Source organism: Pan troglodytes, chromosome 23, assembly GCF_028858775.2.
Source record: "Pan troglodytes isolate AG18354 chromosome 23, NHGRI_mPanTro3-v2.0_pri, whole genome shotgun sequence".
Classification (NCBI taxonomy): domain Eukaryota; kingdom Metazoa; phylum Chordata; class Mammalia; order Primates; family Hominidae; genus Pan; species Pan troglodytes.
Genome location: NC_086016.1, coordinates 14,643,574 through 14,715,662, shown reverse-complemented (window position 1 = coordinate 14,715,662; position 72,089 = coordinate 14,643,574).

Here is a 72,089-nt window from a genome sequence, read left to right as displayed (position 1 = left end):
ATACAAAATAGACAGAATCATTCTCAGAAACTACTTTGTGATGTGTGCATTCAGCTCACAGAGTTAAACCTTCTGTTCATAGAGCAGTTTGGAAACACTCTGTTTGTAAAGTCTCCCAGTGGATATTTGGACCTCTTTGAGGACTTCGTTGGAAACGGGATTTCTTCATATAATGCTAGACAGAAGAATTCTCAGTAACTTCTTTGTGTTGTGTGTATTCAGCTCACAGAGTTGAACCTTTCTTTGGACACAGCAGATTTGAAACTCTCTTTTTGTGGAAATTGCAATTGGAGATTTCAAGCGATTTGAGGCCAATGCTAGAAAAGGAAATATCTTGGTATAAAAATTAGACAGAATGATTCTCAGAAACTACTATGTGATGTGTGCATTCAGCTCACAGAGTTTTACCTTTCTGTTCATACAGCAGTTTGGAAACACTCTGTTTGTAAAGTCTGCAAGTGGATATTTGGACCTCTTTGAGGACTTCGTTGGAAACGGGATTTCTTCAAATAATGCTAGACAGAGGAATTTTCAGTAACTTCTTTGTGTTGTGTGTATTCAGCTCACAGAGTTGAACGTTTCTTTGGACAGAGCAGATTTGAAACTCACTTTTTGGGGAAATTGCAATTGGAGATTTCAAGCGATTTTAGGCCAATGTTAGAAAAGGAAATATCTTGGTATAAAAACTAGACAGAATCATTCTCAGAAACTACTATGTGATGTGTGCATTAAGCTCACACAGTTTAACCTTTCTGTTCATAGAGCAGTTTGGAAACACTCTGTTTGTAAAGTCTTCAAGTGGATATTTGGACGTCTTTGAGGCCTTCGTTGGAAACGGGATTTCTCCATATAATGCTAAACAGAAGAATTCTGAGTAACTTCTTTGTGTTGTGCGTATTCAACTCACAAATTTGAACATTTCCTTACACACTGCAGGTTTGAAACTGTCTTTTTCTGGAATTTGGAATTTGAGATTTCAAGCGATTTGAGGCCAATGTCAGAAAAGGAAATATCCTCGTATACAAAATAGACAGAATCATTCTCAGAAACTACTTTGTGATGTGTGCATTCAGCTCACAGAGTTTAACCTTCTGTTCATAGAGCAGTTTGGAAAGACTCTGTTTGTAAAGTCTGCAAGGGGATATTTGGACCTCTTTGAGGACTTCGTTGGAAACGGGATTTCTTCAAATAATGCTAGACAGAAGAATTTTCAGTAACTTCTTTGTGTTGTGTGTATTCAGCTCACAGATTTGAACCTTTCTTTGGACAGAGCAGATTTGAAACTCTCTTTTTGTGGAAATTGCAATTGGAGATTTCAAGCGATTTTAGGCCAATGTTAGAAAAGGAAATATCTTGGTATAAAAACTAGACAAAATAATTCTCAGAAACTACTATGTGATGTGTGCATTCAGCTCACAGAGTTTAACCTTTCTGTTCGTACAGCAGTTTGGAAACACTCTGTTTGTAAAGTCTGCAAGTGGATATTTGGACCTCTTTGAGGACTTCGTTGGAAACGGGATTTCTTTATATAATGCTAGACAGAAGAATTTTGAGTAACTTCTTTGTGTTGTGTGTATTCAGCTCACAGAGTTGAACCTTTCTTTGGACAGAGCAGATTTGAAACTCTCTTTTTGTGGAAATTGCAATTGGAGATTTCAAGCGATTTTAGGCCAATGTTAGAAAACGAAATATCTTGGTATAAAAACTAGACAGAATCATTCTCAGAAGCAACTTTGTGATGTGTGCGTTCAGCTCACAGAGTTTAACTTTTCTGTTCATAGAGCAGTTTGGAAACACTCTGTTTCTAAAGTCTAAAAGTGGATACTTGCACCACTTTGAGGCCGTCGTTGGAAACGGGATTTCTTCATATAATGCTAGACAGAAGAATTCTCAGTAACTTCTTTGTGTTGTGTGTATTCAACTCCCAGATTTGAACCTTTCCTTACACACTGCAGGTTTGAAACTGTCTTCTTCTGGAATTTGGAATTTGAGATTTCAAGCGATTTGAGGCCAATGTTAGAAAAGGAAATATCTTGGTATAAAAACTAGACAGAATCATTCTCAGAAACTACTTTGTGATGTGTGCATTCAGCTCACAGAGTTTAACCTTTCTGTTCATAGAGCAGTTTGGAAACACTCTGTTTGTAAAGTCTGCAAGTGGATATTTGGACCTCTTTGAGGACTTCTTTGGAAACGGGATTTCTTTATATAATGCTAGACAGAAGAATTTTGAGTAACTTCTTTGTGTTGTGTGTATTCAGCTCACAGAGTTGAACCTTTCTTTGGACAGAGCAGATTAGAAACTCTCTTTTTGTGGAAATTGCAATTGGAGATTTCAAGCGATTTGAGGCCAATGTTAGAAAAGGGAATATCTTGGTATAAAAACTAGACAGAATCATTCTCAGAAACCACTATGTGATGTGTGCATTCAGCTCACAGAGTTTTACCTTTCTGTTCATACAGCAGTTTGGAAACACTCTGTTTGTAAAGTCTGCAAGGGGATATTTGGACCTCTTTGAGGACTTCGTTGGAAACGGGATTTCTTCATATAATGCTAGACAGAGGAATTTTCAGTAACTTCTTTGTGTTGTGTGTATTCAGCTCACAGAGTTGAACGTTTCTTTGGACAGAGCAGATTTGAAACTCTCTTTTTGGGGAAATTGCAATTGGAGATTTCAAGCGATTTTAGGCCAATGTTAGAAAAGGAAATATCTTGGTATAAAAACTAGACAGAATCATTCTCAGAAACTACTATGTGATGTGTGCATTCAGCTCACAGAGTTTAACCTTTCTGTTCATAGAGCAGTTTGGAAACACTCTGTTTGTAAAGTCTTCAAGTGGATATTTGGACGTCTTTGAGGCCTTCGTTGGAAACGGGATTTCTCCATATAATGCTAAACAGAAGAATTCTGAGTAACTTCTTTGTGTTGTGCGTATTCAACTCACAAATTTGAACATTTCCTTACACACTGCAGGTTTGAAACTGTCTTTTTCTGGAATTTGGAATTTGAGATTTCAAGCGATTTGAGGCCAATGTCAGAAAAGGAAATATCCTCGTATACAAAATAGACAGAATCATTCTCAGAAACTACTTTGTGATGTGTGCATTCAGCTCACAGAGTTTAACCTTCTGTTCATAGAGCAGTTTGGAAACTCTCTGTTTGTAAAGTCTGCAAGGGGATATTTGGACCTCTTTGAGGACTTCGTTGGAAACGGGATTTCTTCAAATAATGCTAGACAGAAGAATTTTCAGTAACTTCTTTGTGTTGTGTGTATTCAGCTCACAGATTTGAACCTTTCTTTGGACAGAGCAGATTTGAAACTCTCTTTTTGTGGAAATTGCAATTGGAGATTTCAAGCGATTTTAGGCCAATGTTAGAAAAGGAAATATCTTGGTATAAAAACTAGACAAAATCATTCTCAGAAACTACTATGTGATGTGTGCATTCAGCTCACAGAGTTTAACCTTTCTGTTCATACAGCAGTTTGGAAACACTCTGTTTGTAAAGTCTGCAAGTGGATATTTGGACCTCTTTGAGGACTTCGTTGGAAACGGGATTTCTTTATATAATGCTAGACAGAAGAATTTTGAGTAACTTCTTTGTGTTGTGTGTATTCAGCTCACAGAGTTGAACCTTTCTTTGGACAGAGCAGATTTGAAACTCTCTTTTTGTGGAAATTGCAATTGGAGATTTCAAGCGATTTAATTCCAATGTTAGAAAAGGAAATATCTTGGTATAAAAACTAGACAGAATGATTCTCAGAAACTACTATATGATGTGTGCATTCAGCTCACAGAGTTTAACCTTTCTGTTCATACAGCAGATTAGAAACACGCTGTTTGTAAAGTCTGCAAGTGGATATTTTGACCTCTTTGAGGACTTCGTTGAAAACGGGATTTCTTCATATAATGCAAGACAGAAGAATTTTCAGTAACTTCTTTGTGTTGTGTGTATTCAGCTCACAGAGTTGAAACTTTCTTTGACAGTGCAGATTTGCAACTCTCTTTTTGTGGAAATTGCAATTGGAGATTTCAAGCGATTTTAGGCCAATGTTAGAAAACGAAATATCTTGGTATAAAAACTAGACAGAATCATTCTCAGAAGCAACTTTGTGATGTGTGCGTTCAGCTCACAGAGTTTAACTTTTCTGTTCATAGAGCAGTTTGGAAACACTCTGTTTCTAAAGTCTAAAAGTGGATATTTGCACCACTTTGAGGCCGTCGTTGGAAACGGGATTTCTTCATATAATGCTAGACAGAAGAATTCTCAGTAACTTCTTTGTGTTGTGTGTATTCAACTCACAGATTTGAACCTTTCCTTACACACTGCAGGTTTGAAACTGTCTTTTTCTGGAATTTGGAATTTGAGATTTCAAGCGATTTGAGGCCAATGTTAGAAAAGGAAATACCTTCGTATAGAAACTAGACAGAATCATTCTCAGAAACTACTTTGTGATGTGTGCATTCAGCTCACAGATTTTAACCTTTCTGTTCATAGAGCAGTTTGGAAACACTCTGTTTGTAAAGTCTGCAAGTGGATATTTGGACCTCTTTGAGGACTTCGTTGGAAACGGGATTACTTTATATAGTGCTAGATAGAAGAATTTTGAGTAACTTCTTTGTGTTGTGTGTATTCAGCTCACAGAGTTGAACCTTTCTTTGGGCAGAGCAGATTTGAAACTCTCTTTTTCTGGAATTTGAAATTGGAGATTTCAAGCGATTTTAGGCCAATGTTAGAAAAGGAAATATCTTGGTATAAAAACTAGACAGAATCATTCTCAGAAACTACTATGTGATGTGTGCATTCAGCTCACAGAGTTTAGCCTTTCTTTTCATAGAGCAGTTTGGAAACACTCTGTTTGTAAAGTCTGCAAGTGGATATTTGGACCTCTTTGAGGACTTCGTTGGAAAAGGGATTTCTCCATATAATGCTAAACAGAAGATTTCTCAGTAACTTCTTTGTGTTGTGCGTATTCAACTCACAGATTTGAACCTTTCCTTACACACTGCAGGTTTGAAACTGTCTTTTTCTGGAATTTGGAATTTGAGATTTCAAGCGATTTGCGGCCAATGTCAGAAAAGGAAATATCCTCGTATACAAAATAGACAGAATCATTCTCAGAAACTACTTTGTGATGTGTGCATTCAGCTCACAGAGTTAAACCTTCTGTTCATAGAGCAGTTTGGAAACACTCTGTTTGTAAAGTCTCCCAGTGGATATTTGGACCTCTTTGAGGACTTCGTTGGAAACGGGATTTCTTCATATAATGCTAGACAGAAGAATTCTCAGTAACTTCTTTGTGTTGTGTGTATTCAGCTCACAGAGTTGAACCTTTCTTTGGACACAGCAGATTTGAAACTCTCTTTTTGTGGAAATTGCAATTGGAGATTTCAAGCGATTTGAGGCCAATGTTAGAAAAGGAAATATCTTGGTATAAAAATTAGACAGAATGATTCTCAGAAACTACTATGTGATGTGTGCATTCAGCTCACAGAGTTTTACCTTTCTGTTCATACAGCAGTTTGGAAACACTCTGTTTGTAAAGTCTGCAAGTGGATATTTGGACCTCTTTGAGGACTTCGTTGGAAACGGGATTTCTTCAAATAATGCTAGACAGAGGAATTTTCAGTAACTTCTTTGTGTTGTGTGTATTCAGCTCACAGAGTTGAACGTTTCTTTGGACAGAGCAGATTTGAAACTCACTTTTTGGGGAAATTGCAATTGGAGATTTCAAGCGATTTTAGGCCAATGTTAGAAAAGGAAATATCTTGGTATAAAAACTAGACAGAATCATTCTCAGAAACTACTATGTGATGTGTGCATTAAGCTCACACAGTTTAACCTTTCTGTTCATAGAGCAGTTTGGAAACACTCTGTTTGTAAAGTCTTCAAGTGGATATTTGGACGTCTTTGAGGCCTTCGTTGGAAACGGGATTTCTCCATATAATGCTAAACAGAAGAATTCTGAGTAACTTCTTTGTGTTGTGCGTATTCAACTCACAAATTTGAACATTTCCTTACACACTGCAGGTTTGAAACTGTCTTTTTCTGGAATTTGGAATTTGAGATTTCAAGCGATTTGAGGCCAATGTCAGAAAAGGAAATATCCTCGTATACAAAATAGACAGAATCATTCTCAGAAACTACTTTGTGATGTGTGCATTCAGCTCACAGAGTTTAACCTTCTGTTCATAGAGCAGTTTGGAAAGACTCTGTTTGTAAAGTCTGCAAGGGGATATTTGGACCTCTTTGAGGACTTCGTTGGAAACGGGATTTCTTCAAATAATGCTAGACAGAAGAATTTTCAGTAACTTCTTTGTGTTGTGTGTATTCAGCTCACAGATTTGAACCTTTCTTTGGACAGAGCAGATTTGAAACTCTCTTTTTGTGGAAATTGCAATTGGAGATTTCAAGCGATTTTAGGCCAATGTTAGAAAAGGAAATATCTTGGTATAAAAACTAGACAAAATAATTCTCAGAAACTACTATGTGATGTGTGCATTCAGCTCACAGAGTTTAACCTTTCTGTTCGTACAGCAGTTTGGAAACACTCTGTTTGTAAAGTCTGCAAGTGGATATTTGGACCTCTTTGAGGACTTCGTTGGAAACGGGATTTCTTTATATAATGCTAGACAGAAGAATTTTGAGTAACTTCTTTGTGTTGTGTGTATTCAGCTCACAGAGTTGAACCTTTCTTTGGACAGAGCAGATTTGAAACTCTCTTTTTGTGGAAATTGCAATTGGAGATTTCAAGCGATTTTAGGCCAATGTTAGAAAACGAAATATCTTGGTATAAAAACTAGACAGAATCATTCTCAGAAGCAACTTTGTGATGTGTGCGTTCAGCTCACAGAGTTTAACTTTTCTGTTCATAGAGCAGTTTGGAAACACTCTGTTTCTAAAGTCTAAAAGTGGATACTTGCACCACTTTGAGGCCGTCGTTGGAAACGGGATTTCTTCATATAATGCTAGACAGAAGAATTCTCAGTAACTTCTTTGTGTTGTGTGTATTCAACTCCCAGATTTGAACCTTTCCTTACACACTGCAGGTTTGAAACTGTCTTCTTCTGGAATTTGGAATTTGAGATTTCAAGCGATTTGAGGCCAATGTTAGAAAAGGAAATATCTTGGTATAAAAACTAGACAGAATCATTCTCAGAAACTACTTTGTGATGTGTGCATTCAGCTCACAGAGTTTAACCTTTCTGTTCATAGAGCAGTTTGGAAACACTCTGTTTGTAAAGTCTGCAAGTGGATATTTGGACCTCTTTGAGGACTTCTTTGGAAACGGGATTTCTTTATATAATGCTAGACAGAAGAATTTTGAGTAACTTCTTTGTGTTGTGTGTATTCAGCTCACAGAGTTGAACCTTTCTTTGGACAGAGCAGATTAGAAACTCTCTTTTTGTGGAAATTGCAATTGGAGATTTCAAGCGATTTGAGGCCAATGTTAGAAAAGGGAATATCTTGGTATAAAAACTAGACAGAATCATTCTCAGAAACCACTATGTGATGTGTGCATTCAGCTCACAGAGTTTTACCTTTCTGTTCATACAGCAGTTTGGAAACACTCTGTTTGTAAAGTCTGCAAGGGGATATTTGGACCTCTTTGAGGACTTCGTTGGAAACGGGATTTCTTCATATAATGCTAGACAGAGGAATTTTCAGTAACTTCTTTGTGTTGTGTGTATTCAGCTCACAGAGTTGAACGTTTCTTTGGACAGAGCAGATTTGAAACTCTCTTTTTGGGGAAATTGCAATTGGAGATTTCAAGCGATTTTAGGCCAATGTTAGAAAAGGAAATATCTTGGTATAAAAACTAGACAGAATCATTCTCAGAAACTACTATGTGATGTGTGCATTCAGCTCACAGAGTTTAACCTTTCTGTTCATAGAGCAGTTTGGAAACACTCTGTTTGTAAAGTCTTCAAGTGGATATTTGGACGTCTTTGAGGCCTTCGTTGGAAACGGGATTTCTCCATATAATGCTAAACAGAAGAATTCTGAGTAACTTCTTTGTGTTGTGCGTATTCAACTCACAAATTTGAACATTTCCTTACACACTGCAGGTTTGAAACTGTCTTTTTCTGGAATTTGGAATTTGAGATTTCAAGCGATTTGAGGCCAATGTCAGAAAAGGAAATATCCTCGTATACAAAATAGACAGAATCATTCTCAGAAACTACTTTGTGATGTGTGCATTCAGCTCACAGAGTTTAACCTTCTGTTCATAGAGCAGTTTGGAAACTCTCTGTTTGTAAAGTCTGCAAGGGGATATTTGGACCTCTTTGAGGACTTCGTTGGAAACGGGATTTCTTCAAATAATGCTAGACAGAAGAATTTTCAGTAACTTCTTTGTGTTGTGTGTATTCAGCTCACAGATTTGAACCTTTCTTTGGACAGAGCAGATTTGAAACTCTCTTTTTGTGGAAATTGCAATTGGAGATTTCAAGCGATTTTAGGCCAATGTTAGAAAAGGAAATATCTTGGTATAAAAACTAGACAAAATCATTCTCAGAAACTACTATGTGATGTGTGCATTCAGCTCACAGAGTTTAACCTTTCTGTTCATACAGCAGTTTGGAAACACTCTGTTTGTAAAGTCTGCAAGTGGATATTTGGACCTCTTTGAGGACTTCGTTGGAAACGGGATTTCTTTATATAATGCTAGACAGAAGAATTTTGAGTAACTTCTTTGTGTTGTGTGTATTCAGCTCACAGAGTTGAACCTTTCTTTGGACAGAGCAGATTTGAAACTCTCTTTTTGTGGAAATTGCAATTGGAGATTTCAAGCGATTTAATTCCAATGTTAGAAAAGGAAATATCTTGGTATAAAAACTAGACAGAATGATTCTCAGAAACTACTATATGATGTGTGCATTCAGCTCACAGAGTTTAACCTTTCTGTTCATACAGCAGATTAGAAACACGCTGTTTGTAAAGTCTGCAAGTGGATATTTTGACCTCTTTGAGGACTTCGTTGAAAACGGGATTTCTTCATATAATGCAAGACAGAAGAATTTTCAGTAACTTCTTTGTGTTGTGTGTATTCAGCTCACAGAGTTGAAACTTTCTTTGACAGTGCAGATTTGCAACTCTCTTTTTGTGGAAATTGCAATTGGAGATTTCAAGCGATTTTAGGCCAATGTTAGAAAACGAAATATCTTGGTATAAAAACTAGACAGAATCATTCTCAGAAGCAACTTTGTGATGTGTGCGTTCAGCTCACAGAGTTTAACTTTTCTGTTCATAGAGCAGTTTGGAAACACTCTGTTTCTAAAGTCTAAAAGTGGATATTTGCACCACTTTGAGGCCGTCGTTGGAAACGGGATTTCTTCATATAATGCTAGACAGAAGAATTCTCAGTAACTTCTTTGTGTTGTGTGTATTCAACTCACAGATTTGAACCTTTCCTTACACACTGCAGGTTTGAAACTGTCTTTTTCTGGAATTTGGAATTTGAGATTTCAAGCGATTTGAGGCCAATGTTAGAAAAGGAAATACCTTCGTATAGAAACTAGACAGAATCATTCTCAGAAACTACTTTGTGATGTGTGCATTCAGCTCACAGATTTTAACCTTTCTGTTCATAGAGCAGTTTGGAAACACTCTGTTTGTAAAGTCTGCAAGTGGATATTTGGACCTCTTTGAGGACTTCGTTGGAAACGGGATTACTTTATATAGTGCTAGATAGAAGAATTTTGAGTAACTTCTTTGTGTTGTGTGTATTCAGCTCACAGAGTTGAACCTTTCTTTGGGCAGAGCAGATTTGAAACTCTCTTTTTCTGGAATTTGAAATTGGAGATTTCAAGCGATTTTAGGCCAATGTTAGAAAAGGAAATATCTTGGTATAAAAACTAGACAGAATCATTCTCAGAAACTACTATGTGATGTGTGCATTCAGCTCACAGAGTTTAGCCTTTCTTTTCATAGAGCAGTTTGGAAACACTCTGTTTGTAAAGTCTGCAAGTGGATATTTGGACCTCTTTGAGGACTTCGTTGGAAAAGGGATTTCTCCATATAATGCTAAACAGAAGATTTCTCAGTAACTTCTTTGTGTTGTGCGTATTCAACTCACAGATTTGAACCTTTCCTTACACACTGCAGGTTTGAAACTGTCTTTTTCTGGAATTTGGAATTTGAGATTTCAAGCGATTTGCGGCCAATGTCAGAAAAGGAAATATCCTCGTATACAAAATAGACAGAATCATTCTCAGAAACTACTTTGTGATGTGTGCATTCAGCTCACAGAGTTAAACCTTCTGTTCATAGAGCAGTTTGGAAACACTCTGTTTGTAAAGTCTCCCAGTGGATATTTGGACCTCTTTGAGGACTTCGTTGGAAACGGGATTTCTTCATATAATGCTAGACAGAAGAATTCTCAGTAACTTCTTTGTGTTGTGTGTATTCAGCTCACAGAGTTGAACCTTTCTTTGGACACAGCAGATTTGAAACTCTCTTTTTGTGGAAATTGCAATTGGAGATTTCAAGCGATTTGAGGCCAATGTTAGAAAAGGAAATATCTTGGTATAAAAATTAGACAGAATGATTCTCAGAAACTACTATGTGATGTGTGCATTCAGCTCACAGAGTTTTACCTTTCTGTTCATACAGCAGTTTGGAAACACTCTGTTTGTAAAGTCTGCAAGTGGATATTTGGACCTCTTTGAGGACTTCGTTGGAAACGGGATTTCTTCAAATAATGCTAGACAGAGGAATTTTCAGTAACTTCTTTGTGTTGTGTGTATTCAGCTCACAGAGTTGAACGTTTCTTTGGACAGAGCAGATTTGAAACTCACTTTTTGGGGAAATTGCAATTGGAGATTTCAAGCGATTTTAGGCCAATGTTAGAAAAGGAAATATCTTGGTATAAAAACTAGACAGAATCATTCTCAGAAACTACTATGTGATGTGTGCATTAAGCTCACACAGTTTAACCTTTCTGTTCATAGAGCAGTTTGGAAACACTCTGTTTGTAAAGTCTTCAAGTGGATATTTGGACGTCTTTGAGGCCTTCGTTGGAAACGGGATTTCTCCATATAATGCTAAACAGAAGAATTCTGAGTAACTTCTTTGTGTTGTGCGTATTCAACTCACAAATTTGAACATTTCCTTACACACTGCAGGTTTGAAACTGTCTTTTTCTGGAATTTGGAATTTGAGATTTCAAGCGATTTGAGGCCAATGTCAGAAAAGGAAATATCCTCGTATACAAAATAGACAGAATCATTCTCAGAAACTACTTTGTGATGTGTGCATTCAGCTCACAGAGTTTAACCTTCTGTTCATAGAGCAGTTTGGAAAGACTCTGTTTGTAAAGTCTGCAAGGGGATATTTGGACCTCTTTGAGGACTTCGTTGGAAACGGGATTTCTTCAAATAATGCTAGACAGAAGAATTTTCAGTAACTTCTTTGTGTTGTGTGTATTCAGCTCACAGATTTGAACCTTTCTTTGGACAGAGCAGATTTGAAACTCTCTTTTTGTGGAAATTGCAATTGGAGATTTCAAGCGATTTTAGGCCAATGTTAGAAAAGGAAATATCTTGGTATAAAAACTAGACAAAATAATTCTCAGAAACTACTATGTGATGTGTGCATTCAGCTCACAGAGTTTAACCTTTCTGTTCGTACAGCAGTTTGGAAACACTCTGTTTGTAAAGTCTGCAAGTGGATATTTGGACCTCTTTGAGGACTTCGTTGGAAACGGGATTTCTTTATATAATGCTAGACAGAAGAATTTTGAGTAACTTCTTTGTGTTGTGTGTATTCAGCTCACAGAGTTGAACCTTTCTTTGGACAGAGCAGATTTGAAACTCTCTTTTTGTGGAAATTGCAATTGGAGATTTCAAGCGATTTAATTCCAATGTTAGAAAAGGAAATATCTTGGTATAAAAACTAGACAGAATGATTCTCAGAAACTACTATGTGATGTGTGCATTCAGCTCACAGAGTTTAACCTTTCTGTTCATACAGCAGATTGGAAACACGCTGTTTGTAAAGTCTGCAAGTGGATATTTTGACCTCTTTGAGGACTTCGTTGAAAACGGGATTTCTTCATATAATGCAAGACAGAAGAATTTTCAGTAACTTCTTTGTGTTGTGTGTATTCAGCTCACAGAGTTGAAACTTTCTTTGGACAGTGCAGATTTGCAACTCTCTTTTTGTGGAAATTGCAATTGGAGATTTCAAGCGATTTTAGGCCAATGTTAGAAAACGAAATATCTTGGTATAAAAACTAGAAAGAATCATTCTCAGAAGCAACTTTGTGATGTGTGCGTTCAGCTCACAGAGTTTAACTTTTCTGTTCATAGAGCAGTTTGGAAACACTCTGTTTCTAAAGTCTAAAAGTGGATATTTGCACCACTTTGAGGCCGTCGTTGGAAACGGGATTTCTTCATATAATGCTAGACAGAAGAATTCTCAGTAACTTCTTTGTGTTGTGTGTATTCAACTCACAGATTTGAACCTTTCCTTACACACTGCAGGTTTGAAACTGTCTTTTTCTGGAATTTGGAATTTGAGATTTCAAGCGATTTGAGGCCAATGTTAGAAAAGGAAATATCTTCGTATAGAAACTAGACAGAATCATTCTCAGAAACTACTTTGTGATGTGTGCATTCAGCTCACAGATTTTAACCTTTCTGTTCATAGAGCAGTTTGGAAACACTCTGTTTGTAAAGTCTGCAAGTGGATATTTGGACCTCTTTGAGGACTTCGTTGGAAACGGGATTACTTTATATAGTGCTAGATAGAAGAATTTTGAGTAACTTCTTTGTGTTGTGTGTATTCAGCTCACAGAGTTGAACCTTTCTTTGGGCAGAGCAGATTTGAAACTCTCTTTTTCTGGAATTTGAAATTGGAGATTTCAAGCCATTTTAGGCCAATGTTAGAAAAGGAAATATCTTGGTATAAAAACTAGACAGAATCATTCTCAGAAACTACTATGTGATGTGTGCATTCAGCTCACAGAGTTTAGCCTTTCTTTTCATAGAGCAGTTTGGAAACACTCTGTTTGTAAAGTCTGCAAGTGGATATTTGGACCTCTTTGAGGACTTCGTTGGAAAAGGGATTTCTCCATATAATGCTAAACAGAAGATTTCTCAGTAACTTCTTTGTGTTGTGCGTATTCAACTCACAGATTTGAACCTTTCCTTACACACTGCAGGTTTGAAACTGTCTTTTTCTGGAATTTGGAATTTGAGATTTCAAGCGATTTGCGGCCAATGTCAGAAAAGGAAATATCCTCGTATACAAAATAGACAGAATCATTCTCAGAAACTACTTTGTGATGTGTGCATTCAGCTCACAGAGTTAAACCTTCTGTTCATAGAGCAGTTTGGAAACATTCTGTTTGTAAAGTCTCCCAGTGGATATTTGGACCTCTTTGAGGACTTCGTTGGAAACGGGATTTCTTCATATAATGCTAGACAGAAGAATTCTCAGTAACTTCTTTGTGTTGTGTGTATTCAGCTCACAGAGTTGAACCTTTCTTTGGACACAGCAGATTTGAAACTCTCTTTTTGTGGAAATTGCAATTGGAGATTTCAAGCCATTTGAGGCCAATGTTAGAAAAGGAAATATCTTGGTATAAAAATTAGACAGAATGATTCTCAGAAACTACTATGTGATGTGTGCATTCAGCTCACAGAGTTTAAAATTTCTGTTCTTGGAGCAGTTTGGAAACACTCTCTTTGTTAAGTCTGCAAGTAGATATGTGGACCTCTTTGAGAACTTCTTTGGAAACGGGATTTGCTCATATAATGCTAGACAGAAGAATTTTCAGTAACTTCTTTGTGTTGTGTGTATTCAGCTCACAGATTTGAGCCATTCTTTGGACAGAGCAGATTTCAAACTCTCTTTTTGGGGAATTGCAATTGGAGATTTCAAGCGATTTTAGGCCAATGTTAGAAAAGGAAATATCTTGGTATAAAAACTAGACAGAATCATTCTCAGAAACTACTATGTGATGTGTGCATTCAGCTCACAGAGTTTAACCTTTCTGTTCATACAGCAGTTTGGAAACACTCTGTTTGTAAAGTCTGCAAGTGGATATTTGGACCTCTTTGAGGACTTCGTTGGAAACGGGATTTCTTCATATAATGCTAGACAGAAGAATTTTCAGTAACTTCTTTGTGTTGTGTGTATTCAGCTCACAGAGTTGAACCTTTCTTTGGTCAGAGCAGATTTGAAACTCTCTTTTTGTGGAAATTGCAATTGGAGATTTCAAGCGATTTTAGGCCAATGTTAATATAGGAAATATCTTCGTATAAAAACTAGACAGAATCATTCTCAGAAACTACTTTGTGATGTGTGCGTTCAGCTCACAGAGTTTAACTTTTCTGTTCATAGAGTAGTTTGGAAACACTCTGTTTGTAAAGTCTACAAGTTGATATTTTCACCTCTTTGAGGCCTTCGTTGGAAACGGGATTTCTTCATATAATGCTAGACAGAAGAATTCTCAGTAACTTCTTTGTGTTGTGTGTATTCATCTCACAGATTTGTACCTTTCCTTACACACTGCAGGTTTGAAAATGTCTTTTTCTGGAGTTTGGAATTTGAGATTTCAAGCGATTTGAGGCCAATATTAGAAAAGGAAATATCTTCGTATAGAAACTAGACAGAATCATTCTCAGAAACTACTTTGTGATGTGTGCATTCAGCTCACAGAGTTTAACCTTTCTGTTCATAGAGCAGTTTTGAAACACTCTGTTTGTAAGTCTGCAAGTGGATATTTGGACCTCTTTGAGGACTTCGTTGGAAACGGGATTCCTTCATAAATTGCTAGACAGAAGAATTTTCAGTAACTTCTTTGTGTTGTGTGTATTCAGCTCACAGAGTTGAACCTTTCTTTGGAGAGAGCAGATTTGAAACTCTCTTTTTGTGAAAATTGAAATTGGTGATTTCAAGCGATTTTAGGCCAATGTTAGAAAAGGAAATATCTTGGTATAAAACCTACACAGAATCATTCTCAGAAACTACTATGTGATGAGTGCATTCAGCTCACAGAGTTTCAAATTTCTGTTTATAGAGCAGTTCGGAAACACTCTGTTTGTAAAGTCTGCAAGTGGATATTTGGACCACTTTGAGGACTTCGTTGGAAACGGGATTTCTTCATATAATGCTAGACAGAAGAATTTTCAGTAACTTCTTTGTGTTGTGTGTATTCAGCTCACAGAGTTGAACCTTTCTTTGGACAGAGCAGATTTGAAACTCTCTTTTTGTGGGAATTGCAATTGGAGATTTCAAGCGATTTCAGGCCAATGTTAGAAAAGGAAATATCCTGGTATAAAAACTAGACAGAATCATTCTCAGAAACTACTATGTGATGTGTGCATTCAGCTCACGGAGTTTAACCTTTCTGTTCATAGAGCAGTTTGGAAACACTCTGATTGTAAAGTCTGCAAGTGGATATTTGGACCTCTTTGAGGACTTCGTTGGAAACGGGATTTTTTCTTATTATGCTAGACAGAGGAATTTTCAGTAACTTCTTTGTGTTGTGTGTATTCAGCTCACAGAGTTGAACCTTTCTTTGGACAGAGCAGATTTGAAACTCTCTTTTTGTGGAAATTGCGATTGGAGATTTCAAGCGATTTTAGGCCAATGTTAGAAAAGGAAATATCTTGGTATAAAAACTAGACAGAATGATTCTCAGAAACTATTTTGTGATGTGTGCATTCAGCTCACAGAGTTTATAATTTCTGTTCTTGGAGCAGTTTGGAAACACTCTCTTTGTTAAGTCTGCAAGTAGATATGTGGACCTCTTTGAGAACTTCTTTGGAAACGGGATTTGCTCATATAATGCTAGACAGAAGAATTTTCAGTAACTTCTTTGTGTTGTGTGTATTCAGCTAACAGATTTGAACCATTCTTTGGACAGAGCAGATTTCAAACTCTCTTTTTGGGGAATTGCAATTGGAGATTTCAAGCGATTTTAGGCCAATGTTAGAAAAGGAAATATCTTGGTATAAAAACTAGACAGAATCATTCTCAGAAACTACTATGTGATGTGTGCATTCAGCTCACAGAGTTTAACCTTTCTGTTCATACAGCAGTTTGGAAACACTCTGTTTGTAAAGTCTGCAAGTGGATATTTGGACCTCTTTGAGGACTTCGTTGGAAACGGGATTTCTTCATATAATGCTAGACAGAAGAATTTTCAGTAACTTCTTTGTGTTGTGTGTATTCAGCTCACAGAGTTGAACCTTTCTTTGGTCAGAGCAGATTTGAAACTCTCTTTTTGTGGAAATTGCAATTGGAGATTTCAAGCGATTTTAGGCCAATGTTAATATAGGAAATATCTTGGTATAAAAACTAGACAGAATCATTCTCAGAAACAACTTTGTGATGTATGCGTTCAGCTCACAGAGTTTAACTTTTCTGTTCTTAGAGCAGTTTGGAAACACTCTGTTTGTAAAGTCTACAAGTGGATATTTGCACCTCATTGAGGCCTTCGTTGGAAACGGGATTTCTTCATATAATGCTAGACAGAAGAATTCTCAGTAACTTCTTTGTGTTGTGTGTATTCAACTCACAGATTTGAACCTTTCCTTACACACTGCGGGTTTGAAACTGTCTTTTTCTGGAATTTGGAATTTGAGATTTCAAGCGATTTGAGGCCAATTTTAGAAAAGGAAATATCTTCGTATAGAAACTAGACAGAATCATTCTCAGAAACTACTTTGTGATGTGTGCATTCAGCTCACAGAGTTTAACCTTTCTGTTCATAGAGCAGTTTGGAAACACTCTGATTGTAAAGTCTGCAAGTGGATATTTGGATCTCTTTGAGGACTTCTTTGGAAACGGGATTTCTTCATATAATGCTAGACAGAAGAATTTTCAGTAACTTCTTTGTGTTGTGTGTATTCAGCTCACGGAGTTGAATATTTCTTTGGACAGAGCAGATTTGAAACTCTCTTTTTGTGGAAATTGCAATTTGAGATTTCAAGCGATTTAAGGCCAATGTTAGAAAAGGAAATATCTTGGTATAAAAACTAGACAGAATCATTCTCAGAAACTACTTTGTGATATGTGCGTTCAGCTCACAGAGTTTAACTTTTCTGTTCATAGAGCAGTTTGGAAACACTCTGTTTGTAAAGTCTACAAGTGGATATTTGCACCTCTTTGAGGCCTTCGTTGGAAACGGGATTTCTTCATATAATGCTAGACAGAAGAATTCTCAGTAACTTCTTTGTGTTGTGTGTATTCAACTCACAGATTTGTACCTTTCCTTAAACACTGCAGGTTTGAAAATGTCTTTTTCTGGAATTTGGAATTGAAGATTTCAAGCGATTTGAGGTAAATATTAGAAAAGGAAATATCTTCGTATAGAAACTAGACAGAATCATTCTCAGAAACTACTTTGTGATGTGTGCGTTCAGCTCACAGAGTTTAACCTTTCTGTTCATAGAGCAGTTTGGAAACACTCTGTTTGTAAAGTCTGCAAGTGGATATTTGGACCTCTTTGAGGACTTCGTTGGAAAGGGGATTTCTTCATATAATGCTAGACAGAAGAATTTTCAGTAACTTCTTTGTGTTGTGTGTATTCAGCTCACAGAGATGAACCTTTCTTTGGACAGAGCAGATTTGAAACTCTCTTTTTATGGAAATTGAAATTGGTGATTTCAAGTGATTTTAGGCCAATGTTAGAAAAGGAAATATCTTGGTATAAAAACTACACAGAATCATTCTCAGAAACTACTGTGATGTGTGCATTCAGCTCACAGAGTTGAAAATTTCTGTTTTTAGAGCAGTTTGGAAACACTCTGTTTGTAACGTCTGCAAGTGGATATTTGGACCTCTTTCAGGACTTCGTTGGAAACGGGATTTCTTCATATAATGCTAGACAGAAGAATTTTCAGTAACTTCTTTGTGTTGTGTGTATTCACCTCACAGAGTTGCACCTTTCTTTGGACAGAGCAGATTTGAAACTCTCTTTTTGTGGGAATTGCAATTGGAGATTTCAAGCGATTTTAGGCCAATGTTAGAAAAGGAAATATCTTGGTATAAAAACTAGACAGAATCATTCTCAGAAACTACTATGTGATGTGTGCATTCAGCTCACGGAGTTTAACTTTTCTGTTCATAGAGCAATTTGGAAACACTCTGATAGTAAGGTCTACAAGTGGATATTTGCACCTCTTTGAGGCCTTGGTTGGAAACGGGATTTCTTCATATAATGCTAGACAGAAGAATTCTCAGTAACTTCTTTGTGTTGTGTGTATTCAACTCACAGATTTGAACCTTTCCTTACACACTGCAGGTTTGAAACTGTCTTTTTCTGGAATTTGGAATTTGAGATTTCAAGCGATTTGAGGCCAATGTTAGAAAAGGAAATATCTTCGTATAGAAACTAGACAGAATCATTCTCAGAAACTACATTGTGATGTGTGCATTCAGCTCACAGAGTTTAACCTTTCTGTTCAGAGAGCAGTTTGGAAACACTCTGTTTGTAAAGTCTGCAAGTGGATATTTGGATCTCTTTGAGGACTTCTTTTGAAACGGGATTTCTACATATAATTCTAGACAGAAGAATTTTGAGTAACTTCTTTGTGTTGTGTGTATTCAGCTCACAGAGTTGAACCTTTCTTTGGACAGAGCAATTTGAAACTCTCTTTTTGTCGAAATTGCAATTGGAGATTTCAAGCGATTTTAGGCGAATCTTAGAAAAGGAAATATCTTCGTATAAAAACTAGACAGATTCGTTCTCAGAAACTACTATGTGTTGTGTGCATTCAGCTCACAGAGTTTAACCTTTCTGTTCATGGAGCAGTTTGGAAACACTCTGTTTGTAAAGTCTGCCAGTGGATATTTGGACCTCTTTGAGGACTTCGTTGGAAACGGGATTTCTTCATATAATGCTAGACAGAAGAATTTTCAGTAACTTCTTTGTGTTGTGTGTATTCAGCTCACAGAGTTGAACCTTTCTTTGGACAGACCAGATTTGAAACACTCTTTTTGTGGAAATTGCAATTGGAGATTTCAAGCGATTTTAGGCCAATGTTAGAAAAGGAAATATCTTGGTATAAAAACTAGACAGAATCATTCTCAGAAACTACTATGTGATGTGTGCATTCAGCTCACGGAGTTTAACCTTTCTGTTCATAGAGCAGTTTGGAAACACTCTGTTTGTAAAGTCTGCAAGTGGATATTTGGACCTCTTTGAGGACTTCGTTGGAAACGGGATTTCTTCATATAATGCTAGACAGAAGAATTCTCAGTAACTTCTTTGTGTTGTGTGCATTCAGCTCACAGAGTTGCACCGTTCTTTGGACAGAGCAGATTTGAAACTCTCTTTTTGTCGAAATTGCAATTGGAGATTTCAAGCGATTTTAGGCCAATGTTAGAAAAGGAAATATCTTCATATAAAAACTAGACAGAATCATTCTCAGAAACTACTTTGTGATGTGTGCGTTCAGCTCACTGAGTTTAACCTTTCTGTTCATAGAGCAGTTTGGAAACACTCTGTTTGTAAAGTCTACAAGTGGATATTTGCACCTCTTTGAGGACACCGTTGGAAACGGGATTTCTTCATATAATGCTAGACAGAAGAATTCTTAGTAAATTCTTTGTGTTGTGCGTATTCAACTCACAGATTTGAACCTTTCGTTACACACTGCAGGTTTGAAACTGTCTTTTTCTGGAATTTGGAATTTGAGATTTCAAGCGATTTGAGGCCAATGTTAGAAAAGGAAATATCTTCGTACAGAAACTAGACAGAATCATTCTCAGAAACTATTTTGTGATGTGTGCATTCAGCTCACGGAGTTTAACCTTTCTGTTCATAGAGCAGTTTGGAAACACTCTGTTTGTATAGTCTGCCAGTGGATATTTGGACCTCTTTGAGGACTTCGTTGGAAACGGGATTACTTCATATAATGCTAGACAGAAGAATTTTCAGTAACTTCTTTGTGTTGTGTGTATTCAGTTCACAGAGTTGAACCTTTCTTTGGACAGAGCAGATTTGAAACTCTCTTTTTGTGGAAATTGCAATTGGAGATTTCAAGCGACTTTAGGCCAATGTTAGAAAAGGAAATAACTTGGTATAAAAACTAGACAGTATCATTCTCAGAAACTACTATGTGATGTGTGCATTCAGCTCACAGAGTTTAAAATTTCTGTTCATGTAGCAGTTTGGAAACAGTCTGTTTGTAAAGTCTGCAAGTGGATATTTAGACCTCTTTGAGGACTTCGTTGGAAACGGGATTTCTTCATATAATGCTAGACAGAAGAATTTTAAGTAACTTCTTTGTGTTGTGTGTATTCAGCTCACAGAATTGAACCTTTCTTTGGACAAAGCAGATTTGAAACTCTCTTTTTGTGGAAATTGCAATTGGAGATTTCAAGCATTTTAGGCCAATGTTAGAAAAGGAAATATCTTGGTATAAAAACTAGACAGAATCATTCTCAGAAACTACTATGTGATGTGTGCATTCAGCTCATGGAGTTTAACCTTTCTGTTCATAGAGCAGTTTGGAAACACTCTGTTTGTAAAGTCTGCAAGTGGATATTTGGACCTCTTTGAGGACTTCGTTGGAAACGGGATTTCTTCATATAATGCTAGACAGAAGAATTTTCAGTAACTTCTTTGTGTTGTGTGCATTCAGCTCACAGAGTTGCACCTTTCTTTGGACAGAGCAGATTTGAAACTCTCTGTTTGTCGAAATTGCAATTGGAGATTTCAAGCGATTTTAGGCCAATGTTAGAAAAGGAAATATCTTCGTATAAAAACTAGACAGAATCATTCTCAGAAACTACTTTGTGATGTGTGCGTTCAGCTCACAGAGTTTAACCTTTCTGTTCATAGAGCAGTTTGGAAACACTCTGTTTGTAAAGTCTACAAGTGGATATTTTCACCTCTTTGAGGCCTTCGTTGGAAACGGGATTTCTTCATATAATGCTAGACAGAAGAATTCTCAGTAACTTCTTTGTGTTGTGTGTATTCATCTCACAGATTTGTACCTTTCCTTACACACTGCAGGTTTGAAAATGTCTTTTTCTGGAGTTTGGAATTTGAGATTTCAAGCGATTTGAGGCCAATATTAGAAAAGGAAATATCTTCGTATAGAAACTAGAGAGAATCATTCTCAGAAACTACTTTGTGATGTGTGCATTCAGCTCACAGAGTTTAACCTTTCTGTTCATAGAGCAGTTTTGAAACACTCTGTTTGTAAGTCTGCAAGTGGATATTTGGACCTCTTTGAGGACTTCGTTGGAAACGGGATTCCTTCATATAATGCTAGACAGAAGAATTTTCAGTAACTTCTTTCTGTTGTGTGTATTCAGCTCACAGAGTTGAACCTTTCTTTGGACAGAGCAGATTTGACACTCTCTTTTTGTGGAAATTGAAATTGTTGATTTCAAGCGATTTTAGGCCAATGTTAGAAAAGGAAATATTTGGTATAAAAACTACACAGAATCATTCTCAGAAACTACTATGTGATGAGTGTATTCAGTTCACAGAGTTTCAAATTTCTGTTTATAGAGCAGTTCGGAAACACTCTGTTTGAAAAGTCTGCAAGTGGATATTTGGACCTCTTTCAGGACTTCGTTGGAAACGGGATTTCTTCATATAATGCTAGACAGAAGAATTTTCAGTAACTTCTTTGTGTTGTGTGTATTCAGCTCACAGAGTTGAACCTTTCTTTGGACAGAGCAGATTTGAAACTCTCTTTTTGTGGGAATTGCAATTGGAGATTTCAAGCGATTTTAGGCCAATGTTAGAAAAGGAAATATCTTGGTATAAAAACTAGACAGAATCATTCTCAGAAACTACTATGTGATGTGTGCATTCAGCTCACGGAGTTTAACCTTTCTGTTCATAGAGCAGTTTGGAAACACTCTGATTGTAAAGTCTGCATGTGGATATTTGGACCTCTTTGAGGACTTCGTTGGAAACGGGATTTTTTCTTATTATGCTAGACAGAGGAATTTTCAGTAACTTCTTTGTGTTGTGTGTATTCAGCTCACAGAGTTGAACCTTTCTTTGGACAGAGCAATTTGAAACTCTCTTTTTGTGGACATTGCAATTGGAGATTTCAAGCGATTTTAGGCCAATGTTAGAAAAGGAAATATTTTCCTATAAAAAATAGACAGAATCATTCTCAGAAACTACTATGTGATGTGTGCATTCAGCTCACAGAGTTTAACCTTTATATTCATAGAGTAGTTTGGAAACACTCTGTTTGTAAAGTCTGCAAGTGGATATTTAGACCTCTTTGAGGACTTCGTTGGAAACGGGATTTCTTCATATAATGCTAGACAGAAGAATTTTAAGTAACTTCTTTGTGTTGTGTGTATTCAGCTCACAGAATTGAACCTTTCTTTGGACAAAGCAGATTTGAAACTCTCTTTTTGTGGGAATTGCAATTGGAGATTTCAAGCATTTTAGGCCAATGTTAGAAAAGGAAATATCTTGGTATAAAAACTAGACAGAATCATTCTCAGAAACTACTATGTGATGTGTGCATTCAGCTCACGGAGTTTAACCTTTCTGTTCATAGAGCAGTTTGGAAACACTCTGTTTGTAAACTCTGCAAGTGGATATTTGGACCTCTTTGAGGACTTCTTTGGAAACGGGATTTCTTCATATAATGCTAGACAGAAGAATTTTCAGTAACTTCTTTGTGTTGTGTGCATTCAGCTCACAGAGTTGCACCTTTCTTTGGACAGAGCAGATTTGAAACTCTCTGTTTGTCGAAATTGCAATTGGAGATTTCAAGCGATTTTAGGCCAATGTTAGAAAAGGAAATATCTTCGTATAAAAACTAGACAGAATCATTCTCAGAAACTACTTTGTGATGTGTGCGTTCAGCTCACAGAGTTTAACCTTTCTGTTCATAGAGCAGTTTGGAAACACTCTGTTTGTAAAGTCTACAAGTGGATATTTTCACCTCTTTGAGGCCTTCGTTGGAAACGGGATTTCTTCATATATTGCTAGACAGAAGAATTCTCAGTAACTTCTTTGTGTTGTCTGTATTCAACTCACAGATTTGAACCTTTCCTTACACACTGCAGATTTGAAACTCTCTTTTTCTGGAATTTGAAATTGGAGATTTCAAGCGATTTTAGGCCAATGTTAGAAAAGGAAATATCTTGGTATAAAAACTAGACAGAATCATTCTCAGAAACTACTATGTGATGTGTGCATTCAGCTCACAGAGTTTAACCTTTCTGTTCATAGAGCAGTTTGGAAACACTCTGTTTGTAAAATCTTCAAGTGGATATTTGGACAACTTTGAGGACTTCGTTGGAAACAGGATTTCTTTATATAATGCAAGACAGAAGAATTTTGAGTAACTTCTTTGTGTTGTGTGTATTCAGCTCACAGAGTTGAACCTTTCTTTGGACAGAGCAGATTTGAAACTCTCTTTTTGTGGAAATTGCAATTGGAGATTTCAAGCGATTTTAGGCCAATGTTAGAAAAGGAAATATCTTGGTATAAAAACTAGACAGAATCATTCTCAGAAACTACTATGTGATGTGTGCATTCAGCTCACAGAGTTTAACCTTTCTGTTCATACAGCAGTTTGGAAACACTCTGTTTGTAAAGTCTGCAAGTGGATATTTGGACCTCTTTGAGGACTTCGTTGGAAACGGTATTTCTTCATATAATGCTAGACAGAAGAATTTTCAGTAACTTTTTTGTGTTGTGTGTATTCAGCTCACAGAGTTGAACCTTTCTTTGGACAGAGCAGATTTGAAACTCTCTTTTTGTGGAATTTGCAATTGGAGATTTCAAGCGATTTTAGGCCAATGTTAGAAAAGGAAATATCTTCGTAAAAAACTAGACAGAATCATTCTCAGAAACTACTATGTGATGTGTGCATTCAGCTCACAGAGTTTAACATTTCTGTTCATAGAGCAGTTTGGAAACACTCTGTTTGTAACGTCTGCAAGTGGATATTTGGACCTCTTTGAGGACTTCGTTGGAAACGGGATTTCTTCATTTAATGCTAGACAGAAGAATTCTCAGTAACTTCTTTGTGTTGTGCGTATTCAACTCACAGGTTTGAACCTTTCCTTACACACTGCAGGTTTGAAACTGTCTTTTTCTGGAATTTGGAATTTGAGATTTCAAGCGATTTGAGGCCAATGTTAGAAAAGGAAATATCTTCGTATAGAAACTAGACAGAATCATTCTCAGAAACTGCTTTGTGATGTGTGTATTCAGCTCACAGAGTTTAACCTTCTGTTCATAGAGGAGTTTGGAAACACTCTGTTTGTAAAGTCTGCCAGTGGATATTTGGACCTCTTTGAGGACTTCGTTGAAAACGGGATTTCTTCATATAACGCTAGACAGAAGAATTTTGAGAAACTTCTTTGTGTTGTGTGTATTCAGCTCACAGAGTTGAACCTTTCTTTGTACAGAGCAAATTTGAAACTGTCTTTTTCTTGAATTTGCAATCGGAGATTTCAAGCGATTTTAGGCCAATGTTAGAAAAGGAAATATCTTCGTATAAAAACTAGACAGAATGATTCTCAGAAACTACTATGTGATGTGTGCATTCAGCTCACAGAGTTTAACCTTTCTGTTCATACAGCAGTTTGGAAATACTCTGTTTGTAAAGTCTGCAAGTGGATATTTGGACCTCTTTGAGGACTTCGTTGGAAACGGGATTTCTTCATATAATGCTAGACAGAAGAATTTTCAGTAACTTCTTTGTGTTGTGTGTATTCAGCTCACAGAGTTGAACCTTTCTTTGGACAGTGCAGATTTGAAACTCTCTTTTTGGGGAAATTGCAATTGGAGATTTCAAGCGATATTAGGCCAATGTTAGAAAAGGAAATATCTTCGTATAAAAACTAGACAGAATCATTCTCAGAAACTACTATGTGATGTGCGCATTCAGCTCACAGAGTTTAAACTTTCTGCTCATACAGCAGTTTGGAAACACTCTGTATGTAAAGTCTGCAAGTGGATATTTGGACCTCTTTGAGGACTTCGTTGGAAACGGGATTTCTTCATATAATGCTAGACAGAAGAATTTTCAGTAACTTCTTTGTGTTGTGTGTATTCAGCTCACAGAGTTGAACCTTTATTTGGACAGAGCAGATTTGAAACTCTCTTTTTGTGGAAATTTCAATTGGAGATTTCAAGCGATTTTAGGCCAATGTTAGAAAAGGAAATATCTTGGTATAAAAACTAGACAGAATCATTCTCAGAAACAACTTTGTGATGTGTGCGTTCAGCTCACAGAGTTTAACTTTTCTGTTCATAGAGCAGTTTGGAAACACTCTGTTTGTAAAGTCTATAAGTGGATATTTGCACCTCTTTGAGGCCTTCGTTGGAAACGGGAATTCTTCATATAATGCTAGACAGAAGAATTCTCAGTAACTTCTTTGTGTTGTGTGTATTCAACTCACAGATTTGAACCTTTCCTTACACACTGCAGATTTGAAACTGTCTTTTTCTGGAATTTGGTATTTGAGATTTGAAGAAATTTGAGGCCAATGTTAGAAAAGGAAATATCTTCGTATAGAAACAAGACAGAATCATTATCAGAAACTACTTTGTGATGTGTGCATTCAGCTCACAGAGTTTAACGTTTCTGTTCATAGAGCAGTTTGGAAACACTCTGTTTGTAAAGTCTGCAAGTGGATATTTGGACCTCTTTGAGGACTTCGTTGGAAACGGGATTTCTTCATATAATGCTAGAGAGAAGAATTTTCAGTAACTTCTTTGTGTTGTGTGTATTCAGCTCACAGAGTTGAACCTTTCTTTGGACAGAGCAGATTTGAAACTCTCTTTTTGGGGAAATTGCAATTGGAGATTTCAAGCGATTTTAGTCCAATGTGAGAAAAGGAAATATCTTCGTATAAAAACTAGACAGTACCATTCTCAGAAACTACTATGTGATGTGCGCATTCAGCTCATAGAGTTTAACCTTTCTGCTCATACAGCAGTTTGGAAACACTCTGTTTGTAAAGTCTGCAAGTGGATATTTGGACCTATTTGAGGACTTCGTTGGAAACGGGATTTCTTTATATAATGCTAGACAGAAGAATTTTGAGTAACTTCTTTGTGTTGTGTGTATTCAGCTCACAGAGTTGAACCTTTCTTTGGACAGAGCAGATTTGAAACTCTCTTTTTGGGGAAATTGCAATTGGAGATTTCAAGCGATTTTAGTCCAATGTGAGAAAAGGAAATATCTTCGTATAAAAACTAGACAGTATCATTCTCAGAAACTACTATGTGATGTGCGCATTCAGCTCATAGAGTTTAACCTTTCTGCTCATACAGCAGTTTGGAAACACTCTGTTTGTAAAGTCTGCAAGTGGATATTTGGACCTCTTTGAGGACTTCGTTGGAAACCGGATTTCTTCATATAATGCTAGAAAGAAGAATTTTCAGTAACTTCTTTGTGTTGTGTGTATTCAGCTCACGGAGTTGAACCTTTCTTTGGACAGAGCAGATTTGAAACTCTCTTTTTGTGGAAATTGCAATTGGAGATTTCAAGTGATTTGAGGCCAATGTTAGAAAAGGAAATATCTTGGTATAAAAACTAGACAGAATGATTCTCAGAAACTACTATGTGATGTGTGCATTCAGCTCACAGAGTTTAACTTTTCTGTTCATAGAGCAGTTAGGAAACACTCTGTTTGTAAAGTCTACAAGTGGATATTTGCACCTCTTTGAGGCCTTCGTTGGAAACGGGATTTCTTCATATAATGCTAGACAGAAGAATTCTCAGTAACTTCTTTGTGTTGTGTGTATTCAACTCACAGATTTGAACCTTTCCTTACACACTGCAGGTTTGAAACTGTCTTTTTCTGGAATTTGGAATTTGAGATTTCAAGCGATTTCTGGCCAATGTTAGAAAAGTAATATCTTCGTATAAAAACTAGACAGAATCATTCTCAGAAACTACTATGTGATGTGTGCATTCAGCTCACGGAGTCTAACCTTTCTGCTCATACAGCAGTTTCGAAACACTCTGTTTGTAAAGTCTGCAAGTGGATATTTGGACCTCTTTGAGGACATCGTTGGAAACGGGATTTCTTCATATAATGCTAGACAGAAGAATTTTCAGAACTTCTTTGTGTTGTGTGTATTCAGCTCACAGAGTTGAACCTTTCTTTGGACAGAGCAGATTTGAAACTCTTTTTCTGGAATTTGCAATCGGAGATTTCAAGCGATTTTAGGCCAATGTTAGAAAAGGAAATATCTTGGTATAAAAACTAGACAGAATGATTCTCAGAAACTACTATGTGATGTGTGCATTCAGCTCACAGAGTTTAACCTTTCTGTTCATAGAGCAGTTTGGAAACACTCTGTTTGTAAATTCTGCAAGTGGATATTTGGACCTCTTTGAGGACTTCGTTGGAAAAGGGATTTCTTTATATAATGCTAGACAGAAGAATTTTGAGTAACTTCTTTGTGTTGTGTGTATTCAGCTCACAGAGTTGAAAATTTCTATGGACAGAGCAGATTTGAAACTCTCTTTTTGTGGAAATTGCAATTGGAAATTTCAAGGGATTTTAGGCCAAAGTTAGAAAAGGAAATATCTTGGTATAAAAACTAGACAGAATCATTCTCAGAAACTACTATTTGATGTGTGCATTCAGCTCACAGAGTTTAACCTTTCTGTTCATAGAGCAGTTTAGAAACACTCTGTTTGTGAAGTCTGCAAGTGGATATTTGGACCTCTTTGAGGACTTCGTTGGAAACGGGATTACTTTATATAATGCTAGACAGAAGAATTTTGAGTAACTTCTTTGTGTTGTGTGTATTCAGCTCACAGAGTTGAACCTTTGTTTGGACAGAGGAGATTTGAAACTCTCTTTTTGTGGAAATTGAAATTGGAGATTTAAAGCGATTTTAGGCCAATGTTAGAAAAGGAAATATCTTGGTATAAAAACTAGACAGAATCATTCTTAGAAACTACTATGTGATGTGTGCATTCAGCTCACAGAGTTTAACCTTTCTGTTCATAGAGCAGTTTGGAAACACTCTGTTTGTAAAGTCTGCAAGTGGATATTTGGACCTCTTTGAGGACTTCGTTGGAAACGGGATTTCTTCATATAATGCTAGACAGAAAAATTTTCAATAACTTCTTTGTGTTGTGTGTATTCAGCTCACAGAGTTGAACCTTTCTTTGGACAGAGGAGATTTGAAACTCTCTTTTTGTGGAAATTGCAATCGGAGATTTCAAGCGATTTTAGGCCAATGTTAGAAAAGGAAATATCTTGGTATAAAAACTAGACAGAATGATTCTCAGAAACTACTATGTGATGTGTGCATTCAGCTCACAGAGTTTAACCTTTCTGTTCATAGAGCAGTTTGGAAACACTCTGTTTGTAAAGTCTGCAAGTGGATATTTGGACCTCTTTGAGGACTTCGTTGGAAAAGGGATTTCTTTATATAATGCTAGACAGAAGAATTTTGAGTAACTTCTTTGTGTTGTGTGTATTCAGCTCACAGAGTTGAACCTTTCATTGGACAGAGCAGATTTGAAACTCTCTTTTTGTGGAAATTGCAATTGGAGATTTCAAGCGATTTTAGGCCAAAGTTAGAAAAGGAAATATCTTGGTATAAAAACTAGACAGAATCATTCTCAGAAACTACTATGTGATGTGTGCATTCAGCTCACAGAGTTTAACCTTTCTGTTCATAGAGCAGTTTAGAAACACTCTGTTTGTGAAGTCTGCAAGTGGATATTTGGACCTCTTTGAGGACATCGTTGGAAACGGGATTACTTTATATAATGCTAGACAGAATAATTTTGAGTAACTTCTTTGTGTTGTGTGTATTCAGCTCACAGAGTTGAACCTTTCTTTGGACAGAGGAGATTTGAAACTCTCTTTTTGTGGAAATTGCAATTGGAGATTTAAAGCGATTTTAGGCCAATGTTAGAAAAGGAAATATCTTGGTATAAAAACTAGACAGAATCATTCTTAGAAACTACTATGTGATGTGTGCATTCAGCTCACAGAGTTTAACCTTTCTGTTCATAGAGCAGTTTGGAAACACTCTGTTTGTAAAGTCTGCAAGTGGATATTTGGACCTCTTTGAGGACTTCGTTGGAAAAGGGATTTCTTCATATAATGCTAGACAGAAGAATTTTCAGTAACTTCTTTGTGTTGTGTGTATTCAGCTCACAGAGTTGAACCTTTCTTTGGACAGAGCAGATTTGAAACTCTCTTTTTGCGGAAATTACAATTGGAGATTTCAAGCGATTTTAGTCCAATGTGAGAAAAGGAAATATCTTCGTATAAAAACTAGACAGAATCATTCTCAGAGACTACTATGTGATGTGTGCATTCAGCTCACAGAGTTTAACATTTCTGTTCATAGAGCAGTTTGGAAACACTCTGTTTGTAAAGTCTGCAAGTGGATATTTGGACCTCTTTGAGGACTTCGTTGGAAACGGTATTTCTTCATTTAATGCTAAACAGAAGGATTCTCAGTAACTTCTTTGTGTTGTGCGTATTCAACTCACAGGTTTGAACCTTTCCTTACACACTGCAGGTTTGAAACTGTCTTTTTCTGGAATTTGGAATTTGAGATTTCAAGCGATTTGAGGCCAATGTTAGAAAAGGAAATATCTTCGTATAGAAACTAGACAGAATCATTCTCAGAAACTACTTTGTGATGTGTGCATTCAGCTCACAGAGTTTAACCTTCTGTTCATAGAGCAGTTTGGAAACACTCTGTTTGTAAAGTCTGCCAGTGGATATTTGGACCTCTTTGAGGACTTCGTTGAAAACGGGATTTCTTCATATAATGCTAGACAGAAGAATTTTGAGAAACTTCTTTGTGTTGTGTGTATTCAGCTCACAGAGTTGAACCTTTCTTTGTACAGAGCAGATTTGAAACTCTCTTTTTCTGGAATTTGCAATCGGAGATTTCAAGCGATTTTAGGCCAATGTTAGAAAAGGAAATATCTTCGTATAAAAACTAGACAGAATGATTCTCAGAAACTACTATGTGATGTGTGCATTCAGCTCACAGAGTTTAACCTTTCTGTTCATACAGCAGTTTGGAAACACTCTGTTTGTAAAGTCTGCAAGTGGATATTTGGACCTCTTTGAGGACTTCGTTGGAAACGGGATTTCTTCATATAATGCTAGACAGAAGAATTTTCAGTAACTTCTTTGTGTTGTGTGTATTCAGCACACAGAGTTGAACCTTTCTTTGGACAGTGCAGATTTGAAACTCTCTTTTTGGGGAAATTGCAATTGGAGATTTCAAGCGATATTAGGCCAATGTTAGAAAAGGAAATATCTTCGTATAAAAACTAGACAGAATCATTCTCAGAAACTACTATGTGATGTGCGCATTCAGCTCACAGAGTTTAAACTTTCTGCTCATACAGCAGTTTGGAAACACTCTGTATGTAAAGTCTGCCAGTGGATATTTGGACCTCTTTGAGGACTTCGTTGGAAACGGGATTTTTTCATATAATGCTAGACAGAAGAATTTTCAGTAACTTCTTTGTGTTGTGTGTTCAGCTCACAGAGTTGAACCTTTCTTTGGACAGAGCAGATTTGAAACTCTCTTTTTGTGGAATTTGCAATTGGAGATTTCAAGCGATTTTAGGCCAATGTTAGAAAAGGAAATATCTTCGTAAAAAACTAGACAGAATCATTCTCAGAAACTACTATGTGATGTGTGCATTCAGCTCACAGAGTTTAACATTTCTGTTCATAGAGCAGTTTGGAAACACTCTGTTTGTAACGTCTGCAAGTGGATATTTGGACCTCTTTGAGGACTTCGTTGGAAACGGGATTTCTTCATTTAATGCTAGACAGAAGAATTCTCAGTAACTTCTTTGTGTTGTGCGTATTCAACTCACAGGTTTGAACCTTTCCTTACACACTGCAGGTTTGAAACTGTCTTTTTCTGGAATTTGGAATTTGAGATTTCAAGCGATTTGAGGCCAATGTTAGAAAAGGAAATATCTTCGTATAGAAACTAGACAGAATCATTCTCAGAAACTGCTTTGTGATGTGTGCATTCAGCTCACAGAGTTTAACCTTCTGTTCATAGAGCAGTTTGGAAACACTCTGTTTGTAAAGTCTGCCAGTGGATATTTGGACCTCTTTGAGGACTTCGTTGAAAACGGGATTTCTTCATATAACGCTAGACAGAAGAATTTTGAGAAACTTCTTTGTGTTGTGTGTATTCAGCTCACAGAGTTGAACCTTTCTTTGTACAGAGCAAATTTGAAACTGTCTTTTTCTTGAATTTGCAATCGGAGATTTCAAGCGATTTTAGGCCAATGTTAGAAAAGGAAATATCTTCGTATAAAAACTAGACAGAATGATTCTCAGAAACTACTATGTGATGTGTGCATTCAGCTCACAGAGTTTAACCTTTCTGTTCATACAGCAGTTTGGAAATACTCTGTTTGTAAAGTCTGCAAGTGGATATTTGGACCTCTTTGAGGACTTCGTTGGAAACGGGATTTCTTCATATAATGCTAGACAGAAGAATTTTCAGTAACTTCTTTGTGTTGTGTGTATTCAGCTCACAGAGTTGAACCTTTCTTTGGACAGTGCAGATTTGAAACTCTCTTTTTGGGGAAATTGCAATTGGAGATTTCAAGCGATATTAGGCCAATGTTAGAAAAGGAAATATCTTCGTATAAAAACTAGACAGAATCATTCTCAGAAACTACTATGTGATGTGCGCATTCAGCTCACAGAGTTTAAACTTTCTGCTCATACAGCAGTTTGGAAACACTCTGTATGTAAAGTCTGCAAGTGGATATTTGGACCTCTTTGAGGACTTCGTTGGAAACGGGATTTCTTCATATAATGCTAGACAGAAGAATTTTCAGTAACTTCTTTGTGTTGTGTGTATTCAGCTCACAGAGTTGAACCTTTATTTGGACAGAGCAGATTTGAAACTCTCTTTTTGTGGAAATTTCAATTGGAGATTTCAAGCGATTTTAGGCCAATGTTAGAAAAGGAAATATCTTGGTATAAAAACTAGACAGAATCATTCTCAGAAACAACTTTGTGATGTGTGCGTTCAGCTCACAGAGTTTAACTTTTCTGTTCATAGAGCAGTTTGGAAACACTCTGTTTGTAAAGTCTATAAGTGGATATTTGCACCTCTTTGAGGCCTTCGTTGGAAACGGGAATTCTTCATATAATGCTAGACAGAAGAATTCTCAGTAACTTCTTTGTGTTGTGTGTATTCAACTCACAGATTTGAACCTTTCCTTACACACTGCAGATTTGAAACTGTCTTTTTCTGGAATTTGGTATTTGAGATTTCAAGAAATTTGAGGCCAATGTTAGAAAAGGAAATATCTTCGTATAGAAACAAGACAGAATCATTATCAGAAACTACTTTGTGATGTGTGCATTCAGCTCACAGAGTTTAACGTTTCTGTTCATAGAGCAGTTTGGAAACACTCTGTTTGTAAAGTCTGCAAGTGGATATTTGGACCTCTTTGAGGACTTCGTTGGAAACGGGATTTCTTCATATAATGCTAGAGAGAAGAATTTTCAGTAACTTCTTTGTGTTGTGTGTATTCAGCTCACAGAGTTGAACCTTTCTTTGGAGAGAGCAGATTTGAAACTCTCTTTTTGGGGAAATTGCAATTGGAGATTTCAAGCGATTTTAGTCCAATGTGAGAAAAGGAAATATCTTCGTATAAAAACTAGACAGTATCATTCTCAGAAACTACTATGTGATGTGCGCATTCAGCTCATAGAGTTTAACCTTTCTGCTCATACAGCAGTTTGGAAACACTCTGTTTGTAAAGTCTGCAAGTGGATATTTGGACCTCTTTGAGGACTTCGTTGGAAACGGGATTTCTTTATATAATGCTAGACAGAAGAATTTTGAGTAACTTCTTTGTGTTGTGTGTATTCAGCTCACAGAGTTGAACCTTTCTTTGGACAGAGCAGATTTGAAACTCTCTTTTTGGGGAAATTGCAATTGGAGATTTCAAGCGATTTTAGTCCAATGTGAGAAAAGGAAATATCTTCGTATAAAAACTAGACAGTATCATTCTCAGAAACTACTATGTGATGTGCGCATTCAGCTCATAGAGTTTAACCTTTCTGCTCATACAGCAGTTTGGAAACACTCTGTTTGTAAAGTCTGCAAGTGGATATTTGGACCTCTTTGAGGACTTCGTTGGAAACCGGATTTCTTCATATAATGCTAGAAAGAAGAATTTTCAGTAACTTCTTTGTGTTGTGTGTATTCAGCTCACGGAGTTGAACCTTTCTTTGGACAGAGCAGATTTGAAACTCTCTTTTTGTGGAAATTGCAATTGGAGATTTCAAGTGATTTGAGGCCAATGTTAGAAAAGGAAATATCTTGGTATAAAAACTAGACAGAATGATTCTCAGAAACTACTATGTGATGTGTGCATTCAGCTCACAGAGTTTAACTTTTCTGTTCATAGAGCAGTTAGGAAACACTCTGTTTGTAAAGTCTACAAGTGGATATTTGCACCTCTTTGAGGCCTTCGTTGGAAACGGGATTTCTTCATATAATGCTAGACAGAAGAATTCTCAGTAACTTCTTTGTGTTGTGTGTATTCAACTCACAGATTTGAACCTTTCCTTACACAGTGCAGGTTTGAAACTGTCTTTTTCTGGAATTTGGAATTTGAGATTTCAAGCGATTTCTGGCCAATGTTAGAAAAGTAATATCTTCGTATAAAAACTAGACAGAATCATTCTCAGAAACTACTATGTGATGTGTGCATTCAGCTCACGGAGTCTAACCTTTCTGCTCATACAGCAGTTTCGAAACACTCTGTTTGTAAAGTCTGCAAGTGGATATTTGGACCTCTTTGAGGACATCGTTGGAAACGGGATTTCTTCATATAATGCTAGACAGAAGAATTTTCAGAACTTCTTTGTGTTGTGTGTATTCAGCTCACAGAGTTGAACCTTTCTTTGGACAGAGCAGATTTGAAACTCTTTTTCTGGAATTTGCAATCGGAGATTTCAAGCGATTTTAGGCCAATGTTAGAAAAGGAAATATCTTGGTATAAAAACTAGACAGAATGATTCTCAGAAACTACTATGTGATGTGTGCATTCAGCTCACAGAGTTTAACCTTTCTGTTCATAGAGCAGTTTGGAAACACTCTGTTTGTAAAGTCTGCAAGTGGATATTTGGACCTCTTTGAGGACTTCGTTGGAAAAGGGATTTCTTTATATAATGCTAGACAGAAGAATTTTGAGTAACTTCTTTGTGTTGTGTGTATTCAGCTCACAGAGTTGAAAATTTCTATGGACAGAGCAGATTTGAAACTCTCTTTTTGTGGAAATTGCAATTGGAAATTTCAAGGGATTTTAGGCCAAAGTTAGAAAAGGAAATATCTTGGTATAAAAACTAGACAGAATCATTCTCAGAAACTACTATTTGATGTGTGCATTCAGCTCACAGAGTTTAACCTTTCTGTTCATAGAGCAGTTTAGAAACACTCTGTTTGTGAAGTCTGCAAGTGGATATTTGGACCTCTTTGAGGACTTCGTTGGAAACGGGATTACTTTATATAATGCTAGACAGAAGAATTTTGAGTAACTTCTTTGTGTTGTGTGTATTCAGCTCACAGAGTTGAACCTTTGTTTGGACAGAGGAGATTTGAAACTCTCTTTTTGTGGAAATTGAAATTGGAGATTTAAAGCGATTTTAGGCCAATGTTAGAAAAGGAAATATCTTGGTATAAAAACTAGACAGAATCATTCTTAGAAACTACTATGTGATGTGTGCATTCAGCTCACAGAGTTTAACCTTTCTGTTCATAGAGCAGTTTGGAAACACTCTGTTTGTAAAGTCTGCAAGTGGATATTTGGACCTCTTTGAGGACTTCGTTGGAAACGGGATTTCTTCATATAATGCTAGACAGAAAAATTTTCAATAACTTCTTTGTGTTGTGTGTATTCAGCTCACAGAGTTGAACCTTTCTTTGGACAGAGGAGATTTGAAACTCTCTTTTTGTGGAAATTGCAATCGGAGATTTCAAGCGATTTTAGGCCAATGTTAGAAAAGGAAATATCTTGGTATAAAAACTAGACAGAATGATTCTCAGAAACTACTATGTGATGTGTGCATTCAGCTCACAGAGTTTAACCTTTCTGTTCATAGAGCAGTTTGGAAACACTCTGTTTGTAAAGTCTGCAAGTGGATATTTGGACCTCTTTGAGGACTTCGTTGGAAAAGGGATTTCTTTATATAATGCTAGACAGAAGAATTTTGAGTAACTTCTTTGTGTTGTGTGTATTCAGCTCACAGAGTTGAACCTTTCATTGGACAGAGCAGATTTGAAACTCTCTTTTTGTGGAAATTGCAATTGGAGATTTCAAGCGATTTTAGGCCAAAGTTAGAAAAGGAAATATCTTGGTATAAAAACTAGACAGAATCATTCTCAGAAACTACTATGTGATGTGTGCATTCAGCTCACAGAGTTTAACCTTTCTGTTCATAGAGCAGTTTAGAAACACTCTGTTTGTGAAGTCTGCAAGTGGATATTTGGACCTCTTTGAGGACATCGTTGGAAACGGGATTACTTTATATAATGCTAGACAGAATAATTTTGAGTAACTTCTTTGTGTTGTGTGTATTCAGCTCACAGAGTTGAACCTTTCTTTGGACAGAGGAGATTTGAAACTCTCTTTTTGTGGAAATTGCAATTGGAGATTTAAAGCGATTTTAGGCCAATGTTAGAAAAGGAAATATCTTGGTATAAAAACTAGACAGAATCATTCTTAGAAACTACTATGTGATGTGTGCATTCAGCTCACAGAGTTTAACCTTTCTGTTCATAGAGCAGTTTGGAAACACTCTGTTTGTAAAGTCTGCAAGTGGATATTTGGACCTCTTTGAGGACTTCGTTGGAAAAGGGATTTCTTCATATAATGCTAGACAGAAGAATTTTCAGTAACTTCTTTGTGTTGTGTGTATTCAGCTCACAGAGTTGAACCTTTCTTTGGACAGAGCAGATTTGAAACTCTCTTTTTGCGGAAATTACAATTGGAGATTTCAAGCGATTTTAGTCCAATGTGAGAAAAGGAAATATCTTCGTATAAAAACTAGACAGTATCATTCTCAGAGACTACTATGTGATGTGCGCATTCAGCTCATAGAGTTTAACCTTTCTGCTCACACAGCAGTTTGGAAACACTCTGTTTGTAAAGTCTGCAAGTGGATATTTGGACCTATTTGAGGACTTCGTTGGAAACGGTATTTCTTTATATAATGCTAGACAGAAGAATTTTGAGTAACTTCTTTGTGTTGTGTGTATTCAGCTCACAGAGTTGAACCTTTCTTTGGACAGAGCAGAATTGAAACTCTCTTCTTGTGGAAATTTCAATTGGAGATTTCAAGCGATTTTAGGCCAATGTTAGAAAAGGAAATATCTTGGTATAAAAACTAGACAGAATCATTCTCAGAAACAACTTTGTGATGTGTGCGTTCAGCTCACAGAGTTTAACTTTTCTGTTCATAGAGTAGTTTGGAAACACTCTGTTTGTAAAGTCTATAAGTGGATATTTGCACCTCTTTGAGGCCTTCGTTGGAAAAGGGAATTCTTCATATAATGCTAGACAGAAGAATTCTCAGTAACTTCTTTGTGTTGTGTGTATTCAACTCACAGATTTGAACCTTTCCTTACACACTGCAGGTTTGAAACTGTCTTTTTCTGGAATTTGGTATTTGAGATTTCAAGCAATTTGAGGCCAATGTTAGAAAAGGAAATATCTTCGTATAGAAACAAGACAGAATCATTATCAGAAACTACTTTGTGATGTGTGCATTCAGCTCACAGAGTTTAACGTTTCTGTTCATAGAGCAGTTTGGAAACACTCTGTTTGTAAAGTCTGCAAGTGGATATTTGGACCTCTTTGAGGACTTCGTTGGAAACGGGATTTCTTCATATAATGCTAGACAGAAGAATTTTCAGTAACTTCTTTGTGTTGTGTGTATTCAGCTCACAGAGTTGAACCTTTCTTTGGACAGAGCAGATTTGAAACTCTCTTTTTCTGGAATTTGCAATCGGAGATTTCAAGCAATTTTAGGCCAATGTTAGAAAAGGAAATATCTTGGTATAAAAACTAGACAGAATGATTCTCAGAAACTACTATGTGATGTGGGCATTCAGCTCACAGAGTTTAACCTTTCTGTTCATAGAGCAGTTTGGAAACACTCTGTTTGTAAAGTCTGCAAGTGGATATTTGGACCTCTTTGAGGACTTCGTTGGAAACGGGATTTCTTCATATAATGCTAGACAGAAGAATTTTCAGTAACTTCTTTGTGTTGTGTGTATTCAGCTCACAGAGTTGAACCTTTCTTTGGACAGAGCAGATTTGAAACTCTGTTTTTCTGATATTTGCAATCGGAGATTTCAAGCGATTTTAGGCCAATGTTAGAAAAGGAAATATCTTGGTGTAAAAACTAGACAGAATGATTCTCAGAAACTACTATGTGATGTGTGCATTCAGCTCACAGAGTTTAACCTTTCTGTTCATAGAGCCGTTTGGAAACACTCTGTTTGCAAAGTCTGCAAGTGGATATTTGGACCTCTTTGAGGACTTCGTTGGAAACGGTATTTCTTCATATAATGCTAAACAGAAGAATTTTCAGTACCTTTTTTGTGTTGTGTGTATTCAGCTCACAGAGTTGAACCTTTCTTTGGACAGAGCAGATTTGAAACTCTCTTTTTGTGGAAATTGCAATTGGAGATTTCAAGCGATTTTAGGCCAATGTCAGAAAAGGAAATATCTTGGTATAAAAATTAGACAGAATCATTCTCAGAAACTACTATGTGATGTGTGCATTCAGCTCACAGAGTTTAACATTTCTGCTCATAGAGCAGTTTGGAAACACTCTGTTTGTAACGTCTGCAAGTGGATATTTGGACCTCTTTGAGGACTTCGTTGGAAACGGGATTTCTTCATTTAATGCTAGACAGAAGAATTCTCAGTAACTTCTTTGTGTTGTGCGTATTCAACTCACAGGTTTGAACCTTTCCTTACACACTGCAGGTTTGAAACTGTCTTTTTCTGGAATTTGGAATTTGAGATTTCAAGCGATTTGAGGCCAATGTTAGAAAAGGAAATATCTTCGTATAGAAAGTAGACCGAATCATTCTCAGAAACTACTTTGTGATGTTTGCATTCAGCTCACAGAGTTTAACCTTCTGTTCATAGAGCAGTTTGGAAACACTCTGTTTGTAAAGTCTGCCAGTGGATATTTGGACCTCTTTGAGGACTTCGTTGGAAACGGGATTTCTTCATATAATGCTAGACGAAGAATTTTGAGTAACTTCTTTGTGTTGTGTGTATTCAGCTCAGAGAGTTGAACATTTCTTTGGACAGAGCAGATTTGAAACTCTCTTTTTCTGGAATTTGAAATTGGAGATTTCAAGCGATTTTAGGCCAATGTTGGAAAAGGAAATATCTTGGTATAAAAACTAGACAGAATCATTCTCAGAAACTACTATGTGATGTGTGCATTCAGCTCACAGAGTTTAACCTTTCTGTTCATAGAGCAGTTTGGAAACACTCTGTTTGTAAAGTCTGCAAGTGGATATTTGGACCTCTTTGAGGACTTCGTTGGAAAAGGGATTTCTTTATATAATGCTAGACAGAAGAATTTTGAGTAACTTCTTTGTGTTGTGTGTATTCAGCTCACAGAGTTGAAAATTTCTATGGACAGAGCAGATTTGAAACTCTCTTTTTGTGGAAATTGCAATTGGAAATTTCAAGGGATTTTAGGCCAAAGTTAGAAAAGGAAATATCTTGGTATAAAAACTAGACAGAATCATTCTCAGAAACTACTATTTGATGTGTGCATTCAGCTCACAGAGTTTAACATTTCTGTTCATAGAGCAGTTTAGAAACACTCTGTTTGTGAAGTCTGCAAGTGGATATTTGGACCTCTTTGAGGACTTCGTTGGAAACGGGATTACTTTATATAATGCTAGACAGAAGAATTTTGAGTAACTTCTTTGTGTTGTGTGTATTCAGCTCACAGAGTTGAACCTTTGTTTGGACAGAGGAGATTTGAAACTCTCTTTTTGTGGAAATTGAAATTGGAGATTTAAAGCGATTTTAGGCCAATGTTAGAAAAGGAAATATCTTGGTATAAAAACTAGACAGAATCATTCTTAGAAACTACTATGTGATGTGTGCATTCAGCTCACAGAGTTTAACCTTTCTGTTCATAGAGCAGTTTGGAAACACTCTGTTTGTAAAGTCTGCAAGTGGATATTTGGACCTCTTTGAGGACTTCGTTGGAAACGGGATTTCTTCATATAATGCTAGACAGAAAAATTTTCAGTAACTTCTTTGTGTTGTGTGTATTCAGCTCACAGAGTTGAACCTTTCTTTGGACAGAGGAGATTTGAAACTCTCTTTTTGTGGAAATTGCAATCGGAGATTTCAAGCGATTTTAGGCCAATGTTAGAAAAGGAAATATCTTGGTATAAAAACTAGACAGCATGATTCTCAGAAACTACTATGTGATGTGTGCATTCAGCTCACAGAGTTTAACCTTTCTGTTCATAGAGCAGTTTGGAAACACTCTGTTTGTAAAGTCTGCAAGTGGATATTTGGACCTCTTTGAGGACTTCGTTGGAAAAGGGATTTCTTTATATAATGCTAGACAGAAGAATTTTGAGTAACTTCTTTGTGTTGTGTGTATTCAGCTCACAGAGTTGAACCTTTCATTGGACAGAGCAGATTTGAAACTCTCTTTTTGTGGAAATTGCAATTGGAGATTTCAAGCGATTTTAGGCCAAAGTTAGAAAAGGAAATATCTTGGTATAAAAACTAGACAGAATCATTCTCAGAAACTACTATGCGATGTGTGCATTCAGCTCACAGAGTTTAACCTTTCTGTTCATAGAGCAGTTTAGAAACACTCTGTTTGTGAAGTCTGCAAGTGGATATTTGGACCTCTTTGAGGACATCGTTGGAAACGGGATTACTTTATATAATGCTAGACAGAATAATTTTGAGTAACTTCTTTGTGTTGTGTGTATTCAGCTCACAGAGTTGAACCTTTCTTTGGACAGAGGAGATTTGAAACTCTCTTTTTGTGGAAATTGCAATTGGAGATTTAAAGCGATTTTAGGCCAATGTTAGAAAAGGAAATATCTTGGTATAAAAACTAGACAGAATCATTCTTAGAAACTACTATGTGATGTGTGCATTCAGCTCACAGAGTTTAACCTTTCTGTTCATAGAGCAGTTTGGAAACACTCTGTTTGTAAAGTCTGCAAGTGGATATTTGGACCTCTTTGAGGACTTCGTTGGAAAAGGGATTTCTTCATATAATGCTAGACAGAAGAATTTTCAGTAACTTCTTTGTGTTGTGTGTATTCAGCTCACAGAGTTGAACCTTTCTTTGGACAGAGCAGATTTGAAACTCTCTTTTTGCGGAAATTACAATTGGAGATTTCAAGCGATTTTAGTCCAATGTGAGAAAAGGAAATATCTTCGTATAAAAACTAGACAGTATCATTCTCAGAGACTACTATGTGATGTGCGCATTCAGCTCATAGAGTTTAACCTTTCTGCTCACACAGCAGTTTGGAAACACTCTGTTTGTAAAGTCTGCAAGTGGATATTTGGACCTATTTGAGGACTTCGTTGGAAACGGTATTTCTTTATATAATGCTAGACAGAAGAATTTTGAGTAACTTCTTTGTGTTGTGTGTATTCAGCTCACAGAGTTGAACCTTTCTTTGGACAGAGCAGATTTGAAACTCTCTTCTTGTGGAAATTTCAATTGGAGATTTCAAGCGATTTTAGGCCAATGTTAGAAAAGGAAATATCTTGGTATAAAAACTAGACAGAATCATTCTCAGAAACAACTTTGTGATGTGTGCGTTCAGCTCACAGAGTTTAACTTTTCTGTTCATAGAGTAGTTTGGAAACACTCTGTTTGTAAAGTCTATAAGTGGATATTTGCACCTCTTTGAGGCCTTCGTTGGAAACGGGAATTCTTCATATAATGCTAGACAGAAGAATTCTCAGTAACTTCTTTGTGTTGTGTGTATTCAACTCACAGATTTGAACCTTTCCTTACACACTGCAGGTTTGAAACTGTCTTTTTCTGGAATTTGGTATTTGAGATTTCAAGCAATTTGAGGCCAATGTTAGAAAAGGAAATATCTTCGTATAGAAACAAGACAGAATCATTATCAGAAACTACTTTGTGATGTGTGCATTCAGCTCACAGAGTTTAACGTTTCTGTTCATAGAGCAGTTTGGAAACACTCTGTTTGTAAAGTCTGCAAGTGGATATTTGGACCTCTTTGAGGACTTCGTTGGAAACGGGATTTCTTCATATAATGCTAGACAGAAGAATTTTCAGTAACTTCTTTGTGTTGTGTGTATTCAGCTCACAGAGTTGAACCTTTCTTTGGACAGAGCAGATTTGAAACTCTCTTTTTCTGGAATTTGCAATCGGAGATTTCAAGCAATTTTAGGCCAATGTTAGAAAAGGAAATATCTTGGTATAAAAACTAGACAGAATGATTCTCAGAAACTACTATGTGATGTGGGCATTCAGCTCACAGAGTTTAACCTTTCTGTTCATAGAGCAGTTTGGAAACACTCTGTTTGTAAAGTCTGCAAGTGGATATTTGGACCTCTTTGAGGACTTCGTTGGAAACGGGATTTCTTCATATAATGCTAGACAGAAGAATTTTCAGTAACTTCTTTGTGTTGTGTGTATTCAGCTCACAGAGTTGAACCTTTCTTTGGACAGAGCAGATTTGAAACTCTGTTTTTCTGATATTTGCAATCGGAGATTTCAAGCGATTTTAGGCCAATGTTAGAAAAGGAAATATCTTGGTGTAAAAACTAGACAGAATGATTCTCAGAAACTACTATGTGATGTGTGCATTCAGCTCACAGAGTTTAACCTTTCTGTTCATAGAGCCGTTTGGAAACACTCTGTTTGCAAAGTCTGCAAGTGGATATTTGGACCTCTTTGAGGACTTCGTTGGAAACGGTATTTCTTCATATAATGCTAAACAGAAGAATTTTCAGTACCTTTTTTGTGTTGTGTGTATTCAGCTCACAGAGTTGAACCTTTCTTTGGACAGAGCAGATTTGAAACTCTCTTTTTGTGGAAATTGCAATTGGAGATTTCAAGCGATTTTAGGCCAATGTCAGAAAAGGAAATATCTTGGTATAAAAATTAGACAGAATCATTCTCAGAAACTACTATGTGATGTGTGCATTCAGCTCACAGAGTTTAACATTTCTGCTCATAGAGCAGTTTGGAAACACTCTGTTTGTAACGTCTGCAAGTGGATATTTGGACCTCTTTGAGGACTTCGTTGGAAACGGGATTTCTTCATTTAATGCTAGACAGAAGAATTCTCAGTAACTTCTTTGTGTTGTGCGTATTCAACTCACAGGTTTGAACCTTTCCTTACACACTGCAGGTTTGAAACTGTCTTTTTCTGGAATTTGGAATTTGAGATTTCAAGCGATTTGAGGCCAATGTTAGAAAAGGAAATATCTTCGTATAGAAAGTAGACCGAATCATTCTCAGAAACTACTTTGTGATGTTTGCATTCAGCTCACAGAGTTTAACCTTCTGTTCATAGAGCAGTTTGGAAACACTCTGTTTGTAAAGTCTGCCAGTGGATATTTGGACCTCTTTGAGGACTTCGTTGGAAACGGGATTTCTTCATATAATGCTAGACGAAGAATTTTGAGTAACTTCTTTGTGTTGTGTGTATTCAGCTCAGAGAGTTGAACATTTCTTTGGACAGAGCAGATTTGAAACTCTCTTTTTCTGGAATTTGAAATTGGAGATTTCAAGCGATTTTAGGCCAATGTTGGAAAAGGAAATATCTTGGTATAAAAACTAGACAGAATCATTCTCAGAAACTACTATGTGATGTGTGCATTCAGCTCACAGAGTTTAACCTTTCTGTTCATAGAGCAGTTTGGAAACACTCTGTTTGTAAAGTCTGCAAGTGGATATTTGGACCTATTTGAGGACTTCGTTGGAAACGGGATTTCTTTATATAATGCTAGAGAGAAGAATTTTCAGTAACTTCATTGTGTTGTGTGTATTCAGCTCACAGAGTTGAACCTTTCTTTGGACAGAGCAGATTTGAAACTCTCTTTTTGGGGAAATTGCAATTGGAGATTTCAAGCGATTTTAGTCCAATGTGAGAAAAGGAAATATCTTCGTATAAAAACTAGACAGTATCATTCTCAGAAACTACTATGTGATGTGCGCGTTCAGCTCATAGAGTTTAACCTTTCTGCTCACACAGCAGTTTGGAAACACTCTGTTTGTAAAGTCTGCAAGTGGATATTTGGACCTATTTGAGGACTTCGTTGGAAACGGGATTTCTTTATATAATGCTAGACAGAAGAATTTTGAGTAACTTCTTTGTGTTGTGTGTATTCAGCTCACAGAGTTGAACCTTTCTTTGGACAGAGCAGATTTGAAACTCTCTTTTTGGGGAAATTGCAATTGGAGATTTCAAGCGATTTTAGTCCAATGTGAGAAAAGGAAATATCTTCGTATAAAAACTAGACAGTATCATTCTCAGAAACTACTATGTGATGTGCGCATTCAGCTCATAGCGTTTAACCTTTCTGCTCATACAGCAGTTTGGAAACACTCTGTTTGTAAAGTCTGCAAGTGGATATTTGGACCTCTTTGAGGACTTCGTTGGAAACGGGATTTCTTCATGTAATGCTAGAAAGAAGAATTTTCAGTAACTTCTTTGTGTTGTGTGTATTCAGCTCACGGAGTTGAACCTTTCTTTGGAAAGAGCAGATTTGAAACTCTCTTTTTGTGGAAATTGCAATTGGAGATTTCAAGTGATTTGAGGCCAATGTTAGAAAAGGAAATATCTTGGTATAAAAACTAGACAGAATGATTCTCAGAAACTACTATGTGATGTGTGCATTCCGCTCACAGAGTTTAACATTTCTGCTCATAGAGCAGTTTGGAAACACTCTGTTTGTAACGTCTGCAAGTGGATATTTGGACCTCTTTGAGGACTTCGTTGGAAACGGGTTTTCTTCATTTAATGCTAGACTGAAGAATTCTCAGTAACTTCTTTGTGTTGTGCGTATGCAACTCACAGGTTTGAACCTTTCCTTACACACTGCAGGTTTGAAACTGTCTTTTTCTGGAATTTGGAATTTGAGATTTCAAGCGATTTGAGGCCAATGTTAGAAAAGGAAATATCTTCGTATAGAAAGTAGACAGAATCATTCTCAGAAACTACTTTGTGATGTGTGCATTCAGCTCACAGAGTTTAACCTTCTGTTCATAGAGCAGTTTGGCAACACTCTGTTTGTAAAGTCTGCCAGTGGATATTTGGACCTCTTTGAGGACTTCGTTGGAAACGGGATTTCTTCATATAATGCTAGACGAAGAATTTTGAGTAACTTCTTTGTGTTGTGTGTATTCAGCTCAGAGAGTTGAACCTTTCTTTGGACAGAGCAGATTTGAAACTCTCTTTTTCTGGAATTTGAAATTGGAGATTTCAAGCGATTTTAGGCCAATGTTGGAAAAGGAAATATCTTGGTATAAAAAGTAGACAGAATCATTCTCAGAAACTACTATGTGATGTGTGCATTCAGCTCACAGAGTTTAACCTTTCTGTTCATAGAGCAGTTTGGAAACACTCTGTTTGTAAAGTCTGCAAGTGGATATTTGGACCTATTTGAGGACTTCTTTGGAAACGGGATTTCTTTATATAATGCTAGAGAGAAGAATTTTGAGTAACTTCTTTGTGTTGTGTGTATTCAGCTCACAGAGTTGAACCTTTCTTTGGACAGTGCAGATTTGAAACTCTCTTTTTGGGGAAATTGCAATTGGAGATTTCAAGCGATTTTAGTCCAATGTGAGAAAAGGAAATATCTTCGTATAAAAACTAGACAGTATCATTCTCAGAAACTACTATGTGATGTGCGCATTCAGCTCATAGAGTTTAACCTTTCTGCTCATACAGCAGTTTGGAAACACTCTGTTTGTAAAGTCTGCAAGTGGATATTTGGACCTCTTTGAGGACTTCGTTGGAAACGGGATTTCTTCATATAATGCTAGAAAGAAGAATTTTCAGTAACTTCTTTGTGTTGTGTGTATTCAGCTCACGGAGTTGAACCTTTCTTTGGACAGAGCAGATTTGAAACTCTCTTTTTGTGGAAATTGCAATTGGAGATTTCAAGTGATTTGAGGCCAATGTTAGAAAAGGAAATATCTTGGTATAAAAACTAGACAGAATGATTCTCAGAAACTACTATGTGATGTGTGCATTCAGCTCACAGAGTTTAACTTTTCTGTTCATAGAGCAGTTAGGAAACACTCTGTTTGTAAAGTCTACAAGTGGATATTTGCACCTCTTTGAGGCCTTCGTTGGAAACGGGATTTCTTCATATAATGCTAGACAGAAGAATTCTCAGTAACTTCTTTGTGTTGTGTGTATTCAACTCACAGATTTGAACCTTTCCTTACACACTGCAGGTTTGAAACTGTCTTTTTCTGGAATTTGGAATTTGAGATTTCAAGCGATTTGTGGCCAATGTTAGAAAAGTAATATCTTCGTATAAAAACTAGACAGAATCATTCTCAGAAACTACTATGTGATGTGTGCATTCAGCTCACGGAGTCTAACCTTTCTGCTCATACAGCAGTTTCGAAACACTCTGTTTGTAAAGTCTGCAAGTGGATATTTGGACCTCTTTGAGGACTTCGTTGGAAACGGGATTTCTTCATATAATGCTAGACAGAAGAATTTTCAGTAACTTCTTTGTGTTGTGTGTATTCAGCTCACAGAGTTGAACCTTTCTTTGGACAGAGCAGATTTGAAACTCTCTTTTTGTGGAAATTGCAATTGGAGATTTCAAGCGATTTTAGGCCAATGTTAGAAAAGGAAATATCTTGGTATAAAAACTAGACAGAATCATTCTCAGAAACAACTTTGTGATGTGTGCGTTCAGCTCACAGAGTTTAACTTTTCTGTTCATAGAGCAGTTTGGAAACACTCTGTTTCTAAAGTCTACAAGTGGATATTTGCACGTCTTTGAGGCCTTCGTTGGAAACGGGATTTCTTCATATAATGCCAGACAGAAGAATTCTCAGTAACTCCTTTGTGTTGTGTGTATTCAACTCACAGATTTGAACCTTTCCTTACACACTGCAGGTTTGAAACTGTCTTTTTCTGGAATTTCGTGTTTGAAATTTCAAGAGATTTGAGGCCAATGTTAGAAAAGGAAATATCTTCGTATAGAAACTAGACAGAATCATTCTCAGAAACTACTTTGTGATGTGTGCATTCAGCTCACAGAGTTTAACCTTTCTGTTCATAGAGCAGTTTGGAAACACTCTGTTTGTAAAGTCTGCAAGTGGATATTTGGACATCTTTGAGGACTTCGTTGGAAACGGGATTTCTTCATATAATCCTAGACAGAAGAATTTTGAGTAACTTCTTTGTGTTGTGTGTATTCAGCTCACAGAGTTGAACCTTTCTTTGGACAGAGCAAATTTGAAACTCTCTTTTTCTGGAATTTGAAATTGGAGATTTCAAGCGATTTTAGGCCAATGTTAGAAAAGGAAATATCTTGGTATAAAAACTAGACAGAATCATTCTCAGAAACTACTTTGTGATGTGTGCGTTCAGCTCACAGAGTTTAACTTTTCTGTTCATAGCCAGTTTGGAAACACTCTGTTTGTAAAGTCTACAAGTGGATATTTGCACCTCTTTGAGGCCTTCGTTGGAAACGGGATTTCTTCATATAATGCTAGACAGAAGAATTCTCAGTAACTTCTTTGTGTTGTGCGTATTCAACTCACAGGTTTGAACCTTTCCTTACACACTGCAGGTTTGAAACTGTCTTTTTCTGGAATTTGGTATTTGAGATTTCAAGCGATTTGAGGCCAATGTTAGAAAAGGAAATATCTTCGTATAGAAACTAGACAGAATCATTCTCCGAAACTACCTTGTGATGTGTGCATTCAGCTCACAGAGTTTAAGCTTTCTGTTCATAGAGCAGTTTGGCAACACTCTGTTTGTAAAGTCTGCAAGTGGATATTTGGACCTCTTTGAGGACATCGTTGGAAATGGGATTTCTTCATATAATGCTAGACAGAAGAATTTTCAGAACTTCTTTGTGTTGTGTGTATTCAGCTCACAGAGTTGAACCTTTCTTTGGACAGAGCAGATTTGAAACTCTCTTTTTCTGGAATTTGCAATCGGAGACTTCAAGCGATTTTAGGCCAATGTTAGAAAAGGAAATATCTTGGTATAAAAACTAGACAGAATGATTCTCAGAAACTACTATGTGATGTGTGCATTCAGCTCACAGAGTTGAACCTTTCTGTTCATAGAGCAGTTTGGAAACACTCTGTTTGTAAAGTCTGCAAGTGGATATTTGGACCTCTTTGAGGACTTCGTTGGAAAAGGGATTTCTTTATATAATGCTAGACAGAAGAATTTTGAGTAACTTCTTTGTGTTGTGTGTGTTCAGCTCACAGAGTTGAACCTTTCATTGGACAGAGCAGATTTGAAACTCTCTTTTTGTGGAAATTGCAATTGGAGATTTCAAGCGATTTTAGGCCAAAGTTAGAAAAGGAAATATCTTGGTATAAAAACTAGACAGAATCATTCTCAGAAACTACTATGTGATGTGTGCATTCAGCTCACAGAGTTTAACCTTTCTGTTCATAGAGCAGTTTAGAAACACTCTGTTTGTGAAGTCTGCAAGTGGATATTTGGACCTCTTTGAGGACTTCGTTGGAAACGGGATTACTTTATATAATGCTAGACAGAAGAATTTTGAGTAACTTCTTTGTGTTGTGTGTATTCAGCTCACAGAGTTGAACCTTTCTTTGGACAGAGGAGATTTGAAACTCTCTTTTTGTGGAAATTGCAATTGGGGATTTAAAGCGATTTTAGGCCAATGTTAGAAAAGGAAATATCTTGGTATAAAAACTAGACAGAATCATTCTTAGAAACTACTATGTGATGTGTGCATTCAGCTCACAGAGTTTAACCTTTCTTTTCATAGAGCAGTTTGGAAACACTCTGTTTGTAAAGTCTGCAAGTGGATATTTGGACCTCTTTGAGGACTTCGTTGGAAACGGGATTTCTTCATATAATGCTAGACAGAAGAATTTTCAGTAACTTCTTTGTGTTGTGTGTATTCAGCTCACAGAGTTGAACCTTTCTTTGGACAGAGCAGATTTGAAACTCTCTTTTTGGGGAAATTACAATTGGAGATTTCAAGCGATTTTAGTCCAATGTTAGAAAAGGAAATATCTTCGTATAAAAACTAGACCGAATCATTCTCAGAAACTACTATGTGATGTGCGCATTCAGCTCACAGAGTTTAACCTTTCTGCTCATACAACAGTTTGGAAACACTCTGTTTGTAAAGTCTGCAAGTGGATATTTGGACCTCTTTGAGGACTTCGTTGGAAAAGGGATTTCTTTATATAATGCTAGACAGAAGAATTTTGAGTAACTTCTTTGTGTTGTGTGTGTTCAGCTCACAGAGTTGAACCTTTCATTGGACAGAGCAGATTTGAAACTCTCTTTTTGTGGAAATTGCAATTGGAGATTTCAAGCGATTTTAGGCCAAAGTTAGAAAAGGAAATATCTTGGTATAAAAACTAGACAGAATCATTCTCAGAAACTACTATGTGATGTGTGCATTCAGCTCACAGAGTTTAACCTTTCTGTTCATAGAGCAGTTTAGAAACACTCTGTTTGTGAAGTCTGCAAGTGGATATTTGGACCTCTTTGAGGACTTCGTTGGAAACGGGATTACTTTATATAATGCTAGACAGAAGAATTTTGAGTAACTTCTTTGTGTTGTGTGTATTCAGCTCACAGAGTTGAACCTTTCTTTGGACAGAGGAGATTTGAAACTCTCTTTTTGTGGAAATTGCAATTGGGGATTTAAAGCGATTTTAGGCCAATGTTAGAAAAGGAAATATCTTGGTATAAAAACTAGACAGAATCATTCTTAGAAACTACTTTGTGATGTGTGCATTCAGCTCACAGAGTTTAACTTTTCTGTTCATAGCCAGTTTGGAAACACTCTGTTTGTAAAGTCTACAAGTGGATATTTGCACCTCTTTGAGGCCTTCGTTGGAAACGGGATTTCTTCATATAATGCTAGACAGAAGAATTCTCAGTAACTTCTTTGTGTTGTGCGTATTCAACTCACAGGTTTGAACCTTTCCTTACACACTGCAGGTTTGAAACTGTCTTTTTCTGGAATTTGGTATTTGAGATTTCAAGCGATTTGAGGCCAATGTTAGAAAAGGAAATATCTTGGTATAAAAACTAGACAGAATCATTCTCAGAAACTACTATGTGATGTGTGCATTCAGCTCACAGAGTTTAACCTTTCTGTTCATAGAGCAGTTTAGAAACACTCTGTTTGTGAAGTGTGCAAGTGGATATTTGGACCTCTTTGAGGACTTCGTTGGAAACGGGATTACTTTATATAATGCTAGACAGAAGAATTTTGAGTAACTTCTTTGTGTTGTGTGTATTCAGCTCACAGAGTTGAACCTTTGTTTGGACAGAGGAGATTTGAAACTCTCTTTTTGTGGAAATTGCAATTGGAGATTTAAAGCGATTTTAGGCCAATGTTAGAAAAGGAAATATCTTGGTATAAAAACTAGACAGAATCATTCTTAGAAACTACTATGTGATGTGTGCATTCAGCTCACAGAGTTTAACCTTTCTGTTCATAGAGCAGTTTGGAAACACTCTGTTTGTAAAGTCTGCAAGTGGATATTTGGACCTCTTTGAGGACTTCGTTGGAAACGGGATTTCTTCATATAATGCTAGACAGAAGAATTTTCAGTAACTTCTTTGTGTTGTGTGTATTCAGCTCACAGAGTTGAACCTTTCTTTGGACAGAGCAGATTTGAAACTCTCTTTTTGGGGAAATTGCAATTGGAGATTTCAAGCGATTATAGTCCAATGTTAGAAAAGGAAATATCTTCGTATAAAAACTAGACCGAATCATTCTCAGAAACTACTATGTGATGTGCGCATTCAGCTCACAGAGTTTAACCTTTCTGCTCATACAGCAGTTTGGAAACACTCTGTTTGTAAAGTCTGCAAGTGGATATTTGGACCTCTTTGAGGCCTTCGTTGGAAACGGGATTACTTTACATAATGCTAGACAGAAGAATTTTCAGTAACTTCTTTGTGTTGTGTGTATTCAGCTCACAGAGTTGAACCTTTCTTTGGACAGAGCAGATTTGAAACTCTCTTTTTCTGGAATTTGCAATCGGAGATTTCAAGCGATTTTAGGCCAATGTTAGAAAAGGAAATATCTTGGTATAAAAATTAGACAGAATGATTCTCAGAAACTACTATGTGATGTGTGCATTCAGCTCACAGAGTTTAACCTTTCTGTTCATACAGCAGTTTGGAAACACTCTGTTTGTAAACTCTGCAAGAGAATATTTGGACCACTTTGAGGACTTCGTTGGAAACGGGATTTCTTCATATAATGCTAGACAGAAGAATTTTCAGTAACTTCTTTGTGTTGTGTGTATTCAGCTCACAGAGTTGAACCTTTCTTTGGACAGAGCAGATTTGAAACTCTCTTTTTCTGGAATTTGCAATCGGAGATTTCAAGCGATTTTAGGCCAATGTTAGAAAAGGAAATATCTTGGTATAAAAACTAGACAGAATGATACTCAGAAACTACTATGTGATGTGTGCATTCAGCTCACAGAGTTTAACCTTTCTGTTCATACAGCAGTTTGGAAACACTCTGTAAACTCTGCAAGAGAATATTTGGACCACTTTGAGTACTTCGTTGGAAACGGGATTTCTTCATATAATGCTAGACAGAAGAATTTTCAGTAACTTCTTTGTGTTGTGTGTATTCAGCTCACAGAGTTGAACCTTTCTTTGGAAAGAGCAGATTTGAAAATCTCTTTTTGGGGAAATTGCAATTGGAGATTTCCAGCGATTTTAGGCCAATGTTAGAAAAGGAAATATCTTGGTATAAAAACTAGACAGAATGATTCTCAGAAACTACTATGTGATGCGTGCATTCAGCTCAGAGAGTTTAACCTTTCTGTTCATACAGCAGTTTGGAAACACTCTGTTTGTAAAGTCTGCAAGTGGATATTTGGACCTCTTTGAAGACTTCGTTGGAAACGGGATTTCTTCATATAATGCTAGACAGAAGAATTTTCAGTAACTTCTTTGTGTTGTGTGTATTCAGCTCACAGAGTTGAACCTTTCTTTGGACAGAGCAGATTTGAAACTCTCTTTTTCTGGAATTTGCAATTGGAGATTTCAAGCGATTTTAGGCCAATGTTAGAAAAGGAAATATCTTGGTATAAAAACTAGACAGAATCATTCTCAGAAACTACTATGTGATGTGTGCATTCAGCTCACAGAGTTTAACCTCTCTGTTCATAAAGCAGTTTGGAAACACTCTGTTTGTAAAGGCTGCAAGTGGATATTTGCACCTCTTTGAGGCCTTCGTTGGAAACGGGATTTCTTCATATAATGCTAGACAGAAGAATTCTCAGTAACTTCTTTGTGTTGTGCGTATTCAACTCACAGGTTTGAACGTTTCCTTAAACACTGCAGGTTTGAAACTGTCTTTTTCTGGAATTTGGAATTTGAGATTTCAAGCGATTTGAGGCTAATGTTAGAAAAGGAAATATCTTCGTATAGAAACTAGACAGAATCGTTCTCAGAAACTACTTTGTGATGTGTGCATTCAGCTCACGGAGTTTAACCTTTCTGTTCATAGAGCAGTTTGGAAACACTCTGTTTGTAAAGTCTGCCAGTGGATATTTGGACCTCTTTGAGGACTTCGTTGGAAACGGGATTTCTTCATATAATGCTAGACAGAAGAATTTTCAGTAACTTCTTTGTGTTGTGTGTATTCAGCTCACAGAGTTGAACGTTTCTTTGGACAGAGCAGATTTGAAACTCTCTTTTTGGGGAAATTGCAATTGGAGATTTCAAGCGATTTTAGGCCAATGTTAGAAAAGGAAATATCTTGGTATAAAAACTAGACAGAATCATTCTCAGAAACTACTTTGTGATGTGTGCGTTCAGCTCACAGAGTTTAACTTTTCTGTTCATAGCCAGTTTGGAAACACTCTGTTTGTAAAGTCTACAAGTGGATATTTGCACCTCTTTGAGGCCTTCGTTGGAAACGGGATTTCTTCATATAATGCTAGACAGAACGATTCTCAGTAACTTCTTTGTGTTGTGCGTATTCAACTCACAGGTTTGAACCTTTCCTTACACACTGCAGGTTTGAAACTGTCTTTTTGTGGAATTTGGTATTTGAGATTTCAAGCGATTTGAGGCCAATGTTAGAAAAGGAAATATCTTCGTATAGAAACTAGACAGAATCATTCTCCGAAACTACCTTGTGATGTGTGCATTCAGCTCACAGAGTTTAACCTTTCTGTTCATAGAGCAGTTTGGCAACACTCTGTTTGTAAAGTCTGCAAGTGGATATTTGGACCTCTTTGAGGACATCGTTGGAAACGGGATTTCTTCATATAATGCTAGACAGAAGAATTTTCAGAACTTCTTTGTGTTGTGCGTATTCAGCTCACAGAGTTGAACCTTTCTTTGGACAGAGCAGATTTGAAACTCTCTTTTTCTGGAATTTGCAATCGGAGATTTCAAGCGATTTTAGGCCAATGTTAGAAAAGGAAATATCTTGGTATAAAAACTAGACAGAATGATTCTCAGAAACTACTATGTGATGTGTGCATTCAGCTCACAGAGTTTAACCTTTCTGTTCATAGAGCAGTTTGGAAACACTCTGTTTGTAAAGTCTGCAAGTGGATATTTGGACCTCTTTGAGGACTTCGTTGGAAAAGGGATTTCTTTATATAATGCTAGACAGAAGAATTTTGAGTAACTTCTTTGTGTTGTGTGTATTCAGCTCACAGAGTTGAACCTATCATTGGACAGAGCAGATTTGAAACTCTCTTTTTGTGGAAATTGCAATTGGAGATTTCAAGCGATTTTAGGCCAAAGTTAGAAAAGGAAATATCTTGGTATAAAAACTAGACAGAATCATTCTCAGAAACTACTATGTGATGTGTGCATTCAGCTCACAGAGTTTAACCTTTCTGTTCATAGAGCAGTTTAGAAACACTCTGTTTGTGAAGTCTGCAAGTGGATATTTGGATCTCTTTGAGGACTTCGTTGGAAACGGGATTACTTTATATAATGCTAGACAGAAGAATTTTGAGTAACTTCTTTGTGTTGTGTGTATTCAGCTCAGAGAGTTGAACCTTTCTTTGGACAGAGGAGATTTGAAACTCTCTTTTTGTGGAAATTGCAATTGGAGATTTAAAGCGATTTTAGGCCAATGTTAGAAAAGGAAATATCTTGGTATAAAAACTAGAGAGAATCATTCTTAGAAACTACTATGTGATGTGTGCATTCAGCTCACAGAGTTTAACCTTTCTGTTCATAGAGCAGTTTGGAAACACTCTGTTTGTAAAGTCTGCAAGTGGATATTTGGACCTCTTTGAGGACTTCGTTGGAAAAGGGATTTCTTCATATAATGCTAGACAGAAGAATTTTCAGTAACTTCTTTGTGTTGTGTGTATTCAGCTCACAGAGTTGAACCTTTCTTTGGACAGAGCAGATTTGAAACTCTCTTTTTGGGGAAATTACAATTGGAGATTTCAAGCGATTTTAGTCCAATGTTAGAAAAGGAAATATCTTCGTATAAAAACTAGACCGAATCATTCTCAGAAACTACTATGTGATGTGCGCATTCAGCTCACAGAGTTTAACCTTTCTGCTCATACAGCAGTTTGGAAACACTCTGTTTGTAAAGTCTGCAAGTGGATATTTGGACCTCTTTGAGGACTTCGTTGGAAAAGGGATTTCTTTATATAATGCTAGACAGAAGAATTCTCAGTAACTTCTTTGTGTTGTGTGTATTCAGCTCACAGAGTTGAACATTTCTTTGGACAGAGCAGATTTGAAACTCTCTTTTTGAGGAAATTGCAATTGGAGATTTCAAGCGATCTTAGGCCAAAGTTAGAAAAGGAAATATCTTGGTATAAAAACTAGACAGAATCATTCTTAGAAACTACTATGTGATGTGTGCATTCAGCTCACGGAGTTTAACCTTTCTGTTCATAGAGCAGTTTGGAAACACTCTGTTTGTAAAGTCTGCAAGTGGATATTTGGACCTCTTTGAGGACTTCGTTGGAAACGGGATTTCTTCATATAATGCTAGACAGAAGAATTTTCAGTAACTTCTTTGTGTTGTGTGTATTCAGCTCACAGAGTTGAACCTTTCTTTGGACAGAGGAGATTTGAAACTCTCTTTTTGTGGAAATTGCAATTGGAGATTTCAAGCGATTTTAGGCCAATGTTAGAAAAGGAAATATCTTTGTATAAAAACTAGACGGAATCATTCTCAGAAACAACTTTGTGATGTGTGCGTTCCGCTCACAGAGTTTAACTTTTCTGTTCATAGAGCAGTTTGGAAACACTCTGTTTGTAAAGTCTACAAGTGGATATTTGCACCTCTTTGAGGCCTTCGTTGGAAAAGGGATTTCTTCATATAATGCTAGACAGAAGAATTCTCAGTAACTTCTTTGTGCTGTGTGTATTCAACTCACAGATTTGAGCCTTTCCTTACACACTGCAGGTTTGAAACTGTCTTTTTCTGGAATTTGGAATTTGAGATTTCAAGCGATTTGAGGCTAATGTTAGAAAAGGAAATATCTTCGTATAGAAACTAGACAGAATCATTCTCAGAAACTACTTTGTGATGTGTGCATTCAGCTCACGGAGTTTAACCTTTCTGTTCATAGAGCAGTTTGGAAACACTCTGTTTCTAAAGTCTGCCAGTGGATATTTGGACCTCTTTGAGGACTTCGTTGGAAACGGGATTTATTCTTATAATGCTAGACAGAAGAATTTTCAGTAACTTCTTTGTGTTGTGTGTATTCAGCTCACAGAGTTGAACGTTTCTTTGGACAGAGCAGATTTGAAACTCTCTTTTTGGGGAAATTGCAATTGGAGATTTCAAGCGATTTTAGGCCAATGTTAGAAAAGGAAATATCTTGGTATAAAAACTAGACAGAATGATTCTCAGAAACTACTATGTGTTGTGTACATTCAGCTCACAGAGTTTAAACTTTCTGTTCATAGAGCAGTTTGGAAACACTCTGTTTGTAAAGTCTGCAGGTGGATATTTGGATCTCTTTGAGGACTTCGTTGGAAACGGGATTTCTTCATATAATGCTAGACAGAAGAATTTTGAGTAACTTCTTTGTGTTGTCTGTATTCAGCTCACAGAGTTGAATCTTTCTTTGAACAGAGCAGATTTGAAACTCTCTTTATGTGGAAATTGCAATTGGAGATTTCAAGCGATTTAAGGCCAATGTTAGAAAAGGAAATATCTTGGTATAAAAACTAGACAGAATCATTCTCAGAAACAACTTTGTGATGTGTGCGTTCAGCTCACAGAGTTTAACTTTTCTGTTCATAGAGCAGTTTGGAAACACTCTGTTTGTAAAGTCTACAAGTGGATATTTGCACCTCTTTGAGGCCTTCGTTGGAAACGGGATTTCTTCATATAATGCTAGACAGAAGAATTCTCAGTAACTTCTTTGTGTTGTGCGTATTCAACTCACAGATTTGAACCTTTCTTTACACACTGCAGGTTTGAAACTGTCTTTTTCTGGAATTTGGTATTTGAGATTTCAAGGGATTTGAGGCCAATGTTAGAAAAGGAAATATCTTCGTATAGAAACTAGACAGAATCATTCTCCGAAACTACCTTGTGATGTGTGCATTCAGCTCACAGAGTTTAACCTTTCTGTTCATAGAGCAGTTTGGGAACACTCTGTTTGTAAAGTCTGCAAGTGGATATTTGGACCTATTTGAGGACATCGTTGGAAATGGGATTTCTTCATATAATGCTAGACAGAAGAATTTTCAGAACTTCTTTGTGTTGTGTGTATTCAGCTCACAGAGTTGAACCTTTCTTTGGACAGAGCAGATTTGAAACTCTTTTTTTGGTATTTGCAATCGGAGATTTCAAGCGATTTTAGGCCAATGTTAGAAAAGGAAATATCTTGGTATAAAAACTAGACAGAATGATTCTCAGAAACTACTATGTGATGTGTGCATTCAGCTCACAGAGTTTAACCTTTCTGTTCATAGAGCAGTTTGGAAACACTCTGTTTGTAAAGTCTGCAAGTGGATATTTGGACCTCTTTGAGGACTTCGTTGGAAAAGGGATTTCTTTATATAATGCTAGACAGAAGAATTTTGAGTAACTTCTTTGTGTTGTGTGTATTCAGCTCACAGAGTTGAACCTTTCTTTGGACAGAGCAGATTTGAAACTCTCTTTTTGTGGAAATTGCAATTGGAGATTTCAAGCGATTTTAGGCCAAATTAAGAAAAGGAAATATCTTGGTATAAAAACTAGACAGAATCATTCTCAGAAACTACTATGTGATGTGTGCATTCAGCTCACAGAGTTTAACCTTTCTGTTCATAGAGCAGTTTAGAAACACTCTGTTTGTGAAGTCTGCAAGTGGATATTTGGACCTCTTTGAGGACTTCGTTGGAAACGGGATTACTTTATATAATGCTGGACAGAAGAATTTTGAGTAACTTCTTTGTGTTGTGTGTATTTCGCTCACAGAGTTGAACGTTTCTTTTTACAGAGGAGATTTGAAACTCTCTTTTTGTGGAAATTGCAATTGGAGATTTAAAGCGATTATAGGCCAATGTTAGAAAAGGAAATATCTTGGTATAAAAACTAGACAGAATCATTCTTAGAAACTACTATGTGATGTGTGCATTCAGCTCACAGAGTTTAACCTTTCTGTTCATAGAGCAGTTTGGAAACACTCTGTTTGTAAAGTCTGCAAGTGGATATTTGGACCTCTTTGAGGACTTCGTCGGAAACGGAATTTCTTCATATAATGCTAGACAGAAGAATTTTCAGTAACTTCTTTGTGTTGTGTGTATTCAGCTCACAGAGTTGAACCTTTCTTTGGACAGAGCAGATTTGAAACTCTCTTTTTGGGGAAATTGCAATTGGAGATTTCAAGCGATTTTAGTCCAATGTTAGAAAAGGAAATATCTTCGTATAAAAACTAGACCGAATCATTCTCAGAAACTACTATGTGATGTGCGCATTCAGCACACAGAGTTTAACCTTTCTGCTCATACAGCAGTTTGGAAACACTCTGTTTGTAAAAGCTGCAAGTGGATATTTGCACCTCTTTGAGGCCTTCGTTGGAAACGGGATTTCTTCATATAATGCTAGACAGAAGAATTCTCAGTAACTTCTTTGTGTTGTGCGTATTCAACTCACAGGTTTGAACGTTTCCTTACACATTGCAGGTTTGAAACTGTCTTTTTCTGGAATTTGGAATTTGAGATTTCAAGCGATTTGAGGCCAATGTTAGAAAAGGAAATATCTTCGTATTGAAACTAGACAGAATCCTTCTCAGAAACTACTTTCTCATGTGTGCATTCAGCTCACGGAGTTTAACATTTCTGTTCATAGAGCAGTTTGGAAACACTCTGTTTGTAAAGTCTGCCAGTGGATATTTGGACCTCTTTGAAGACTTCGTTGGAAACGGGATTTCTTCATATAATGCTAGACAGAAGAATTTTCAGTAACTTCTTTGTGTTGTGTGTATTCAGCTCACAGAGTTGAACCTTTCTTTGGACAGAGCAGATTTGAAACTCTCTTTTTGGGGAAATTGCAATTGGAGATTTCAAGCGATTTTAGGCCAATGTTAGAAAAGGAAATATCTTCGTATAAAACTAGACAGAATCATTCTCAGAAACTACTATGTGATGTGTGCATTCAGCTCACAGAGTTTAACCTTTCTGTTCATAGAGCAGTTTGGAAACACTCTGTTTGTAAAGTCTGCAAGTGGATATTTGGACCTCTTTGAGGACTTCGTTGGAAACGGGATTTCTTCATATAATGCTAGACAGAAGAATTTTCAGTAACTTCTTTGTGTTGTGTGTATTCAGCTCACAGAATTGAACCTTTCTTTGGACAGAGCAGATTTGAAACTCTCTTTTTGTGGAAATTGCAATTGGAGATTTCAAGCGATTTTAGGCCAATGTTAGAAAAGGAAATATCTTCGTATAGAAACTAGACAGAATCATTCTCAGAAACTACTTTGTGATGTGTGCATTCAGCTCACGGAGTTTAACCTTTCTGCTCATAGAGCAGTTTGGAAACACTCTGTTTGTAAAGTCTGCAAGTGGATATTTGGACCTCTTTGAAGACTTCGTTGGAAACGGGATTTCTCATATAATGCTAGACAGAAGAATTCTCAGTAACTTCTTTGTGTTGTGCGTATTCAACTCACAGTTTTGAACCTTTCCTTACACACTGCAAGTTTGAAACTGTCTTTTTCTGGAATTTGGAATTTGAGATTTCAAGCGCTTTGAGGCCAATGTTAGAAAAGGAAATATCTTCGTATAGAAACTAGACAGAATCATTCTCAGAAACTACTTTGTGATGTGTGCATTCAGCTCACAGAGTTTCACCTTCTGTTCATAGAGCAGTTTGGAAACACTCTGTTTGTAAAGTCTGCAAGTGGATATTTGGACCTCTTTGAGGACTTCGTTGGAACCGGGATTTCTTCATATAATGCTAGACAGAAGAATTTTGAGTAACTTCTTTGTGTTGTGTGTATTCAGCTGACAGAGTTGAACCTTTCTTTGGACAGAGCAGATTTGAAACTCTCTTTTTCTGGAATTTGAAATTGGAGATTTCAAGCGATTTTAGGCCAATGTTAGAAAAGGAAATATCTTGGTATAAAAACTAGACAGAATCATTCTCAGAAACTACTATGTGATGTGTGCATTCAGCTCACAGAGTTTAACCCTTCTGCTCATACAGCAGTTTGTAAACACTCTGTTTGTAAAGTCTGCAAGTGGATATTTGGACCTCTTTGAGGACTTCGTTGGAAACGGGATTTCTTCATATAATGCTAGACAGAAGAATTTTCAGTAACTTCTTTGTGTTGTGTGTATTCAGCTCACAGAGCTGAACCTTTCTTTGGACAGAGCAGATTTGAAACTCTCTGTTTGTGGAAATTGCAATCGGAGATTTCAAGCGATTTTAGGCCAATGTTAGAAAAGGAAATATCTTGGTATAAAAACTAGACAGAATCATTCTCAGAAACAGCTTTGTGATGTGCGCGTTCAGCTCACAGAGTTTAACTTTTCTGTTCATAGAGCAGTTTGGAAACACTCTGTTTGTAAAGTCTACAAGTGGATATTTGCACCTCTTTGAGGCCTTCGTTGGAAACGGGATTTCTTCATATAATGCTAGACAGAAGAATTCTCAGTAACTTCTTTGTGTTGTGTGTATTCAACTCACAGATTTGAACCTTTCCTTACACACTGCAGGTTTGAAACTGTCTTTTTCTGGAATTTGGTATTTGAGATTTCAAGCGATTTTAGGCCAATGTTAGAAAAGGAAATATCTTCGTATAGAAACTAGACAGAATCATTCTCAGAAACTACTTTGTGATGTGCGCATTCAGCTCACGGAGTTTAACCTTTCTGCTCATAGAGCAGTTTGGAAACACTCTGTTTGTAAAGTCTGCAAGTGGATATTTGGACCTCTTTGAAGACTTCGTTGGAAACGGGATTTCTCATATAATGCTAGACAGAAGAATTCTCAGTAACTTCTTTGTGTTGTGCGTATTCAACTCACAGTTTTGAACCTTTCCTTACACACTGCAGGTTTGAAACTGTCTTTTTCTGGAATTTGGAATTTGAGATTTCAAGCGATTTGAGGCAAATGTTAGAAAAGGAAATATCTTCGTATAGAAACTAGACAGAATCATTCTCAGAAACTACTTTGTGATGTGTGCATTCAGCTCACAGAGTTTAACCTTTCTGTTCATAGAGCAGTTTGGAACCACTCTGTTTGTAAAGTCTGCAAGTGGATATTTGGACCTCTTTGAGGACTTCGTTTGAAACGGGATTTCTTCATATAATGCTAGACAGAAGAATTTTCAGTAACTTCTTTGTGTTGTGTGTATTCAGCTCACAGAGTTGAACATTTCTTTGGACAGAGGAGATTTGAAACTCTCTTTTTGTGGAAATTGCAATTGGAGATTTAAAGCGATTTTAGGCCAATGTTAGAAAAGGAAATATCTTGGTATAAAAACTAGAGAGAATCATTCTTAGAAACTACTATGTGATGTGTGCATTCAGCTCACAGAGTTTAACCTTTCTGTTCATAGAGCAGTTTGGAAACACTCTGTTTGTAAAGTCTGCAAGTGGATATTTGGACCTCTTTGAGGACTTCGTTGGAAAAGGGATTTCTTCATATAATGCTAGACAGAAGAATTTTCAGTAACTTCTTTGTGTTGTGTGTATTCAGCTCACAGAGTTGAACCTTTCTTTGGACAGAGCAGATTTGAAACTCTCTTTTTGGGGAAATTACAATTGGAGATTTCAAGCGATTTTAGTCCAATGTTAGAAAAGGAAATATCTTCGTATAAAAACTAGACCGAATCATTCTCAGAAACTACTATGTGATGTGCGCATTCAGCTCACAGAGTTTAACCTTTCTGCTCATACAGCAGTTTGGAAACACTCTGTTTGTAAAGTCTGCAAGTGGATATTTGGACCTCTTTGAGGACTTCGTTGGAAAAGGGATTTCTTTATATAATGCTAGACAGAAGAATTCTCAGTAACTTCTTTGTGTTGTGTGTATTCAGCTCACAGAGTTGAACATTTCTTTGGACAGAGCAGATTTGAAACTCTCTTTTTGTGGAAATTGCAATTGGAGATTTCAAGCGATCTTAGGCCAAAGTTAGAAAAGGAAATATCTTGGTATAAAAACTAGACAGAATCATTCTTAGAAACTACTATGTGATGTGTGCATTCAGCTCACGGAGTTTAACCTTTCTGTTCATAGAGCAGTTTGGAAACACTCTGTTTGTAAAGTCTGCAAGTGGATATTTGGACCTCTTTGAGGACTTCGTTGGAAACGGGATTTCTTCATATAATGCTAGACAGAAGAATTTTCAGTAACTTCTTTGTGTTGTGTGTATTCAGCTCACAGAGTTGAACCTTTCTTTGGACAGAGGAGATTTGAAACTCTCTTTTTGTGGAAATTGCAATTGGAGATTTCAAGCGATTTTAGGCCAATGTTAGAAAAGGAAATATCTTGGTATAAAAACTAGACGGAATCATTCTCAGAAACAACTTTGTGATGTGTGCGTTCCGCTCACAGAGTTTAACTTTTCTGTTCATAGAGCAGTTTGGAAACACTCTGTTTGTAAAGTCTACAAGTGGATATTTGCACCTCTTTGAGGCCTTCGTTGGAAAAGGGATTTCTTCATATAATGCTAGACAGAAGAATTCTCAGTAACTTCTTTGTGCTGTGTGTATTCAACTCACAGATTTGAGCCTTTCCTTACACACTGCAGGTTTGAAACTGTCTTTTTCTGGAATTTGGAATTTGAGATTTCAAGCGATTTGAGGCTAATGTTAGAAAAGGAAATATCTTCGTATAGAAACTAGACAGAATCATTCTCAGAAACTACTTTGTGATGTGTGCATTCAGCTCACGGAGTTTAACCTTTCTGTTCATAGAGCAGTTTGGAAACACTCTGTTTCTAAAGTCTGCCAGTGGATATTTGGACCTCTTTGAGGACTTCGTTGGAAACGGGATTTATTCTTATAATGCTAGACAGAAGAATTTTCAGTAACTTCTTTGTGTTGTGTGTATTCAGCTCACAGAGTTGAACGTTTCTTTGGACAGAGCAGATTTGAAACTCTCTTTTTGTGGAAATTGCAATTGGAGATTTCAAGCGATTTTAGGCCAATGTTAGAAAAGGAAATATCTTGGTATAAAAACTAGACAGAATGATTCTCAGAAACTACTATGTGTTGTGTACATTCAGCTCACAGAGTTTAAACTTTCTGTTCATAGAGCAGTTTGGAAACACTCTGTTTGTAAAGTCTGCAGGTGGATATTTGGATCTCTTTGAGGACTTCGTTGGAAACGGGATTTCTTCATATAATGCTAGACAGAAGAATTTTGAGTAACTTCTTTGTGTTGTCTGTATTCAGCTCACAGAGTTGAATCTTTCTTTGAACAGAGCAGATTTGAAACTCTCTTTATGTGGAAATTGCAATTGGAGATTTCAAGCGATTTAAGGCCAATGTTAGAAAAGGAAATATCTTGGTATAAAAACTAGACAGAATCATTCTCAGAAACAACTTTGTGATGTGTGCGTTCAGCTCACAGAGTTTAACTTTTCTGTTCATAGCCAGTTTGGAAACACTCTGTTTGTAAAGTCTACAAGTGGATATTTGCACCTCTTTGAGGCCTTCGTTGGAAACGGGATTTCTTCATATAATGCTAGACAGAAGAATTCTCAGTAACTTCTTTGTGTTGTGCGTATTCAACTCACAGATTTGAACCTTTCTTTACACACTGCAGGTTTGAAACTGTCTTTTTCTGGAATTTGGTATTTGAGATTTCAAGGGATTTGAGGCCAATGTTAGAAAAGGAAATATCTTCGTATAGAAACTAGACAGAATCATTCTCCGAAACTACCTTGTGATGTGTGCATTCAGCTCACAGAGTTTAACCTTTCTGTTCATAGAGCAGTTTGGGAACACTCTGTTTGTAAAGTCTGCAAGTGGATATTTGGACCTATTTGAGGACATCGTTGGAAACGGGATTTCTTCATATAATGCTAGACAGAAGAATTTTCAGAACTTCTTTGTGTTGTGTGTATTCAGCTCACAGAGTTGAACCTTTCTTTGGACAGAGCAGATTTGAAACTCTTTTTTTGGTATTTGCAATCGGAGATTTCAAGCGATTTTAGGCCAATGTTAGAAAAGGAAATATCTTGGTATAAAAACTAGACAGAATGATTCTCAGAAACTACTATGTGATGTGTGCATTCAGCTCACAGAGTTTAACCTTTCTGTTCATAGAGCAGTTTGGAAACACTCTGTTTGTAAAGTCTGCAAGTGGATATTTGGACCTCTTTGAGGACTTCGTTGGAAAAGGGATTTCTTTATATAATGCTAGACAGAAGAATTTTGAGTAACTTCTTTGTGTTGTGTGTATTCAGCTCACAGAGTTGAACGTTTCTTTGGACAGAGCAGATTTGAAACTCTCTTTTTGTGGAAATTGCAATTGGAGATTTCAAGCGATTTTAGGCCAAATTAAGAAAAGGAAATATCTTGGTATAAAAACTAGAGAGAATCATTCTTAGAAACTACTATGTGATGTGTGCATTCAGCTCACAGAGTTTAACCTTTCTGTTCATAGAGCAGTTTGGAAACACTCTGTTTGTAAAGTCTGCAAGTGGATATTTGGACCTCTTTGAGGACTTCGTCGGAAACGGAATTTCTTCATATAATGCTAGACAGAAGAATTTTCAGTAACTTCTTTGTGTTGTGTGTATTCAGCTCACAGAGTTGAACCTTTCTTTGGACAGAGCAGATTTGAAACTCTCTTTTTGGGGAAATTGCAATTGGAGATTTCAAGCGATTTTAGTCCAATGTTAGAAAAGGAAATATCTTCGTATAAAAACTAGACCGAATCATTCTCAGAAACTACTATGTGATGTGCGCATTCAGCACACAGAGTTTAACCTTTCTGCTCATACAGCAGTTTGGAAACACTCTGTTTGTAAAGGCTGCAAGTGGATATTTGCACCTCTTTGAGGCCTTCGTTGGAAACGGGATTTCTTCATATAATGCTAGACAGAAGAATTCTCAGTAACTTCTTTGTGTTGTGCGTATTCAACTCACAGGTTTGAACGTTTCCTTACACATTGCAGGTTTGAAACTGTCTTTTTCTGGAATTTGGAATTTGAGATTTCAAGCGATTTGAGGCCAATGTTAGAAAAGGAAATATCTTCGTATTGAAACTAGACAGAATCCTTCTCAGAAACTACTTTCTCATGTGTGCATTCAGCTCACGGAGTTTAACATTTCTGTTCATAGAGCAGTTTGGAAACACTCTGTTTGTAAAGTCTGCCAGTGGATATTTGGACCTCTTTGAAGACTTCGTTGGAAACGGGATTTCTTCATATAATGCTAGACAGAAGAATTTTCAGTAACTTCTTTGTGTTGTGTGTATTCAGCTCACAGAGTTGAACCTTTCTTTGGACAGAGCAGATTTGAAACTCTCTTTTTGGGGAAATTGCAATTGGAGATTTCAAGCGATTTTAGGCCAATGTTAGAAAAGGAAATATCTTCGTATAAAACTAGACAGAATCATTCTCAGAAACTAATATGTGATGTGTGCATTCAGCTCAAAGAGTTTAACCTTTCTGTTCATAGAGCAGTTTGGAAACACTCTGTTTGTAAAGTCTGCAAGTGGATATTTGGACCTCTTTGAGGACTTCGTTGGAAACGGGATTTCTTCATATAATGCTAGACAGAAGAATTTTCAGTAACTTCTTTGTGTTGTGTGTATTCAGCTCACAGAATTGAACCTTTCTTTGGACAGAGCAGATTTGAAACTCTCTTTTTGTGGAAATTGCAATTGGAGATTTCAAGCGATTTTAGGCCAATGTTAGAAAAGGAAATATCTTGGTATAAAAACTAGACGGAATCATTCTCAGAAACAACTTTGTGATGTGTGCGTTCCGCTCACAGAGTTTAACTTTTGTGTTCATAGAGCAGTTTGGAAACACTCTGTTTGTAAAGTCTACAAGTGGATATTTGCACCTTTTGAGGCCTTCGTTGGAAAAGGGATTTCTTCATATAATGCTAGACAGAAGAATTCTCAGTAACTTCTTTGTGCTGTGTGTATTCAACTCACAGATTTGAGCCTTTCCTTACACACTGCAGGTTTGAAACTGTCTTTTTCTGGAATTTGGAATTTGAGATTTCAAGCGATTTGAGGCTAATGTTAGAAAAGGAAATATCTTCGTATAGAAACTAGACAGAATCATTCTCAGAAACTACTTTGTGATGTGTGCATTCAGCTCACGGAGTTTAACCTTTCTGTTCATAGAGCAGTTTGGAAACACTCTGTTTGTAAAGTCTGCCAGTGGATATTTGGACCTCTTTGAGGACTTCGTTGGAAACGGGATTTCTTCATATAATGCTAGACAGAAGAATTTTCAGTAACTTCTTTGTGTTGTGTGTATTCAGCTCACAGAGTTGAACGTTTCTTTGGACAGAGCAGATTTGAAACTCTCTTTTTGGGGAAATTGCAATTGGAGATTTCAAGCGATTTTAGGCCAATGTTAGAAAAGGAAATATCTTGCTATAAAAACTAGACAGAATCATTCTCAGAAACAACTTTGTGATGTGTGCGTTCAGCTCACAGAGTTTAACTTTTCTGTTCATAGAACAGTTTGGAAACACTCTGTTTCTAAAGTCTACAAGTGGATATTTGCAGCTCTTTGAGGCTTTCGTTGGAAACGGGATTTCTTCATATAATGATAGACAGAAGAATTCTCAGTAACTTCTTTGTGTTGTGTGTATTCAACTCACAGATTTGAACCTTTCCTTACACACTGCAGGTTTGAAAATGTCTTTTTCTGGAATTTGGAATTTGAGATTTCAAGAGATTTGAGGCCAATGTTAGAAAAGGAAATATCTTGGTATAAAAACTAGACAGAATCATTCTCAGAAACTACAATGTGATGTGTGCATTCAGCTCACAGAGTTTAAACTTTCTGTTCATAGAGCAGTTTAGAAACACTCTGTTTGTAAAGTCTGCAAGTGGATATTTTGACCTCTTTGAGGACTTCGTTGGAAACGGGATTTCTTTATATAATGCTAGACAGAAGAATTTTGAGTAACTTCTTTGTGTTGTGTGTATTCAGCTCAGAGAGTTGAACCTTTCTTTGGACAGAGCAGATTTGAAACTCTCTTTTTGTGGAAATTGCAATTGGAGATTTAAAGCGATTTTAGGCCAATGTTAGAAAAGGAAATATCTTGGTATAAAAACTAGACAGAATCATTCTCAGAAACTACTATGTGATGTGTGCATTCAGCTCACAGAGTTTAACCTTTCTGTTCATACAGCAGTTTGGAAACACTCTGTTTGTAAATCTGCAAGAGGATATTTGGACCACTTTGAGGAATTCGTTTGAAACGGGATTTCTACATATAATGCTAGACAGAAGAATTTTCAGTAACTTCTTTGTGTTGTGTGTATTCAGCTCATAGAGTTGAACCTTTCTTTGGAAAGAGCAGATTTGAAACTCTCTTTTTGAGGAAATTGCAATTGGAGATTTCCAGCGATTTTAGGCCAATGTTAGAAAAGGAAATATCTTCGTATAAAAACTAGACAGAATGATTCTCAGAAACTACTATGTGATGCGTGCATTCAGCTCACAGAGTTTAACCTTTGTGTTCATACAGCAGTTTGGAAACACTCTGTTTGTAAAGTCTGCAAGTGGATATTTGGACCTCTTTGAGGACTTCGTTGGAAACGGGATTTCTTCATATAATGCTAGACAGAAGAATTTTCAGTAACTCTTTTGTGTTGTGTGTATTCAGCTCACAGAGCTGAACCTTTCTTTGGACAGAGCAGATTTGAAACTCTCTTTTTGTGGAAATTGCAATTGGAGATTTCAAGCGATTTTAGGCCAATGTTAGAAAAGGAAATATCTTGGTATAAAAACTTGACAGAATGATTATCAGAAACTACTATGTGATGTGTGCATTCAGCTCACAGAGTTTAACCTTTCTGTTCATAGAGCTGTTTGGAAACACTCTGTTTGTAAAGTCTGCAAGTGGATATTTGGATCTCTTTGAGGACTTCGTTGGAAACGGGATTTCTTCATATAATGCTAGACAGAAGAATTTTCAGTAACTTCTTTGTGTTGTGTGTATTCAGCTCACAGAGTTGAATCTTTCTTTGGACAGAGCAGATTTGAAACTCTCTTTTGGTGGAAATTGCAATTGGAGATTTCAAGCGATTTAAGGCCAATGTTAGAAAAGGAAATATCTTGGTATAAAAACTAGACAGAATCATTCTCAGAAACTACTTTGTGATGTGTGCGTTCAGCTCACAGAGTTTAACTTTTCTGTCCATATAGCAGTTTGGAAACACTCTGTTTGTAAAGTCTACAAGTGGATATTTGCACCTCTTTGAGGCCTTCGTTGGAAACGGGATTTCTTCATATAATGCTAGACAGAAGAATTCTCAGTAACTTCTTTGTGTTGTGCGTATTCAACTCACAGGTTTGAACCTTTCCTTAGAAACTGCAGGTTTGAAACTGTCTTTTTCTGGAATTTGGAATTTGAGATTTCAAGAGATTTGAGGCCAATGTTAGAAAAGGAAATATCTTCGTATAGAAACTAGACAGAATCATTCTCAGAAACTTCTTTGTGATGTGTGCATTCAGCTCACAGAGTTTAACCTTTCTGTTCATAGAGCAGATTGGAAACACTCTGTTTGTAAAGTCTGCAAGTGGATATTTGAACATCTTTGAGGACTTCGTTGGAAACGGGATTTCTTCATATAATGCTAGACAGAAGAATTTTGAGTAACTTCTTTGTGTTGTGTGTATTCAGCTCACAGAGTTGAACCTTTCTTTGGACAGAGCAGATTTGAAACTCTGTTTTTGTGGAAATTGCAATTGGAGATTTCAAGCGATTTTAGGCCAATGTTAGAAAAGGAAATATCTTGGTATAAAAACTAGACAGAATCATTCTCAGAAACAACTTTGTGATGTGTGCGTTCAGCTCACAGAGTTTAACTTTTCTGTTCATAGAACAGTTTGGAAACACTCTGTTTCTAAAGTCTACAAGTGGATATTTGCAGCTCTTTGAGGCTTTCGTTGGAAACGGGATTTCTTCATATAATGATAGACAGAAGAATTCTCAGTAACTTCTTTGTGTTGTGTGTATTCAACTCACAGATTTGAACCTTTCCTTACACACTGCAGGTTTGAAAATGTCTTTTTCTGGAATTTGGAATTTGAGATTTCAAGAGATTTGAGGCCAATGTTAGAAAAGGAAATATCTTGGTATAAAAACTAGACAGAATCATTCTCAGAAACTACAATGTGATGTGTGCATTCAGCTCACAGAGTTTAAACTTTCTGTTCATAGAGCAGTTTAGAAACACTCTGTTTGTAAAGTCTGCAAGTGGATATTTTGACCTCTTTGAGGACTTCGTTGGAAACGGGATTTCTTTATATAATGCTAGACAGAAGAATTTTGAGTAACTTCTTTGTGTTGTGTGTATTCAGCTCAGAGAGTTGAACCTCTCTTTGGACAGAGCAGATTTGAAACTCTCTTTTTGTGGAAATTGCAATTGGAGATTTAAAGCGATTTTAGGCCAATGTTAGAAAAGGAAATATCTTGGTATAAAAACTAGACAGAATCATTCTCAGAAACTACTATGTGATGTGTGCATTCAGCTCACAGAGTTTAACCTTTCTGTTCATACAGCAGTTTGGAAACACTCTGTTTGTAAATCTGCAAGAGGATATTTGGACCACTTTGAGGAATTCGTTTGAAACGGGATTTCTACATATAATGCTAGACAGAAGAATTTTCAGTAACTTCTTTGTGTTGTGTGTATTCAGCTCATAGAGTTGAACCTTTCTTTGGAAAGAGCAGATTTGAAACTCTCTTTTTGAGGAAATTGCAATTGGAGATTTCCAGCGATTTTAGGCCAATGTTAGAAAAGGAAATATCTTCGTATAAAAACTAGACAGAATGATTCTCAGAAACTACTATGTGATGCGTGCATTCAGCTCACAGAGTTTAACCTTTCTGTTCATACAGCAGTTTGGAAACACTCTGTTTGTAAAGTCTGCAAGTGGATATTTGGACCTCTTTGAGGACTTCGTTGGAAACGGGATTTCTTCATATAATGCTAGACAAAAGAATTTTCAGTAACTTCTTTGTGTTGTGTGTATTCAGCTCACAGAGTTGAACCTTTCTTTGGACAGAGCAGATTTGAAACTCTCTTTTTGTGGAAATTGCAATTGGAGATTTCAAGCGATTTTAGGCCAATGTTAGAAAAGGAAATATCTTGGTATAAAAACTAGACAGAATCATTCTCAGAAACAACTTTGTGATGTGAGCGTTCAGCTCACAGAGTTTAACTTTTCTGTTCATAGAGCAGTTTGGAAACACTCTGTTTGTAAAGTCTACAAGTGGATATTTGCACCTCTTTGAGGCCTTCGTTGGAAACGGGATTTCCTCATATAATGCTAGACAGAAGAATTCTCAGTAACTTCTTTGTGTTGTGTGTATTCAACTCACAGATTTGAACCTTTCCTTACACACTGAAGGTTTCAAACTGTCTTTTTCTGGAATTTGGTATTTGAGATTTCAAGCAATTTGAGGCCAATGTTAGAAAAGGAAATATCTTCGTATAGAAACTACAGAGAATCATTCTCAGAAACTACTTTGTGATGTGTGCATTCAGCTCACGGAGTTTAACCTTTCTGCTCATAGAGCAGTTTGGAAACACTCTGTTTGTAAAGTCTGCAAGTGGATATTTGGACCTCTTTGAAGACTTCTTTGGAAACGGGATTTCTCATATAATGCTAGACAGAAGAATTCTCAGTAACTTCTTTGTGTTGTGCGTATTCAACTCACAGTTTTGAACCTTTCCTTACACACTGCAGGTTTGAAACTGTCTTTTTCTGGAATTTGGAATTTGAGATTTCAAGCGATTTGAGGCCAATGTTAGAAAAGGATATATCTTCGTATAGAAACTAGACAGAATCATTCTCAGAAACTACTTTGTGATGTGTGCATTCAGCTCACAGAGTTTAACCTTTCTGTTAATAGAGCAGTTTGGAAACACTCTGTTTGTAAAGTCTGCAAGTGGATATTTGGACCTCTTTGAGGACTTCGTTGGAAACGGGATTTCTTCATATAATGCTAGACAGAAGAATTCTCAGTAACTTCTTTGTGTTGTGCGTATTCAACTCACATGTTTGAACCTTTCCTTACACACTGCAAGTTTGAAACTGTCTTTTTCTGGAATTTGGAATTTGAGATTTCAAGCGCTTTGAGGCCAATGTTAGAAAAGGAAATATCTTCGTATAGAAACTAGACAGAATCATTCTCAGAAACTACTTTGTGATGTGTGCATTCAGCTCACAGAGTTTCACCTTCTGTTCATAGAGCAGTTTGGAAACACTCTGTTTGTAAAGTCTGCAAGTGGATATTTGGACCTCTTTGAGGACTTCGTTGGAACCGGGATTTCTTCATATAATGCTAGACAGAAGAATTTTGAGTAACTTCTTTGTGTTGTGTGTATTCAGCTGACAGAGTTGAACCTTTCTTTGGACAGAGCAGATTTGAAACTCTCTTTTTCTGGAATTTGAAATTGGAGATTTCAAGCGATTTTAGGCCAATGTTAGAAAAGGAAATATCTTGGTATAAAAACTAGACAGAATCATTCTCAGAAACTACTATGTGATGTGTGCATTCAGCTCACAGAGTTTAACCTTTCTGCTCATACAGCAGTTTGTAAACACTCTGTTTGTAAAGTCTGCAAGTGGATATTTGGACCTCTTTGAGGACTTCGTTGGAAACGGGATTTCTTCATATAATGCTAGACAGAAGAATTTTCAGTAACTTCTTTGTGTTGTGTGTATTCAGCTCACAGAGCTGAACCTTTCTTTGGACAGAGCAGATTTGAAACTCTCTGTTTGTGGAAATTGCAATCGGAGATTTCAAGCGATTTTAGGCCAATGTTAGAAAAGGAAATATCTTGGTATAAAAACTAGACAGAATCATTCTCAGAAACAGCTTTGTGATGTGCGCGTTCAGCTCACAGAGTTTAACTTTTCTGTTCATAGAGCAGTTTGGAAACACTCTGTTTGTAAAGTCTACAAGTGGATATTTGCACCTCTTTGAGGCCTTCGTTGGAAACGGGATTTCTTCATATAATGCTAGACAGAAGAATTCTCAGTAACTTCTTTGTGTTGTGTGTATTCAACTCACAGATTTGAACCTTTCCTTACACACTGCAGGTTTGAAACTGTCTTTTTCTGGAATTTGGTATTTGAGATTTCAAGCGATTTTAGGCCAATGTTAGAAAAGGAAATATCTTCGTATAGAAACTAGACAGAATCATTCTCAGAAACTACTTTGTGATGTGCGCATTCAGCTCACGGAGTTTAACCTTTCTGCTCATAGAGCAGTTTGGAAACACTCTGTTTGTAAAGTCTGCAAGTGGATATTTGGACCTCTTTGAAGACTTCTTTGGAAACGGGATTTCTCATATAATGCTAGACAGAAGAATTCTCAGTAACTTCTTTGTGTTGTGCGTATTCAACTCACAGTTTTGAACCTTTCCTTACACACTGCAGGTTTGAAACTGTCTTTTTCTGGAATTTGGAATTTGAGATTTCAAGCGATTTGAGGCCAATGTTAGAAAAGGATATATCTTCGTATAGAAACTAGACAGAATCATTCTCAGAAACTACTTTGTGATGTGTGCATTCAGCTCACAGAGTTTAACCTTTCTGTTAATAGAGCAGTTTGGAAACACTCTGTTTGTAAAGTCTGCAAGTGGATATTTGGACCTCTTTGAGGACTTCGTTGGAAACGGGATTTCTTCATATAATGCTAGACAGAAGAATTCTCAGTAACTTCTTTGTGTTGTGCGTATTCAACTCACATGTTTGAACCTTTCCTTACACACTGCAAGTTTGAAACTGTCTTTTTCTGGAATTTGGAATTTGAGATTTCAAGCGCTTTGAGGCCAATGTTAGAAAAGGAAATATCTTCGTATAGAAACTAGACAGAATCATTCTCAGAAACTACTTTGTGATGTGTGCATTCAGCTCACAGAGTTTCACCTTCTGTTCATAGAGCAGTTTGGAAACACTCTGTTTGTAAAGTCTGCAAGTGGATATTTGGACCTCTTTGAGGACTTCGTTGGAACCGGGATTTCTTCATATAATGCTAGACAGAAGAATTTTGAGTAACTTCTTTGTGTTGTGTGTATTCAGCTGACAGAGTTGAACCTTTCTTTGGACAGAGCAGATTTGAAACTCTCTTTTTCTGGAATTTGAAATTGGAGATTTCAAGCGATTTTAGGCCAATGTTAGAAAAGGAAATATCTTGGTATAAAAACTAGACAGAATCATTCTCAGAAACTACTATGTGATGTGTGCATTCAGCTCACAGAGTTTAACCTTTCTGTTCAT